General features: G+C 28.6%; 3 protein-coding genes across 5 annotated transcripts; 2 read left to right on the forward strand and 1 right to left on the reverse strand.

The window, feature by feature from the left end:
* The first annotated feature begins 6,428 nt into the window (after positions 1-6,428).
* LOC108340746 (GABA transporter 1) lies at positions 6,429-14,246 on the forward strand. 2 transcript variants are annotated; one of them, XM_017578303.2, is made up of 8 exons: positions 6,429-6,544; positions 6,679-6,802; positions 9,881-10,111; positions 11,439-11,536; positions 12,208-12,394; positions 12,503-12,633; positions 13,389-13,622; positions 13,712-14,246. In XM_017578303.2, exons 2-8 carry the CDS (start codon positions 6,688-6,690, stop codon positions 14,090-14,092), a joined length of 1,377 nt encoding a protein of 458 aa, XP_017433792.1. In that variant the 5' UTR covers positions 6,429-6,544; positions 6,679-6,687; the 3' UTR covers positions 14,093-14,246. The 2 variants fall into 2 exon arrangements, with proteins under 2 accessions (XP_017433792.1, XP_052733574.1); XM_052877614.1 differs by having other exon boundaries at positions 6,469-6,802.
* Positions 14,247-21,180: 6,934 nt separating this feature from the next.
* On the forward strand, positions 21,181-32,391 carry LOC108340747 (GABA transporter 1). 2 transcript variants are annotated; one of them, XM_052877615.1, is made up of 8 exons: positions 21,181-21,303; positions 21,468-21,577; positions 23,734-23,964; positions 25,145-25,242; positions 25,872-26,058; positions 26,167-26,297; positions 31,651-31,884; positions 31,974-32,391. In XM_052877615.1, exons 2-8 carry the CDS (start codon positions 21,469-21,471, stop codon positions 32,352-32,354), a joined length of 1,371 nt encoding a protein of 456 aa, XP_052733575.1. In that variant the 5' UTR covers positions 21,181-21,303; position 21,468; the 3' UTR covers positions 32,355-32,391. The 2 variants fall into 2 exon arrangements, with proteins under 2 accessions (XP_052733575.1, XP_017433794.1); XM_017578305.2 differs by having other exon boundaries at positions 21,210-21,303; positions 21,460-21,577.
* A 2,139-nt stretch (positions 32,392-34,530) lies between these two features.
* On the reverse strand, positions 34,531-37,770 carry LOC108339422 (AT-hook motif nuclear-localized protein 7). Its single transcript, XM_052878014.1, has 5 exons — positions 37,352-37,770; positions 36,098-36,165; positions 35,851-35,982; positions 35,537-35,701; positions 34,531-35,089 (listed from the first exon to the last, which is right to left on the reverse strand). The coding sequence occupies exons 1-5, from the start codon at positions 37,731-37,733 to the stop codon at positions 34,718-34,720; spliced, it is 1,119 nt and encodes a 372-aa protein (XP_052733974.1). The 5' UTR covers positions 37,734-37,770; the 3' UTR covers positions 34,531-34,717.
* Between the last annotated feature and the right edge of the window lie 22,552 nt (positions 37,771-60,322).

Consider the following 60,322-nt stretch of genomic DNA (forward strand, 5'->3'; position numbering starts at 1 on the left):
ACCATTGCTTCACACCATCGCTACCATTGCCTCCGGACCACTACTGCAAAGGAAGAACAAAATAAAATAAAAAAAAATGCTAAAATAACTCATTCCTGAGATTTTTTTTGGAAATTCGAAAAACTCTTTTCGAAGTTTTCTTAAAATTTCATTCCAAAAAGTATTATATCGTTATGGAAAGTCTATTCTTAAAATTCGAAAAACTTAATTGGTCATTTTTGAAAACTGATGGGATGTAAGAAAAAAATGATAGGGTGTAGAGGCAATTGGCCTTAGGTTTTGTTTTCCGTTATACTCTAAAGAAAAAAAATTAATAATTTTTTTTATAATAATTTAATAAGTAGTTTGTAATTGATCCGTTTTAAATATAATATTAATAAAATAGTAAAAATTATTAAAAGTTAATACTTTAATAAAAACAAAAAACAAAAGTAGTACTTTGTTAGTGAAACTTGCCATTAGAAATTTCAGGGTTATTTTTCACTTTCACACAAAATCTTGAACATCTCTTGCTGTTACGGAATTAATTTTTAAAATATAAAAAATATTCTTAAAAATCCATTCCAAAATAAATAAATAAATAATGACCAAGAATTTCATGAAGCGTTTGAAAAATCTCATAAATTTTTAGATTTGATTTATTTGAATGGATTTGAAAGAAAATATTTGAATGAATTTGAATGTAAATTCAAAAAAGAATTTATTTATGCTGTTTTGGAAGATTTTTTATGTTGAAAGTAAATCATAAAATTTAAAATAAAAGTAATTAAAAATAATGAAAAGTTACTATTATTTTTTGCCATTTTCAGAAGTTCCAAACTTCAGTGAATGAAATTGGAAAGACCCTGATAAATTCTTAAATCCCGAAGGAGTTTTTTTTTTTCAGTTTTACCTTAACATAATTTTTAAAAAATAAATATGAACATAGACTTGTTGCTTTCAGAATAAAAGTTTAGAAAGTACAGCTCAGAAATTCTATATAAAATAACAATTTCTTTGCATCAAACAAACAAAGAAAAAAAATTGCTGCTTTCAGAATAAAAAAAAAGTTATTATCTCATAAATTTAATTCAAAAATGGCCTAAAATGAAGTTTTCAAGACCTCTCGTTCTTACTTTCTTTTATTGTTATACATTTTTCATTTTATTGTTATTACTATTTATGAATTTTATTATTTTATGATTTAATTCTTTTAACATTAAATTTTTTTGAAATTACATTTACTTCCAATAAGTATATTAGACACCTACATCTCTCCATTTTTAATAAAGACATTTACTTTCTTTCTATTTGTAATAGAAATACATTCATCTCTTTTATCTTTTAAACGTGTAACTCACTCTTCTTAATTTATTTATAAAAATGATATCTTTTTGTAAAAAATTATCTTTTATAAAAAAATTAATTTATATTTAAATTTAAAATTTTCTTTATTTTTATTGAATTTTTAGGTAATATATATTTTTAAATAAATAATAATATTATTTCATAAAAAGCATAAAAGAGATGAATATGTATTGTAATACTATAAGACATGACGTGAACGTAATTTAACATATTTTTAAATGAGATAAATTCAAAAAAAATTCTCAAGTTATCAATTTTTACCATTTTCATTTTTATTCATATTTTTACCATAATGTTTTTCTTTTAATTTTTAGGTATTTTATCATTATATTCATAATAAAGTTTCGTTATTTAACAAAATTATGTGATTAATCTGTATAAGTTTTAAAAGTATATTTGAAAGAACTCGCTTTATAAGTTTAAAGTATAAAGTATAAATGTTAAGTTAAATGAAGAATAAATATTTTATGATTTTACAATTTTACAATTTATTTTCTATATTTTAAGGTTATTTTTCATCTCTTCTTTTATTAAAATGCATAAATTAGTAAGTGGTAAAGAATGAAATTATATTATTTAATCAAATTTTCTTATCAAGGTTTTTCCTTTTATGTCTTAACTACTTTTTTCTTGTGATGTGTATTTGAGTTTTAATAAAAATATGTGATACATGAGTTGAATAGACATTAAATTCACAAACAAAATTTGTGAACGAATACAAAAACTTTGGTTAAAACATAATGATTCACAATGATTAAAAATTTATCAATAAAGTACTCATCAATAAAATTTATTACTGAATTAAAAATTTTGTTTGAATTATCCATGGATAATTATCAACCACCTAAATTTATTGGTAATGGTCAATTTACAAGTATTTGTCAATAATTATCCATTCAGTTTTCTTTTTTTTATTATTTCTTTATCAATGAATTTAAAAATACGAGTTATTAATATATTTACTAACAAATTTTAAAGAAAAAAATCATTACTAACACGTTTACTTACGAATTTAATCTCGACATGATCAAAGAAAAATGAGAATTTTGGTGAAAATTTTTACACTTATTTAATCGACAAGAATATTCATCAATAATAAAAAATCAAATTATTAATAGATTTTACCGGTGAATCTATTACTAACAAAAAAATATTTATCAATAATTAAAATTTTGTGAGATATATTTATGTTAAAGTATTGATATAATAATTATGTTTCATTTGTGAATCATACTTTCTAAAACTAAAGTTATGACTTTTTAAAAGATCTGAAATAATTATTTGAAAAGCACATAGTTTTAGGTGAAAAACGCTAACGTGAAGGGTGAAAGAATAATTTTCCCATGTGATTTTGAACTTGTGTTGTTAACGGAACAATTTTTTTTAGCCATTATCACCGACTCTACAAGATGACTGAGTTGGGATTTGAATCAACATCAATTGTAACAAGTGTCTATCACAATAGACAACCTAATCTCTTTTACTTCAACATTTCTTTGATTTAAACATCAATAAACACATTATTTAAGCACGTTTTAGATAAATGCGTAATCGATATGATGATAATGCCGACTTTATTTTTAACTTAAGTTCAAAGATAAGATAAAAAAATTATTTATAACAATAAAATTAGTTTCTAAAGTAATAATTTTACATATTATATATATATATATATATAATCATTATATAATCATTTAATATTATTTTTAGTTAATATAGAATTTCTAAAACACTTTAAATGAATTTATATATATTTCAATTTTACGAAACTAATTTATAGGATAAAGATTGTGTTCAGTTTATAATATAATATGTATGGTATAGGTCCAGAACTGAACGGTCGTTGTTAGATACCGTTCACAATGTTGGGTTATAATTGGGCCAACGTTTAAAGTATTATTATTATTGGACTAAAATCTTACAGAAGTTTAAAATAACCAAACGGTCAAGATAACCAAAAATATTTCGTTAAAGATATTGAAAAAGTCATTTATAGGTAATTGACCAAATTTTCAGGTAAGTTGGTTTCTATTTGATTATGTACTCATAAATACAACAGCGAGCCCAAAAGTCAGGTACCTTTTGTAGGTACTCCCCCCATTAAGAGTCCAACTCCTACCGAAACATAATCAATTTTATTTCTAGTCGATGTGTATTAAAGGATTTTAAACAATAATTTTAAAAATAGACAAAATAATAAAAATTAAACCGTGTAATTTTGATGTCTAATATATTTCATTAATTAACAAAACTATATGAAGCAACTAGACATTCCTTGATTACGTTGATTCCTAACTTTGTTCTTTAAAAAGAAAACTTAAAATTAATGGATCTGAAAAAGAATTGGAAAACAATATTACATCATTTCTTATAAGCTCCTCCATGCCAACAAGCTATCTCTAACTATAAAATAAGAATAATGAAAATATAAAGTTTAATCATTTAGGAAGTCTCTATTTTCGGGCATAATCTTAATTTGGTCCTTTTCTTTCTGGGTGTCTCAATTGAGTCCTATTTTTGTGAAAATTGCAACAATTCGACCCCTGTCGTTAAATTGAGCTCAACGGCGATTGACGTGGTACGTTGGACTAAATTTTTAATTGACATGGCGGGACACTTGAGTCTCACGTGAATATTTGTATTTTTTTAAAAACAAAGAAATGGAAAGTAAGAATGAATGACACCAAGGGAGACCTCTATTTCCTACGAGGCGTGATAAACAATGGAATGAATGGCATATAGATCATAATCAGAAGACCTCAAGTAAAACAGAGCCTTCCCAAAATCCAAATGTGACATCGCAGATAAAGCCTTGTTCAACTTGTACTTGAAAAAGTTCCATCGCTGGACAAACTCCACATGCTGCTTTGCTGCAGCAGATTCTTTCCCCCACCATGAGTCTTGACGCTCTGAAGAACATCAATCGCACTGGTTATGCTGTAATCCAAGTCAAAAACAGACACAGGCACAACCCTAACAAAATCTGGTGCAACCGTTTCAAATCCAAATAATCACAATCAAAGTATAATTATCAAACAAAAACCTAGAGGTATACGAATTAATCGACCTTACAATAGCAAACGAGAAAATCGAACACTCTGAAAACCTAATTCCATAATTCTTAAAACTCAACCTCTGATCTCCTAACAACAATCCATTATTGTTGTTATCAGTCTCAAACCTAAAGCTCATCTCGATCAATTTCCAATCGAGGCCGAAGCTACCCATGTTATCGAAATTGTTGTGGATATGGATGAACTGGACGGTGAGGGAATTCTCGAACGGAACAACTATCCGGAGGGAGGGAGCGAGGAAGACATTGTAGGTGCTCCAGATGAGGGAAGCGAGGTCGGCGACGCAGACCTTGCTTGATTTGGGACGACCGTGGACAGTGGCGAAGGGGTGAAACTCGCCACGCGGGATGACGCCGTCATCGGAGATTGCGGGGTTGTAGTCAACCGGACCGGCGCGGAGGTCGATCTAGAAGTAGCGATCTTCGAAGGTAAAGAAGATGCCGGAGCATTTGGTGAAAGCGGGGGAGGATTCTCAGGGGGAGTAGGTGTAGGCGTAGGGTTTGGGATCCATGGAGTTGAAGAAGTTGGTGGTGTGTTAGAAGAGATGGATGATGTGTTATTCATTTCTTTGTTTTTAAAAAGATACAAATATCCACGTGAGACTCGGGTGCCCGCCACGTCAATTAAAAAGTCAATCCAGTGTGCCACGTCAACCAAAGACTAACGTCGTTGGACTCAATTTAACAGTAGAAGTCGAATTGTTGCAATTTTTACAAAAATATGATCCAACTGAGACGCCCAAAAAAAAAGGACCAAATTGAGATTCTGCCATAAAATAGGAACTTTCTCGATGATTAAAGCAAAATATAATTATTTTAAGAGTAAGAAAAGAAAAGTAGGAATTGACTTTTTCTTTTTTGTGTGGTGATTTTTATTCTTTTTAATACTCTAATAAATCATAAAAATACCACTTAAATCCAAAGTTTTGATTTATAACTACCTAACTCTGGTTGACTATCGCGTACAACATTGAACTGACAGTAAGACGCAAATATGTGAAGGAAAATGAAACTCGTTCATACAACTTTCAGTGGGTGACGTCTTCAACTTGGAATCTCTTGTTCCAATTTGGTTTCCACAAGGTTGTTCCAACATGTTTTCTTTTTTCTAAAAAAATATACTGAGTTTGGTCCTCTTGAAAAATTATTTCCTGATTAGTAATATATAATTAAAAAGAAAGATCACTCAGAAAATCCATAATTTATATAAACATTTTTCAATCACATCATATGTAACAATAGAGTTGTTAAATTAAGTGTTTAATCTAATTTTGTTGATTGATCCTACATATTAATATTTTATTTAAGCTTGAAATTCTGTTCTGCGTTGTTTTTCTTGTCAATTTTTTTAAGCCATACAATATTAAATTTATATAAAAAAAGTTGATAAAGTTTATTCTAAAATTGACGGTCAGTTTGCTCTTGTGATAAGTTTTAATCATCAATAAACTTAAACTTTTCCAAGAATAGTCAATCGACTTTTTTTTTTAAATGGTCTTTTATAATTTTTAATATCAATTTGATAAATATTCAGTTTCAACCTAATGCAAAAAAAAATGAGATAGAAAACAACATATTCAATAAAATATTTGTTTATCTTTTAATTTAATTAATTAATCTTTAAAGGCATTAAAATTTAAAAATTTATTTTTTTGGGAATGCGTGATCAAAATATTTGTTATTTTCATCTAAAAACTACTTTATTATTTAATTGCTTCGTCATGGAAATAATCACATTATTAGTTTTATCTTTGAATTCGTTGAACTTGTTCTTAGACAGAGAAGGAATGACTCACAAGTCAAAGGCAATTAAAAGGAAAAAAAAATATCAACGAAAAATAAAAGTATCAACTACATCATTCCACTAACAATAAAAGTTAAATATTATAAAAGTACAAAATACTTAATAAAACAATTTTTTTAAAAAAAAATCTTACCGTAAATGTTATCGAAAAAGTTCGTCTTATTAGCATCTGTCTTGGTTGCATATTCCTCCCAAGTGTGCTAAAATAAACTATATATGCAGACTGAGGCCATTTTGGTCATCATCTGAAGTAGGCTTAGATCATATATCTTCTATTTTCAAGTTGGGTTCACTGCATACTGCACAAGGCGTCTATAAAAGTACCATTACTGAGATCCATTCTGGTCAAAATTCACACTGCTTTTTCTGTAAAAATACTCAGAGCTTTTGCTATATATACACATGCATAGGCTGTTATATACTCTGCTCTCAATCGCTCTGTTCTTCTGTTAAGGCCTTCAGGATGGGAACTCTGTTTCCTGATGAAAAAGCTGAGAACCCAAATGATGTTCATCAACTTCAGCAGCAACATGATGTTGATGTTGATGCAGGAGCTCTTTTTGTCCTCAAATCCAAAGGTAATAATTAATAATCCTTTATCTTATACTACACTCTTTCTTCTTCTCAGCTTCTCCTTTTATGGAACACCTTTTACAACATAGGATTCTTTTCATTTTTTCGTTCCCTTTTGTGCTGCACGGTTTTAAAAGTGTCAGATCCTTCCAAAACCTCAGTAAGTTACTCAAAAGCAAAACAGGTAATGAATGAGTTTAAACTTGTCTGGAAATATTATGCACCTATAATATAATATACAATCAATTTAGGATTAAATATCTTATAATCAAAGACAATTTCATATTATACTCTACCTCTAAACATAATATTATAAATATTATAATTATTATTTATTAAATATATTATTCTATCCGCTATTGAATTACTGTATATTAATGTATAGTCTATATATATATATATATATATATATATATATATATATATATATATATATATTTACACGAAGAAATATATCTAACATGTTGATTTTGTAATTTGATGAAATTAAATTAAACTTAAAATTTATTTATTAATATTTTAACTTTTTAAATTTTGATTATTTAATGTGTTTATATGATACACAGTTCAGCTCAAATATCAAGTTGGAACTCTGTTGAATATTTAAAAATATTATATTAAAAAAGACTATATATATATATATATATATATATATATATATATATATATATATATATATATATATATATATATATATATATATATTACTATTAAAATTTAAGAATTAAAAAATATCAAAATTTAGAATTTCCACGAATTCTAATTTTACTTCTAAAATTTAGATTATAGACATATTTAATTCATAAACTTAATTAACAAAATTTAATTGTTAAACGAGTATTGCCTTAATTGATTCTGTTTTTAAGTTTTTTAACTAAACCAGTATTATATATAACCATTACTACTGTATAATTTACGAAAACAATAAAATGTGAATAATAGATATTATGATTTTAAAATTGAATTTAAAATATATTGATTGATCATATATATTAAATAAATATTGTGCAAATGGTGTAATGGTATTTTTAAACTTTTATGCGTAGTGATGTGTTAGAATTATCTAAAAATTATATAAATATGCTGGATTGAATGAAATAGTAATTGTTTCGGTTTAGGATTTTTCTAATTGAATTAAGAAGTTATTTGGAGAAGATACTTTTGATATTAAAATTTGTAAAGATATTGTCAAGATATCATTATCTACCTCTTTATCTCAAACCTTAATTTATAGATTTTAAAATAAACTTTGAATTACTAACCGTCTAATTATATTTCACCGAGTGTTAATAATATTTTAGTGTAAATTAATCTCTATCAAACCTAATCATAATTTAAGAGTAGGGATGACAATGGATCGGGTCAAGCACTGATAGTGCCTACGTGCAATCCGACCTGACAAAAAAAAAAAAGAAATCACCCGCTATCCGCACGGATACTCGCTTAAAAAATATTCATGGATATTTTAAAACCCACAAATACCCGTGGATACCCGCATATATTTAAACAAATATATTTTTATAAATTATTAAAATAAAATTTAAATAAAATTACAAAAAATATATAAAATATAATAAAAATTAAATTAAATATACATTAAAATTTAATTTTAATTAAATTTAATCTTATAAAATATAAATTAATGTTAGTTTTAATTAAATTTAACTTAATAAAATATAAATTCAATATTTATTTTTAAGTTTTTTTCGGGTAGCGGATATCTGCGGGTACGGGTAGTATAATACCCGTACCTGACCTGTTTATAAGCAGATATTAAAATATACGCTACCCGTGGATAGTAAATATCCGCCAACTATCCGTCACGAATTTTATTCGTGGATATCCGTGGGTGCAGAATTTTTTGTCATCCCTACTTAAGAGTGATAGTTCTATTTATATGATACAATCATTCAATATTTAGAATTATCTTTTTAACATTTACAAATTTATCTTTTAGGATTGAATTAGACTTAAAATTCAATTATTTGTTAGTTAACTGGACAATCATAACAGTGACCATTTAAATAAATATATTGGTCCTGTTATAATTAATTGGAGGTTAATGATTACCAAACCCTAGCTTTCAATGAATTAATGATTTCACAGAAATCATTAAGTTGTTGTGAATGGCTTTCCCAGCCTACTTTGATGAACTAAATGGCTGACTGTTTGGTTTTTCATTTGTCTTTATCACCACTCGTTGACTGTTTGGTTTTTAATGGTGGAAGCACATGGCACCAACGCCAAGCACTTGGAAAAAAATTGTTCACACCATTCAAACAATGATATTATTAGCGTTGAAAATTCTAAATGGAATAAAGTTATTTTACAAATGGGAGAATTTTTTTATCTTAAAAGTGATTCTGTGAAAAGATTTATTAGAAATTGTATTTCAATTAAAAATAATATCAATTTATAATTTATTATATATAATTTTTATCATAATTTTAAGAATTAAATTTAAAATTTAAAATTTAAAATTTAATCTTTAAATTATATCTAAACCTTTTAAAATTTAGATTTAAATGCTTACTTTATTCTCATGGTAGGTGAATTTCTGTTTAGTATCCAGTTTTAAAAATGAAGACATTGAGTTCCTATGTTATGAAAAATGTATGAATAAGGTCCGTTAACAGCAACTACGTTAAGTCCATGCTGATATGACTGTACTTTTTCTCTTCTCTCTTATGGTGTCTAGCTTTTTCTCTTTTTTATTTAGTTTTTTCTTTGATGATTTGTTGAACTTGTTCTTTCTTTGTAGATCTTATTCATGTACTTTTCATAACATAGGGATCCAATGTCTTTATTTTTAAAATCGGGTACTAAACAGAAATTCACCTCATGAAGAAGAAGTAAATATTAGCCTAAAATTTATTATAATAAAGTTTGTTATTATTAAATCTGTCATTTATTAAGTTTTTATAAAACTAAGTATAAATATAAAATCAATATATAATATATAGACTGACGAGTATAAATCTTAATTTTTAGATAAGATTAAGTTGAATTTAAAATTTAATTTGTTTTAATATATTCATTTTCAAATAATTGGTATTGATATTATTGTGTATGTAAATTTGCAGGTTCTTGGTTGCATTGTGGATACCATTTGACCACATCGATAGTGGCACCACCTCTTCTAAGTCTTCCTTACGCATTCAGCTTCCTTGGATGGACGGCTGGGATCTCATGCTTGGTGATCGGAGCATTGGTGACTTTCTATTCATATAATTTAATATCTAGGGTTCTTGAACACCACGCCCACAATGGTAAACGTCAACTACGCTTTAGAGACATGGCTCGTGATATTTTAGGTAACTCACTCTTATGCTGTTTCTATTACACCTCTTCAACGTTTGTGTGCGTCTGTTATCACTTTAATTTGTAAAGCTAAGATGCAAGATTCAGTGTGACATGTCCATTTTTCTTAAAATAATATTTGAACAGGTTAACTCGTTCGCATCTATATTTGAACAGGTTATACTCATTTAATATTAATTTTTTATTTTTCTTTCATTTATAAATACAAAAAATATTTTTTTATAATTATTTTATTTCTATAATACGTGTTAAATATTAAAGTTTTTTTTATAATCATTTTATTTCTATAATATGTGTTAAATAAAGATGAATATATATTATAATTAATATTGTCAAATGAGTCATTTGATCCATCCGAGTCAGTTCACAATAGATTGGTTATTTGGTGAGTCTATCTAATCTGATTCATTTATTAGTAAGTTTAAAAAATTTGAACACTTTCCAACCCCATGAATTAATGGATTAAATCACTTAATTATAAGTTTTTTTTTTCAATTTTTAAAAAATAACAATTTTCCCAATTTAAATATAAATAAAGGAAAAAAGATTTAAATTTTACTCGACATCCCGAAAAATCGGATGTTACAACACTCAATAAAAATATTCAATTATTGAATATGAAATTTTTATCATGATAAAATTGTAAACACTTGTGCTCTTGCAACTTTAATAAAAATAAAATCTTCTTACGTAACCTTTACAATGATAAAATTGTAAAATCTCCCATGTAACTCTTACACTGATAAAATTGTAAACTTTATCATACAATTGTTACATTAATAAGTTGATAATCATCTCATAAACAATAACCAAAGTCTTATGTACATCTACATTTTTTTTGTTTCTTTTTATATATTAGTCAGTATGAAACTTCAGTGAATATTCATTTGAGAACAACAAGTGTGTCAAAAATTAACGAATGAGATGACTAATTAAGCAGCAAGTTCAGTATTTATAATATTTTATTTTATTCAATTTTATATCTGTATTTCAATAAATTAACCAATTAAAGGGTAGATAAAGTAAGGATATAAATGAAAAAAAATAGTAATTAAATAGAAATAAAATTCATAAAAAAATTCAGTTAAAAACTTACTGAAGGAAAAAAAAAGTAAAAAACACTCATTGAACAATAGATCTTTAAAACATTATAAGATAATTATTCTAATTTGTTCATAAAAGTGGTTTTTTACTGGTCTAAATAAAGTGTTAATGAGTGTGTTTGTTTCTATGAGAGTATATAGTAAAAAAAGAAAGTGGTGCATTTAAGCTTATAATTCTTGATCCTTCCTTCTCATAATGTAAATGTATCCTTGACAGGTCCAAGCTGGGGTCGTTATTTTGTTGGCCCAGTTCAGTTTGCAGTTTGTTTTGGTGCAGTAGTGGCTTGCACTCTATTAGGAGGCCAATGCATGAAGGTTATCATCAATTCTTCATCCCACTTATTTATTTCTAAGTCAAAAACTATATTTAATATTTATTATAAATCTTATTTTATTAATCAATTTTTTATAATTAAATTAGACTTAAAATCTATTTATTTAAATACTTTTAAAGTCATCTAAAATTTATTATAGTAAAATTTATTATTTGTTATTTAGTCGAGTTACAGTCGAATTAATATAATATCAAAATTTTTATTTATAGAATTAAATATATTTTGAATCTTTTAATTTATATGTTAAATTAAAATTTAATTTTGTCTTAAAATTTAATATATTTGAATTTTTAAATTAAAAATGAATTAATATAGTTTTTTAGTAATTTAAATTAATATTTGAGTTAAAATATGTCAAATGTAAAAAATCTCAAACAATAATATGAATATGATACGTTAAAAAAATTTAATATAATTAAATTAAAAAATTATTTCAATTCATTTTTAAAGTTAAGGAAATAAAAGATATAAAAGTTTTGAACTAATTTAGATTCAAGTTTAAGAAGGAAAATTGTATATATATATCTCATATTTATATTATAGTTGTGTCTTTTATTATTGTTGTGTCTCCTTGATGAATTATCTCGAAAGATAAATCAAATATTATTTGATATTCTATGCCTTAGAAAAAATCGTATGGATGAAATGCAGGCAATCTACTTGCTGTCAAATCCAAACGGGACCATGAAGCTTTACGAGTTTGTAATCATATTTGGATGCTTCATGCTAATTTTGGCTCAAATTCCATCTTTCCACTCACTCAGACACATTAATCTGCTGTCACTCATTCTCTGTTTGGCCTATAGTGCTGCTGCTACGGCTGCTTCCATTTATATTGGTAATTTCTCAAACCAATTTTCTTCTTTTGGTAATTTAGCAATTTCCACTTTATGCTTTAGCAATTGAATCGAACCTTTTTCGTTTCCAATTTACAATATTGTCTCAGGAGAGTCATCCAAAGGACCAGAAAAGGACTACTCTATAAAAGGTGACACTGAAAATCGCTTATTTGGAGTCTTCAATGCAATTGCCATCATTGCCACAACCTATGGAAATGGAATCATTCCAGAAATTCAGGTCCATCCTAATAATTAATCATTCTTTTTATCATATCTAATAGTTTTACGTGATTTTTTTTTATGTTTTGAGATGTTTTTTTGAGAATAAAATTATGACAGACGGTGTTATCAAAATATATTAGAATCCAACTTATCACGAATTCATTAGGTTAAAAAAATTATAATTTTGATATCGATCAATTTTAAACTCGATTTACTAAAAATCTGACTCTTTCGGGTTGAATTCATGATAAAACAGGTTGGCTCGCCAATCCAATTAATTTTATGTTTTGTACTTATTTTTTAAATTTGGAGTTTAAGATAATTTTACATTGTATTATATTTTTTATATTTTGAATTATCTTTGAAATTTAACATCATTTGGGATTGAAATTTATTTAGATTTAAATTAAAAAAAATTATTATTATTTAATTAAAAAACAAACTTATATTTAAGAGTTTAACTCGTTTAACCCATTAACCCGTAGTGATTTGGGTCAAGTTCAAATTTTTTTTGACTTTTTAATAACTGAGTCAGATTGGTTTGACTCACTGAGTGACGAATCCGTGGTGAATTTGGTCGGATTAGACGAGATAGTCTGCTTTGACAACACTAGTGATTGTGTTTCACACTCCAAAATGAATAATATTTCAGTGGTGATTAATCTTAATAATGCTACTTGGACTTAGATTTGGAATTGGAACAATGTAATTAAAAGAACCCGTTTTGTTTTATTAATTTGTGCTTAATTGCATTCTCTTTTGTTTCTGTAGGCAACACTAGCACCACCCGTGAAAGGGAAAATGTTCAAGGGACTATGTGTCTGCTATTTTGTACTCATAGTCACTTTCTTTAGTGTATCTGTTTCTGGTTATTGGGCATTTGGCAACGAATCTAAAGGCCTCATATTAAGCAATTTTGTAGACAATGGGAACCCATTGGTGCCCACATGGTTCATTTACATGACCAACATTTTCACTATAACACAACTATCAGCAGTTGGTGTGGTAAGTCACATACTAATTTAATGTGAAGTTTTTAACTTATATTTCTAACCAAAGTAAGCATAAAAATAAAGCATTGAATTTGAATGCAGGTTTATTTGCAACCAACAAATGAAGTGCTGGAGCAAGCATTTGGAGATCCAAAAAGCCCTGAGTTCTCGAAACGCAATGTAATACCGAGAGTGATTTCACGATCACTGGCTATTACTATTTCAACCATTATAGCAGCCATGCTTCCATTTTTTGGAGACATAAACTCTCTTATTGGAGCTTTTGGCTTTATCCCTCTTGATTTCATCTTGCCAGTCATTTTCTACAACTTCACATTTAAGCCATCAAAGCGAACCTTTATTTTCTGGTTGAATCTAACTATTGCCGTCGCTTTCTCTGCTTTGGGAGCTATAGCCGCAATTGCAGCAGTTAGACAGATTGTTATTGATGCAAAAGATTATCGATTATTTGCTAATGTATGATCTCCTTCTTCATAATGAGATCTCCTGTTTCAATTCATATACATACAGGTGCAATATTTTGTTGTATATATAAAACTTAGAACAAAAAGAAGATATCTTGAAAATTATCTTTATATGTAGGAATATTTTTGGGATGAAATCATCACTTACTTTATTCATGGTGCAACACTGTTTTATAATATATGGTCCTCCCTTAACTTTAGGAGTTGTTACAATCCAGAGCATATAATTAGGAAAGAACAATAACAGCAAAAATCTAATCTAATCACAATAAATTAGCTAATCAAATTAAATACAATATTTCCACTTATTTCCTAGAGTATACAGCAAAGCTTCATGTATGATATTTATTTTCCAACACTCTCCCTCAAGTTTGATCATAGATGTCAACTAGATTAAGCTTGCTTGTCATATCAGTGAAGTTCACGCGTGGAAGTGGCTTGGTAAGCACATCAACAACTTGGTATTTTGAAGGCACGAAATTTAGCGAAATCTGCTTGCTCTCGATGTGATCATTGATGAAGTGTCTGTCTATCTCAATATGTTTGGTCCGATCATGTTGTACTGGATCTTTGGCAATTCTCAACGTAGATTGGTTGTCACAATTCAGCTTAATTGGTCCACTAACTGATATCTTCATGTCACCCAATAATCTACGAAGCCATAATCCCTCACATGTCAGGTCTAGTGTGAGCCAACTATATTAGCTTTCCAACAAGCTACTGATACCATGTTCGATCAACTCTGGCTTCAGTTGTTCGGCTATACAGTTTGTGATTAGGGTCCATAGGGGTATCAATAGGTTTGCAATTGATCATACCTGTCTCCTTGAGTAGATCCATCGTATATTTCCTCTGAGATATCGAAATACCTTGCTTAAAGCGAGCAATTTCCATTCCCAAGAAGTATCGTAGTTGACCAAGATATTTAATCTCAAATTCTATAGCAAGAAGGGTCTTAAGCCGAGCTATGTCTTCGAAATCATCTTCCGTGATTACGATTTCGTCTACATAAACACTCAGGATGGTGCACTTCCCGGATGATGAGTGTTTAGTAAACAATGTGTGGTCGGCTAGACTTTGACTGTATTGGTTTTGTTTTAAGACTTTAGTGAACTTGTCGAACCATGTTCTAAGAGATTGTTTCAGCCCGTACAATGACTTTCTGAGTCTGCACACTTTGCCTTGATTTTGTTGAGTAGTAAAACTGGGAGGAATACACATGAATACTTCTTCTTCCAAGTCACCGTTGAGGAATGCATTTTTCACATCGAATTGATGTAATGGCCAGTCTAAATTCGTTGCAAGAGAGAGTATGACACGAATCGTATTAGGTTTTGCTACGGGGGCAAATGTCTCACTATAGTCTAGGCCATAGGATTGAGTGTACCCCTTTGCCACCAGTCTTGCTTTTAATCTATCCACAGTTCCGTTGGCATTATGCTTTATCGTAAGCAACCATCGACAACCCACTGCTTTCTTACCCGGAGGAAGAGTTGTTAATTCCCATGTGTTGTTCTTTTCCAGAGCCTTTATCTCAACCTGTACGACTTGCTTCCATTCAGTGACACTAAGAGCTTCTTCAATGGATCGAGGAATTTGGATTGTGTTAAGAGAGGATACAAATGTATGGTGGCTATCTGACAAATTTCCATAATACATGTAGTCATCCATCCGATAAGGGCCGCATGATCGAGATTATTTCCTCAATGTAATTGGGAGATCCAGATTAGTATCATTAAAATTAAGAACTTGAGATGAATTAATAGTACCTGGTTGCTCTTAACGTTGCTCAGTTTCAGAAGTCAAGAACTCATATTGAATATGTGATCGAGCTCTATCCGCATCTGCCGGACTTGGACTCGTGTTTGGGACCATTTGTGGATTCGTGTTTGGGACACTCGACTTACTCGTGTTTGGGATAGCTAGAATTGACGGACTCGTGCTAGTGTTAGCTGGACTGGCACCATCAAACTGACGTGAAAATTGAAATGGTTCGGTTGTTTGCACATGTATGGGTGTTGGGAAAACTGAGGACAAGATTGAGGATTCAACATGATTTTGTTTCTCCCCCTGAAGCCGAGAGCTTGGATAAAAAGATTCTTGTTCATTGAATGTAACATCCATGATGATGAAATATTTTTTTTGTGAGGGAGAGTAACATTTGTAACCCTTTTGAGTTGGTGAATATCCCACAAATATGCATTTTATTGACTTTGGATCAAGTTTTCCCTGATTATATAAGTGGACAAAAGAGGAACACACAAAGATTTTTGGTGAGATTCTGGAAACTAACCGATAGGCTAGAAATAACTCTTGGAGTGTCTGACATGGTGTTTTGAATTTGAGTACTCTTGAAGGCATTCGGTTGATTAAATATGTCGAGGTGAGAATAGCATCACCTCAATAGAACTTAGGAACATTAGAGGTGAACATGATTGACCAGGCTACTTGTAACAAATGACACAATTTACGTTCTGCATTGTCGTTTTGTTGAGGTGTGTAAACACATGAACTAGTATGAATAATTCCATTACATGAGAAGAAATTGCTAAGGTCTTTGTTGAAGAATTCTTTTGCATTATCCGAGTGAAAATTGGTTATTTGAGTTTGAACCGAGTAATAACCATTGAGTGAAACTGGTTGATTATTGATATGGTTTCAGATTTTGTTTTCATAAGATAAACCCAACATAGACGTGTATGATTGTCAACAAGAATGAGGAACCACCGAGCTCCATTGATTGAAGAGACTTCAGAGGCTCCCCAAATGTCACAGTGAATTTTTGAAAAAGGTTTTGATGCAACATATGGTAATGGAATATAAGATGCACGGGTATGTTTCGAAAACTGACACACTTCACAGAAAAAATCATCCACCTTTTTATTAAAGAACAAATTTGGAAACAAGTGTTTGAGATACCCAAAATTCGGGTGACCTAATTAATAATAAAGAAGCATAACATCACCCGTTTTATTGGAAGAAAAACAGCAAGGATAAGACGGTGATGTTGACTCTGGTGGATGAGAATGATGACTTGATTTATTTGCAGAAAAATGGTAGAGTCCATTTATGAGTTAGGACATCCAATCATTGTTCCTAACTCTCGCTCTTGAAACAGACACAAATTGCTTTCAAATATTGTTAAACATTTCAAATCCTTATTTAATTTTGACACTGACAAGAGGTTGCACTTAAGATCAGGAATGTAAAAAACTTGAGTTAAGGTGAGTTTGTCAGAGAGTTTAACAGTTCCTACTCCCTTTATCGGTGACTTGGTTCCATCGGCAATTGTCACAGTGGCAATCGAATTACACAAATTCAATGTGGAGAATAGAGACGAGTTACCAATCATATGATCTGACGCGCCAGAATCAACAATCCATGAAAGGTTGTCGGCGGAGGTGAGGAGGGCTTTATGCTCACTGTTTTCGTGCATGACAGTGTTGGCTTGGACCGAAGATGTCATGGAATGATTTCCACTGATAAGTCGTTGAAGAATTTCCATTTGTTCCTTGTTGAAGGCAGATGTTGTAACGGAAGTATTGGTAGTGCAATTTGATGAATCTCCTGTGGGTCTGAAAGGTTTCCAGTCTAGCGGCTTGTCGTGGATTTTCCAACACGTTTCTCGTGAGTGACTCGGACGACGACATGGATCACAATACGGTCTGCCTTTGTATGGTCTGTTGTCGATTTGGCCCTTTGTTGCGAAGTCGTTGGAATCAGCCGAATTCAAAGCTGAGGTTTCGTTTGCCACTGCTGCAATCTGCTCTTTCATCATAACTTTCCTCTGACTCTCCTCGTGACGGACAACAGAGAAGGTTGCACGTAAAGAGGGAAACGGTTTGATGCTAATGATGCGTCCTCGCACTTCATCGAATTCTTTATTGAGACCCGATAAAATCTTGAAAACTCGCTTCGTTTCAACAACTCGTTTGTATGTGAGGGCATCTTTGGAGCACTTCCATGAATAAGTGTCGTATAAATCCACTTTCTGCCATAATCGAGTCAATGAATTGAAATAATCAGTGACAGAGTTATCACCTTGTCGGTGATCGTGTAGAGTGTTCTCAGTCTCGAAGAGTTCAGAGGTGTTATATGCAATTGAATAGGTCAACTTGGCGACTTCCCAGATTTCTGTTGCGGTGGAGAAAAGCAAGAAATTTTCTCTTATATCGGGCATCATGGAACTGATGAGCCATGACTGCACCATATTGTTCGTTGCAATCCAATTTTTGTAGGAAGGATCGATTTTAGCAGGCTGAACGGATTCACCGATAAGAAAATCATATTTTCCTTTTTCGCAAATGAACATACGAACGGATTGTGACCACGAAAGATAATTGTGACCAGAGAGTTTATGGTTTGTAATTTGCGGAGTGAAGGAATCCATAGCGATTTGGCTAAGGGAAGATCCGATTGAGGATGAGTTCTCGCTAGTGGAAGTGAAGGATGATTGATCGTTTGAGGTCATGGTTCAAGATACGATCACCGCTCTAATACCATGTAGAAATATTTTTGGGATGAAATCATCACTTACTTATTCATGGTGTTGCACTGTTTTATAATACATGGTCCTCCCTTAACTTTAGGAGTTGTTACAATCCAGAGCATATAATTAGAAAAGAAGAATAACAGCAAAAATCTAATCTAATCACAACAAATTAGCTAATCAAATTAAATACAATATTTCTACATATGTCCTAGAGTGTACAGTGAAACTTCATGTATGATCTTCATTTTCCAACATTATCCATAAATTATATAAGTCTTTGGCTTTCTTTAATTTGAGATTGGAGGACTTTTCTATTGATAAATAACCAATTTGATTTGCTAAGATATCAACGTTTTTTCGATCCCAAAAATTACTTAAAGAATGATGTAACAATCCAGATAAACTATCCAAAAGCGAATCAATAAAATATAAGCTTAAGGTACTTAGTAACTAATTATCATGTCAGCTGAATATTCAAAGAATAAAGAATACTCATTTAGGAATTCATGGTAACAGAATTAACAAGTTAAAACCTATAAGATACACTGTAACTAAAAGTTGTTAGTTGATAATTATAAAAAATAGCTCATAAAGTGTTTGATAAAATTATTGGTCGAAGTTAAGGTTGTGAAAGAGAAATTCAGTCATTAATCCAGTACAAATGTTGAGTTAATAGATCATCACTATTAATTGTATTTATTTATATAAATTGTAAAAGATTAAGTTTGATGAATAATATGTTATTTATATTTTGGAACAAATCATATGAAAAAAAGGTTTTAACGTTGGTGTTTTTCGACCTTTAACGTCCAATACGAGGTTGACGTCATATCAGGAGACATTAAATTGACGTTAACCTGTAACACCGACGTTACTTGACATCGAATCCTTATAACATGTTTCGTTATATGGAGCCCAGTGCAACTCACTCGCGCTTAGCGGTGATCAATGGATGCGTCTTCTGTGGGATGAAAATGGGGAGTTGACATCAGCTTTTTAAAGAACAGACGTCAAGGTCTTGAAGTGACACTCTATAAGTGAGTTGACGTTGGCCATGGTTTAGGTTGATGTCAATATACGTATTTTAACGTTGAGTAGTGCATAGTCTGACGTCTGCTTGATTCGTTTTTTTGAATTTTATTATACCTGAAAATCAGAAAATCAGTTTTTCCAATTGATATATCCAGAATTCATCTATTCACAATTCAAACTATATAAAAACTAAAGCTATCAATATCAAAACAAAAAGAACTTAAAGTAAACTATTGTGGCCTAACTCCATCTTTTCAAAAGATATCCGCTCATTCCTGCCTTAGCTTCTTGAGTGTGGTATCTGTTAATAAGAATGGCTTGTTGAACTGTTGCAAATACAACGAAACTTCACTGTTATTTTCATTCTAATGTTGAAAGTTGAATGTGATTTGTAAGATTTCAAAGCTAAATTATTGCTCAGTCCAATCATCTTGCTGCTCGGATGATGGTCTTCGTCCATGACATTATGTAGTAGTCACATGTCCGGAATCTATCTGTTTGTTACACTAAATATTGCAAACAAAATAATCAAATATGATGGTCTAAATTTCACATACGAAAATTAACAAGTTAAAAGATCAATGAATGTCAACCTTATTATTTCAAGTTGTTTTGCTTATACCTACCCACATCTCTAAACAAATTTCTTTCTTACATATTAATAACATATAATTAAAAAGAAAAATCACTCAGAACATCCATAATTTATATAAATATTTTTCAATCACATCATATGTAACAATAGAGTTGTTAAATTAAGTGTTTAATCTAATTTTGTTGATTGATCTACATATTAATATTTTATTTAAGCTTGAAATTCTGTTCTGCGTTGTTTTTCTTGTCAACTTTTTAAGCCATACAATATTAAATTTATATAAAAAAGTTGATAAAGTTTTTCTAAAATTGACCGGTCAGTTTGCTTTTTTGATAAATTTTAATCATCAATAAAGTTAAACTTTTTCCAAGAATAGTCAATCGACTTGTAATAATTTTTTTAAAAAAATGTCCTATAAATTTTAATATAAATTTGATAAATACTCCGTTTCAACCTAATGCAAAAAAATGAGATAGGAAAACAACATATTCAATAAAATATTTATTTATCTTTTAATTTAATTAATTAAATTTTAAAGGCATTATAAATTTAAATGTTTTTTATTTTTGTGGGAATTCGTGATCAAAATATTTGTTATTTTCATCTAACTACTTTATTATTTAATTGTGTCATCATGAAAATGATTATTAGTTTTATCTTTTAATATTGAATTCGTTTAATCAAGCATCTTTCTTTTCTATTTTTCTAGTGATTAATCAATTTTAACTTGTTCTTAGACAGAAAAGGAATGACTCACAAGTCAAAGAAAATTAAAATAAAAAAACATATCAAGGAAAAGTAAAAGTATCAACTACATATTCCACTAACAACAAAAATTAAATATTATAAAAGTACAAAATACTTAATAAAACAATTTGTTTTAACAAAATCTTACCATAAATGTCATCGAAAAAGTTTGTCTTATTAACATTTGTCTCGGTTGCATTTTCCTCAATACTGTGCTAATATAAACTATATATGCACACATCATCTGAACTAGGCTTAGGTCATATATCTTCTGTTTCCAAGTCTGGTTCACTGCATACTGCACAAGGCGTCTATAAAAGTACCATCACAGAGATCCATTCTGGTCAAAATTCACACTGCTTTTTCTGTAAAAATACTCTGAGCTTCTGCTATATATATATATATATATATATATATATATATATATATATATATATATATATACACATGCATATGCTGTTATATACTCTGCTCTCAATCGCTCTGTTCTTCTGTTAAGGCCTTCAGGATGGGAGCTCTGTTTCCTGATGAAAAACCTGAGAACCCAAATGGTGTTCATCAATTTCAGCAGCAACATGAAATTGATGCAGGAGCTCTTTTTGTCCTCAAATCCAAAGGTAATAATAACCTTTTATCTTATACTACTTCAAAATCTCTTTCTTCTTTTTCTCAGTTTCTCCTTTTATTGAACACCTTTTTCAACCATAGGATTCTTATCCTTCTCTATTTCCCTTTTGTGCTGCACGGTTTTAAAAGGGTCGATCCTTCCAAACCTCAGTAAGTTGCTCAAAAGCAAAACAGGAAATGAATGAGTTTAAACTTGTTTGGAAATATTATGCACCTATAATATAATATACAATCAATTTAGGTTTATAGTCAAAGACGATTTCATATTATACTCTATCTATTACTCTTAGTTAGTGATGACAAAAAAAAATTGACAAATACGAATGTTTTTTAATAAAATCTAGGACGGGTAATTACTATCTACAAATATTTATTTATTATAATAGATTTTTAATAAAACTAATTTATATATATGTTTTAATAATATTATATTTATGATGTATAAAATATTTTTTCTTTTTTTTTGGGTAGTGTTGAATTTTAAATTCTAAGTATATACTCGCGCTGGTAACAGGCAAATTGTGGTTTTGATTTTTACTTTGTGGGTTAGACTGCAAGTAGGTACTATCCATACCCGATCTGACCCGTTGTCATATCTACTTTTAACATAATATTATAATCATGTTTTAAAGTTTATCTTAAAAAGCTTTGTTGTTTGTTGAACCTATTGTGTCACTCATATTAAAATATTTGTTGTTTGTTCAGTCTATTGTACTACTTGTATCGAGATATTTATTGTTTATTGAACATATTATTTCATCTACTATCAGATCACTATCTATTAATGTGTAGTCTCACGTTTGATAATAAGCTGAATAAACTAATGGTTTGATTATATGAGATTAAATTCAGTTTAAAATTCATTTTTTAACATTTTAACCTCTTAAATTCGAATTGAAATTAAATTCTTTTAAATTTTGATATAATTTTGTTATTAAACTTTAAAAATAAAGTAACATAGTAATTTTAATCTTCCTATTTTAAATTTTGTTTAGTCTGTTAAAAAGACATTTCAGATTATTTAAAGCGTTTATATTATTTGATACATATTCCAACTTAAATATATAAAGTTAAAACTTTGTAGAATATTTAAAAGAATTATATTAAAAAAAGACTATATATATTATTATTAAAATTTAAGAATTAAAAAATATCAAAATTTAGAATTACAACAAATTCAATTTTATTTCTTTATCTAGTATGTAGTACATATCATATGGTGAAACTGATGTTAATTACAACAAATATCCATCAAACCTTAACTTAAGAGTGATCATTCACTATATATGATAGAACCATTCAGTGTTTAGACTGATTTTTTTAATGTTTCTGACTATATAAATTGTCCAATTCTAAATTAACTGGACAATCACAGGATTAAGTAACCATTTAAATAAATATATTGGTCCTATTATAATTGATTGGAGGTTAATGATTACCAAAACCCTAGCTTTCAATGAATTAATGATTTCACAGAAATCATTAAGTTGTTGTGAATGGCTTTCCCAGCCTACTTTGATGAACTAAATGGCTGACTGTTTGATTTTTCATTTGTCTTTATCACCACTCGTTGACTGTTTGGTTTTTAATGGTGGAAGCACATGGCACCAACACCAAGCAGCACTTGGAAAAAAATTGTTCACACCATTGATATTACTAGCGTTGAAAATTCTAAATGGAATAAAGTTGTTTTACAAATGGGACAATTTTTTGTCTTAAAAGTGACTTTGTGAAAAAATTTATTAGAAATTTTATTTCAATTAAAAATAATATCAATTTATAATTTATTATAGAAATGAATGTAATTTTTATCTTAGTTTTAAGAATTAAATTTAAAATTTAAAATTTAAAATTTAATCTTTAAATTATATCTAAACCTTTTAAATTTTATTATAATAAAGTTTGTTATTTATTAAATCTGTCTACGCATAAGTACTTAGTTTTATATATGATTTTAATTTAAAAAATATTAAAAATCCTACATCAATTATAAAAATAAAATCAATATATAATATATAGATAGACGAGTATAAATCTTAACTTTTAGATAATTTTGTAAGATTAAGTTGAATTTAAAATTTAATTTGTTTTAATATATTCATATTATTATTATTTGATTAATATACTATTGTTTGTAATTTTGCAGGTTCTTGGTTGCATTGTGGATACCATTTAACCACATCGATAGTGGCACCAACTCTTCTAAGTCTTCCTTATGCATTTACCTTCCTTGGATGGACGGCTGGGATCTCATGCTTGTTGATCGGAGCATTGGTGACTTTTTATTCATATAATTTAATATCTAGAGTTCTTGAACACCACGCCGACAATGGTAAACGTCAACTACGTTTTAGAGACATGGCACGTGATATTTTAGGTAACTCACTCTTATGCTGTTTCTATTACACCTCTTCAATTTTTGTCTGTCTGTTACCACTTTAATTTGCAAAGCATTCAGTGTCACATGTCGATTCTTTTTTAAATAATAATATTTGACATACACAATTTTTTATATTCATTTAACATTGTTTTTTATTATTACTTTTTATTTATAAATACAAAAAATTATTTTTATATAATTATTTTACTTTTATAATATGTATAAAATCAATGTTAATATGTATCATCATGCTATTTTTGTTTTTAAGATTTAGTACATTAAAGAAACGAGATTATAAATAAGTACTCTTAATTTCACTCTAGGTTTGTTTGATTTGGTTATTTAAAGTTAGCTGTATTATTATTACATTAGTCATTTTAAGAAAGTTATCATTATTTAGTCATTGAGATTTTTTTACTAAATTAATTTTGCACACATTAAATCTATTATCAAATTAGTTTTATTGAAATCGTGCCATTAAAAATAATATTTTTTCTAAAGAATGACACTTGAAATTTATATTTACTCTTTATTACTCAATACACCACCAACGCTCGATAAAAATATTCTATTATTCAACATGGATTTTTATCATGATAAAATTGTAAACACTTGTGCTCTTGCAACTTCAATAAAATAAATCTTCTTACGTAACATTTACAATGATAAAATTGTAAAATCTCCCATGTAACTCTTACACTGATAAAATTGTAAACTTTATCATACAATCGTTACATTAGTAAGTTGATAATAATCTCATAAACAATAACCAACGTCTTATGTACATCTACATTTTTTTCTTTTTTATATATTAGTTAATATCAAACTTCGATGAATATTCAATGGAGAACAAGTATGTCAAAAATTAACGAATGAGATGAACTAATTAAGCAGCAAATTCAATATTTATAATATTTTATTTTATTCAATTTTATTTCTGTATTGCAATAAATTAACCAATTAAAGGTTAGATAAAGTAAGGATACAAATGAAAAAAAAATAGAAATAAATTCATAAAAAAATTCAGTTAAAAACTTACCGAAGGAAAAGAAAAGGTAAAAAACACTCTTATTGAACAATAGATCTTTAAAACATTCTCAGATAATTATTGTAGTTTGTTCATAAAAATGGTTTTTTACTGATCTAAATAAAGTGTTAATGAGTGTGTTCTTGACAGGTCCAAGATGGGGTCGTTATTTTGTTGGCCCAATTCAGTTTGCAGTTTGTTTTGGTTGTGTAGTTGCTTGCATTCTATTAGGAGGCCAATGCATGAAGGTTATATGCTCAACTCTTCATCCCACTTATTTATCACCATCCAAGTCAAAAACTATATTAAATATTTATTATAAATTTTATTTTATTAACCAGTTTTTTATAATTGAATTAGATTTAAAATCTATTTATTTAAATATTTTTAAAATCATTCAAAATCTATTGTAATAAAATTTATTGTTTGTTAATAATTGGGTTACACACTCCACATCGATACTTGTTTATAGAATTAAAAAAAATTTAGTTTTTAAATTTAAATATAAAATTGAAATTTGTTTCTATCTAAAAATTTAATATATTTGAATACTTAAATTTAAAAAATTAATGAATATAATTTTTTTAATAAGTTAACTGAATATTGACTTGGAACATATTAAATAATATAAAAAATTCAAACGTAGAAATTTTTTAACATAATTAAATTAAAAATACTATATTCATTATTTTTTAAGTTTAAAAATTAAAAGATATCAAAGTTTTTGAAAAAAAAAATCTAATTTTGTAAGAGAGAAACTTATATATATCTCTTATTTATATTATAATTGTGTCTCCTTGATGAATTATCTGGAAAAATAAATCAAATACTATTTCATATTCTATGCCTTAGAAAAAATCATATCGATGAAATGCAGGCAATTTACTTACTGTCAAATCCAAACGGGACCATTAAGCTTTACGAGTTTGTAATCATATTTGGATGCTTCATGCTGATTTTGGCTCAAATTCCATCTTTCCACTCACTCAGACACATTAATCTGCTGTCACTCATTCTCTGCTTGGCCTATAGTGCTGCCGCTACGGCTGGTTCCATTTACATTGGTAATTTCTCAAACCAATTTTCTTCTATTGGTAATTTAGCAATTTCCACTTTGTGCTTTAGCAATTGAATCGAACCTTTTTCGTTTCCAATTTACAATATTGTCTCAGGAGAGTCATCCAGAGGACAAGAAAAGGACTACTCTATAAAAGGTGACACTGAAAATCGCTTATTTGGATTCTTCAATGCAATTTCCATCATTGCCACAACCTATGGAAATGGAATCATTCCAGAAATTCAGGTCCATCCTAGTTGTAAGATTCATGAAAAAAAAAAAAAAAAGATATATATATATATAGTAGTAAATTTTAGTATTTTATTATTAATAATAATTTTAATGGATAGAAAATTGTAAATTTTGGATATAAAATTATAGTAATTTTAGAAGGAGAGGTTCAAATTTTTGGTAACTTATTTAGTAAATTTTTTTTAAATTGAATAGTAAAAAGTAAATAGTAAATAGTAAAAAGTAAATAGTAAAAATAAATTTTCAGCATTAAGATTTCTTAGCATGGAAGAAAGTAGTATGTAGAAATTAGGATCAGATTTGGTGAGAAAATGATTGAAATATTATTTTTAAATAATATTAAAATAATAAATAATATTAAAATATTAATGAATAGTAAATTTTTTTTACTATAAATAGCCATGGGAGGGAAGGGTATTCTGCACCAAGAGAAGAGAAATCAAGTGAGAGAAAGTTAGAGAGAAATTTTTAGTTGCAAGAAGGGTAGAGGTTCTGAAAGGTTTCGGAGAAATAAATTCAGAGCAAGAGACGCCTGGAATAGAGGTAGGGGAGCTAACCTTTCTATGTTTTTTTTTTTATGATTTAATAGTTCTATGCTTTTATATTATGATTTAGTATTATTTTATTACTATTCATATATTGAAATTCTGTGTGAATATTGTTAATGTTTACTGTATGTTTATCTATGTTGAAATTCGGTATAAATATTATATGCTGTTGTTTTGAATCTGTAAATAAGAAATTTGTTAAAAACTAGTTGAGGAACACTTTGGCTAAGGAAAGACTTGGTACTTAAGTTGTCCATTGTGACGCACCTCTCTTTCCTGGAAGTCTACTCGACAAGTTTTTAACTTAAATCCTATTGAACAGATTGAGTACTGTTAAATTATTATGCAATATATTGAGTTTGTGTGATTATGTGATGATTGTATTTTATTATATTGCATTTGAATTTATGCATCTGAACATGTTATGAGTATTATGGGGAGATTTTGTAGGGGTATAATGTGAGTTGAGGAATATGAGTATGGCATGAGTCTCGTGGAGAGATTCAGTAATATTATGGTATTTGTGTATATGTTGATGTTGAGGGTCCCGTAGTTGGAGGTTATCCTGATACTCTAATAATCATCTAGTCTCAAGTAGAGAGGGATGAATTATGTGGTGAGAGGAGCAGGAGGTCCTGGTCTATGTGCCGGTTTTGGACATAGTGAGGGGACTAACCTTGTGAATGGTATGAAGTATTTTGGAAGTGTATTTGTAAGAAGAAGTAGAAGTCATTCCAAGTGCATAACCTCCCGTGACCGCTCATCAACGTATCATCCGGATGAGTGTCTATTGGGTATTGTGGCGTCTATTGGGTATTGTGAGACGAGTGTCTAATAGGAATTGTGGTATGAGGGTGTCGAACATAATTATTATATGATGTTTATATCAAGGTAATTATACATGTTTTAAATGATTTGTTGCATGTTAACTCACCCTACTTGTTTGTGGTTGTTTTGTGTTTGGGTATGTGCGATGATCGTATAATTCGTTATACGGGAGCAGATGAAGGATTGTCGTGTGATCCAATGCCAATGAAGAGAGAGACAGAAGAATAAGTTAGAATAATTCGAATTATATTTATGAGTTTATAGTTGAAATCTGAGTTTAAAACATGTGTAGATATATATTAACTATGAATTTATAAGTGTGAGATTACGGGATATTACCGTAAATGTAATGTTACAATATATAAATTATGAATTATCCAGCGTGAGATATTGGGATGTTACACTAGTAATTAATCATTTTTATTTCTATCATACTTCATAGTCTTACATAATTTTTTTTTACTTTTATCTTCTAAGATATTTTTTAAGAATAAAATTATGATTAATAATATTATCAAAATGGATTAAAATTCATGAGTCAACTCAATTCACGAGTTCAAACCTGATTGGATTATGTTGAATATAATAAAAGACTATATATGTGATTATCTTTCTTATGTTGAATGCACACATAAGGTCCTCTATTTATAATAAAAGAAATATGGACTAAGTCCAAAATACAAATAAGAAATAATAACAAACCAACTAAGATAAAATATAAATATAAAATAAAGATTATATATCTAACACTTCCCCTCAAATTGGTGCATACAAATCGTATGTACCAAACTTGTTACAAATATAATCAATTCCCGGTCCCCATAAAGACTTATTGAAAATATCTGCTAATTGATCACTTGAATTGACGAACTCAGTCTTGATATCTTCATATACAATCTTCTCTCGAATGAAATGAAAATCAATTTCAATGTGTTTGGTGTTCTCATGAAAGACATGATTAGAACTAATATGAAGAGCAACCTGATTGTGACATATAAGCATCATTTGAGTGACATATCCAAATTGTAACTCTCTAAGTAATTTCTTAAGCCAAACAAGCTCACAAGTGGCTGAGGCCATAACTCTATATTATGCTTTTGTACTAGATCTTGCCACAACACTATGTTTCTTGTTTTTTCAAGAGATTAGGTTACCACCAATGGAGACACAATATCTGAATGTAGATCTTCTATCTAAAGGAGATCATGCCCAATCAGCATCATAATAACAAACCACTCTTGTATGGTTACTATAACCATATAGCAACCCTTTTTCAGGAGATCCTTTAATGTACTTTAATATACAAATAACTACATTCCAATGATCTTCACATGGAGAATTAAGGAATTGACTTACCACACTAACTACAAATGAAATATAAGAACGAGTAACTGTAAGATAATTCAATTTTCCAACTAGTTTTCTATATTTCTCGGATCTGACATAGGCTCCCCCTGTTTTGGTAGAAGTTCAGTATCAGGATCCATGGGTGTGTCCACATGTTTGAATTCATCAATCCAGTTTCCTCCAAAATATCTAGTGCATATTTTCTTTGAAATATAGCAATACCATCGTTGGATTGTGTCACCTCAATACCTAAGAAATATCTAAGTTTGCCAAGATCTTTGGTCTGAAAATGATTGCAAAGATGTTGTTTCATCTTAGAGATGCCATAATTATCATTGCTTGTAGAAATAATGTCATCAACATATACTATCAAGTAGACATATCCAATACGCGAGTGACAGTAAAAGACTGAATGATCTGCCTCACACTGAGTCATACCAAATTGTTGAACAACATTACTAAAATTTCCAAACCAGACCCAAGAGATTGTTTTAGGCCATATAAGAATTTGCAAAGATGACATATCAACCCAGAAACTCCCCGTGAGCAAAAAATCCTAAAGGCTGCTCCATATAAATATCTTCTTGCAAATCTCCATTAAGGAATGCATTTTTGACATCCAGTTGATAAAGAGGTCATTGTTGAAGAGTCGTCATGGCTATAAATAAACGAACAAATGTCATCTTTACCACTAGAGAAAAAGTATCACCATAATCCAACCCAAAAATTTGAGTGTAACCTTTGGCCACAAGACGAGCTTTGAGGCGATTAATGGTTCTATCAGAACCAACTTTGATAGTAAAAATTCACCTGCAATCAACAACAAATTTCCCAGAGGGTAATGGGACAAGCTCCCAAGTTTCACTACTCTAAAGAGCACTTAGTTTGTCTAGCATGACCTGACACCAACCAGGATGGGCTAAGGCATCAATAACATATTTTGGGATGGTCACAGAAGAAATAGACGAAAGGCATGTATATAAAGATGAAGACAGTCTATGATAACTTAAAGCAAGATAATGTGGAGAGGGATTACGGGTAGAACATATACCTTTGCGAAGGGCAATTGGAAGGGTAGACTCAGTTGTCAAAACTGAAGGAGACGAGGTGGTTGACACTTCAATTGAGTCACTTGGTGATTGTTGAAAAACACCTGGTGAACTAGACACAATTGGAGGAGCACAAACAACAGGAATATTGATAATATTAGAAGGAAACATATCAGAAGAAGAATGATCATTAAAATAAAAGGAAGATCCATTGAAGGTGACATCTGCAAATATAAAATCACGATCAAGAGAAGGAGAAAAACAATTGTATCCTTTCTTTGATTTAGTAAAGCCTAAAAAACACATTTGGGTGATAGAGGAGCTAACTTATCAAGACCAGGACCAAAATTATGAACAAAATATGTAGACCCAAAAACTTTTAAAGAAAAGGGGTTCATGAGAAAATAATGGATGATCCGATAGTGACCTAATAGCGGGTGGACCAATATGCCCAACAAACAACAAGTATCGCTAGGATAGGTTTTAATCATATCTCTGATACCATGTTAAGAAGTGAACTTTAAACCTGACTCAACCCCAAAAAACTGGCTTATAAGGTGAGATTTGAACTCACTTATATATTTATTTATATATATATATATATATATATATATATATATATATATATATACATATACATATATATATACATATATATATATATATATATATATATTATCAATTGACTTTATCTCTAGTCGACGTGGGACTTCCAACAGGTTAAAAAAGTTAAAATTTTTATACGAACCAATTTGGAGCTTGACCCACTAAAAACCCGACTCGATCGGGTTGAACCCGTAGTGAGCCAAGTTGACTCGCCAACCCATTTAATTTTGTTTTTTGTACTTAATTTTGGATTATATGCAGAGTTTAAGATGATTTTGCATTGTATTATATATTTTTATTTTGAATTATCTTTGTAATTTAACATCATTTTTTATTGAAATTTATTTAGATTTAAATTAGAAAAAGAATGTTATTTATTTTAATTGAAAAACAAACTTGTCAGTGTGAGCCAATAAGCCAATCCGTTTAACCCATCAACATGTGATGAGTCAGTTCGTGTTTAAATTTTTTTGATTCGCTAATAAGTAAGTCGAATTGGTACAAAGGGCTACTCGTAGTTGTGGTTGGTTGGGAATGCTTCCGCTGGAGGGGGAGTGTACCAACGTGAAAAGGACTTACCCTTGAGGGGGAGATTGTTGGGAATTGAAGTGTAAGTTCAAATCCCACATTGGATAGAAATGAGAAAGTAAAGCATTGTATAAAGGTGAAAGACACATTAACCCATTACCTTAAGGTTTTGGGTAGAGAGTAGCGTCAATCCCTTATGTGATTAGGCTCAGATCTCATTGGTGTTTGTATCTCTCCGGTGAACCTCCTCTCCTCGATAGACCCAACAGGATTGACTCACTAAGTGGCCAACCCGTAGTTTCATACTCCAAAATGAATAATATTTGAGTTGTGTGGTGATTGATTCTAATAATGTTATTTGGAATTGAAACAATATAATTAAAAAAACCCCGTTTTGTTTTATTAATTTGTGCTTAATTGCATTTTCTTCTGTTTCTGTAGGCAACACTAGCACCACCCGTGAAAGGGAAAATGTTCAAGGGACTATGTGTATGCTATTTTGTACTCATAGTCACTTTCTTTAGTGTATCTGTTTCTGGTTATTGGGCATTTGGCAATGAATCTAAAGGCCTCATATTAAGCAATTTTGTAGAGAATGGGAACCCATTGGTGCCCACATGGTTCATTTACATGACCAACATTTTCACTATAACACAACTATCAGCAGTTGGTGTGGTAAGTCACATACTAATTTAATGTGAAATTTTTAACTTATATTTCTAACCAAAGTAAGCATAAAAATAAAGCATTGAATTTGAATGCAGGTTTATTTGCAACCAACAAATGAAGTGCTGGAGCAAGCATTTGGAGATCCAAAAAGCCCTGAGTTCTCGAAACGCAATGTAATACCGAGAGTGATTTCACGATCACTAGCTATTACTATTTCAACCATTATAGCAGCCATGCTTCCATTTTTTGGAGACATAAACTCTCTTATTGGAGCTTTTGGCTTTATCCCTCTTGATTTCATCTTGCCAGTCATTTTCTACAACTTCACATTTAAGCCATCTAAGCGAACCTTTATTTTCTGGTTGAATCTAACTATTGTCGTCACTTTCTCTGCATTGGGAGCTATAGCCGCAATTGCAGCAGTTAGGCAGATTGTTATTGATGCAAAAGATTATCGATTATTTGCTAATGTATGATCTCCTTCTTCATAATGAAATATCCTGCTTCAATTCATATACATACAGGTGCAATATTTTGTTGTATAAAACTTAGAACAAAAAGAAGATAACTTCAAAATTATCTTTATCCATAAATTATATATGTCTTTGGCTTTCTTTGATTTGAGATTGGAGGACTTTTGTATCGGTAAAATAACCAATTATCAATGTTTTTTCGATCCCAGAAATTGCTTAAAGAATGATGTAACATTTCAGATAAACCATCCAAAATCCAGGTACTTAGTAACTGATTATTATACTCAATATTCAAAGAATAAACAATACTCATTTGGAATTCATGGTAACAGAATTGACAAGTTAAAACCTATAAAATACAATAAAAGTTGTTAGTTGATAATTATAAAAACTAGTTCATTTTTTATAAAATTATTGGTCGAAGTTAAGGTTGTGAAAGAGACGTAGAAAAGGCCTTTAACGTCACTCTTTAAACGTCTGACCACCGAATATCCAATGTAAAAAATGACCGGTGGTATTGTTGTAATTAAAATCACTATTTAGACTTCAGCTCGGGGGTTCCCGACATCTAAAGAATAATACATGTCGGCCCCAGCAATATGACGCCAACAATAGATGAATGGATAAAAAATATTAATATTTTAATTGACTTTAGACGTCCAGGTTCAGGGTGTCCGACGTCTAAGACCTATTTAAACGTCGGGGCCAACCATTGGACGCCAGTGACGTTTAAAGTCTTATTTAGACGTTGACCCTCATCCCCCGGACGCCAAATTGCCTGAAAAAGTAAATGTTCCATTGTCCTTAGACGTCCGTCCTTTAGCACTGACGTCTAAATAGGTCTTAGACGTCGGCCCCTCCTAACCCGGACACCAAATGTGTCCACTAAAATTATATTTTAAACCCTTTAAATGTCGGCTTGGAAGGAGGGCATATGGCTATAGTCATTTATAGGTCAGTTAGGAGGGGGTCCGACATCTAAACGTTTGCTATTATCAAAACCGCAAACGCGAGACAGCAGTTACGCGCACTCAATGTTCATCATCTTCCTCGCGTTTTCTCTCCACGACCAAAGCTTTTGAGGTTCGTTTTCTCTTTTTTGCACCGTTTAAAATTAGTTTTACTCCGATTACATTACTCTTTGATGATTTATCTTCCATTTGAATTGATTATAATGTGTTTTCGTTGTGTTTTTGTGTAGTTTTGCGTGTGTCCTTGGCCGACGATTTTTAGCATTTTTTGCCGACGATTCTTTCATTTTTGAACGGTGCACTCCTCCATTTCCCTCCACTGTGTTTTTGAACGGTGCACATGCATACGTCTAATGGATTATAGAGTTAAGATTCGTTCAGGACATTAAACGTCGGCCGCTCACAATCAGACGTCTATATAGACGTTGCACCTGTGCTATCCGACGTCTATATAGACGTCTAACTTGTACTATCTGACATCTACATTGACGTCTCCCAATAAGACGTCGGTGCGGGATCAGACGTTAAAAGTCCTAAATTACTTATGTTGAAAGTCTTTTTTGCATTAGTGAGAAATTTAGTTAGTTAAAGTATTGAGTTAATAGTTCATTAGATTTATTTATATACATTTTAAAGGATTAAGTTTAATTAGTTATATGATTTTTATATTTGAATCAAATATTTAATAATTTCTTAATATTTTTTTAACTTGATTATATTATAATTTTGTTTAAAATCCAATAATTTTATCTTATGTTATATTTAGTGTTAAAGACGCTTAAATTGTGATGGGTGAAAGATACATATAACACTTTTGGCTAGAATTTCTTGAACATTGTTATCTTCTTTATAATCGAGTTAAAAAAATATACAAAAAAAAGAATTCAATATTTTAGTCTAAATATAACTAACAATCAAAGTATTAATTAAACCTAACTTTTAATTTGGTTTGATTGTATTGGTACATTATATTTTGGAATATTTTTAGTTTTAGGATTTCATTAGTTTTAAGTTTTGCAGTTTTTTATTCACATATTAAATACATTTTGTTTTCAGTTAATATTTTTTTCATATTGTCTATTGTACCAAACTAATGTTAAATATTAAATAAAAAAATATTACAAATAATATAATGTTAAACTAAATAGTTAAAATATTAAGCAGTCGAATACTCATTTCAAGACATATATATATAGCAGAAAATGAAATCACAGAAAAAACTGTCACATTAATCAAAAGGAACTTTATTGTTTTTTAGTTACAATGCTGACTAACTAGATGAACAATTCTTCAAAGTCATACACTATAAATGATTAACCTCTGGCATAAACCAGAAAACAGAAAACTTAATCTCCACATTGAAAACTACAAACAAAGAGGCTATAACAGATAGTTTCATAACTCTATAACATTTGCATTCACTTCTGCAGAAGTCTTCTGATCTGAATCATCTGATGCAGACTGCGGTGCCTGGTTGTCCATATCAACACCAATAACACATGCAGAGTGCATATTAGTAGCACTACCTGCTACTCCATTTGGTGTGGCAGAAAACACACTATCCGCTACACAACTAGGTTCTGTTGTTCGAACAAGTTCTGTTGGTTGTGAAGAACAACTTCTCTCTCCTTCTGTCAACTTTGGAACTTTCATTTTACCTCTTTCTGAATCTGGACTTTCCAGCATAAGGGGGCCATTCGAAAATTCTAACAATTGTTTCCTCTTGAACTGACTGTTGATGTTTTGCTTGAAAGTGGCCATTACAAGCTGATGCACACAAGAGACGGAAACCTTTAAAGGCATATACACTCGAGCTAAACATTAATGAATGTGGTCTGATAACATTCCAATAACAAATGACATGATGGACCCAACAATTAACAAATCTCGTTAAGATAGATTTTGGATGACTTTGATACTATCATAAGAAGAAGTGAATTTTAAGTTTAATTTACTTAGATCAAATTTATTCTTACTTATATGCTATAAATTTGTCCAATTTTAGTTAATATAGAATCTTCAAGACATCTACAATGCAAAAATACCGTTCATATGGTACATGTACAATACAGCTATAGTTATAAATAACTCCTGAGTAATTGATTGAATCATCTTCTAAATTTACTTTAACTCTCATAAGGTATTAAATGTTCAATAGCATAATTTCTGTGAGATCAAAGGATAAATCTCCACCATATCTCATAAAATTCTTACCTGAATAGGGCAAGCTGCTACCAATGCACTCTCAAGAATTCCCCCCAAAACATTTCCATCAGATCTAGCCATTGAAATGCTCAACGATCCACCTGTACGAACTGGACCATTAATACCACCAACGAAGGTACAAGCTCCTGATAATGACAGTATCTCAAAGGTACCCTGTATGCAGGAAAAAAAAAACAGAAAATGAAACACAAGCACAGAAAAAGAGGTGACAGAAACAAACAGCAAACCTTTGAAGTCAAGTGAAAGAAAAGCAGGGAAAGATTCATATACTATTATATTGGAGATTGTTTGCGTATTTGTACCTCAAATCTCGTAATATGATTGGAACCAGCATGTTCACGAATGGTCACATTTGAAATAGCACCAGTAGCAGAAAGTATGCAAACCGATAGCGGGCCTTTCTCAAAAAATGACATTATCGTTTCAACCAAATTCTGAAAATTACCAAAAAAACATGCTATTTTCAGTTGATACCACAATTATAGAATAGTTCTATGAAACTAAGACAAATCTGAAATATGAACTAATCTTTTAGGAGTCTTTCATTACCTCTCCAATTTGCACAGTCAGAACATGAGGTATGAAGCTTCGCCCTGCTGTTTCTGCCAGAAACCCACCTGTGATAAACATAGTTTCAAGCATAAGAAACATATCAAAACATGTTTAAGCATGAAATCCTTAAAAAAATAGACAAATAGAACATGAGATTAAAACATAGTGATTTGTTGTTACAGAATTTTTTATTTTTTTTGAATTTCAGTATAAAATTATGCAACCTATTAATTTAGAAATTTAATTTAATTGTTTTAGTATAAGAATATTTAAGTAATTTTTTACGAGTAGTGGTTAACAACACAAATACCTTAATATCCGCTCTTGCTCACTTTATACGTACAGGTACAGGTTCGAGTGTGTTGTGACAGGTTTTACCAACACTTTCAGTAACATGGTTTTTATATTTTAGTATTTTAAAACTCAAAATTTAAAGAATTTTTTTCATTCCTTTTTCAATTTGATTAATAAGACAAATAACCAGTGAAATACGATAATAAGTAAAATGTTACAGTGGTAAAATACAATTATTTATCTCCGTAACGCATCTTGGTTTAGAGAAAAAAATCCGTAAACATAAAAAAACGCATGCTTAATTTCAGCAAACATTTTTCATTGTCATTGTTTGTATATTTACTTAATTATTCTTTTCTGCCAAGAGAATATTTTTAAAAATTTTAAGGAAAAAAAATCTGGAAAAAGTGGGTTTTTTTTACTCTCATATAACTTTATTAAAATCCTCCTTAGAATATTGTTATCATTATATATCTATACATATCAATCAAGTACATAAACTTTCTTAGAGAATTTTGGTAGTTTTTTTTTTATTATTTTCTTTCTTGCAAATTTTTTCTTTGCATGAAAAAGATAAATTATAAGATTTTTTAACACACCTAAATATTTTACATTTATTTAATATTATTCTTACTTCATTTTCACTCTTTTTTGTTTTTTATTAAAAATACAAAAGTTTATAATATTTTTTTTTATTATTTTACTCTTATAATATGTGTCAAATAAATATAAAAGTGTCATCTTCTTCAAAAACAATAATAAAACAATGGCTCACCACAAAACAAATAAAAAAACAGCATGCAAATATAAACAAGAAAAAAATAATTTATTTACAGCTTTAACTTTGTTAAACCTATTTAACTTTTAATAAATAAAAAAAAGTTAATTTTTTATTTAATTTTTCTTAAATTATTTTATATTTTAAAATAAAAAAATAATTACACCTGAAAAACTCACCAATGGAAGCTATAACCTGCAGTTTCCCAGAGCCACGAGGGCGTCCCCTTGCTCTCTTGGTCTGATCGGAAAGACCTGGCAGCGGCGGCGGCACCACCGCCATCAACGGAGACGCCGTGCTCCCGACATCCTCGCTCTTCCGAGGCCTACCCCTTCCTCGCTTCACCACCAATCCCGAACCTACAGCATCGGAGTTTGCTACGGCCACAACCAGCTCCGAACCAGAACCAGGACCAGTTGCAACGTTAACTGCGCTAACAGCATTGTTGTTATTGTCGGCGGCGCTGACATACGGCGCTGCTTCCTTAGGACTCTGTGACTCGTCCGATGTGGCGCCCAGAGTCAAAAACTGATCAGTGTCTGAAAGATTGTGTTGTTCCATGAAATAGAGAGACACCTTTTTTTTGTTTAGTAACAAAGGAAAGAAATTTTCTGTGAGAAAATAATAATAATAATAATAATGATAATAATAATAATGAGAAGAAGGTGACAATGGTGAAGGTGTTATGAAGAAGGTGACAGAAGAAAGAAAACCAGTTTTTGAGGCTGTTTCAGAAACTGTTTAAAAATTTGGATGTTTTTGAAAACTTTTCCTAAAAATATGAAAATAACTCTTCTCATTCACATGATAAGCTTTTATTTGTCATGTGAATTTATAAATGAAGAAAATTGGAGATGGACTCTTATTTTTGTTTGTATATGTTATAATACCTTACTTGGATTTTAATTTTGAGATAAAAAAGGACAAAATAAAATTATTATTTGTTATTATTATTTCATATTGTATTTGATTTTCTTTTTATTTTTAATTAATATAGGGTAAAAGAAGGAATCTCGTGGATTATAAAAATGAAAATAAATAAATAATAAATATTTTTTATTTATTGGCAACAAAATTTTTAATTGCCATGAATTAAAAATTAATGTTTTATAATATTTAAGCAGATTTTTTCCTATATATTATTTACCGTGTAAAATATTTATTAGTTTTAATATGGCATTAATTTTGTATTTTTGGAAAATGTTTCTCTCTCTCTTAAATCTTCATTATTTAAAAATTATAGCAAATTGCTTTCAAATATTAGTATTTTTAACATTGAAAAAAATAATAATACTTTCCTAGTATATATTTAATAGTAATTTTCTCATTTTAAGTATAAAAACTTCTTAAATAGAGTTTATGTTTTATAATAAAAATCATTTTATCCTCTTTTATTAGAAAAAACATTTAAATTTTCCAATAACTTAATAATATAAAAAGAAAATTTAAGGCTATTTTTATCATCAAAATAATGCTATTCTTTTTTGGGGAAAAAGTAAAATTTGAATTTTTAAACAAATCAAGATTAAAAGTGAAAACAAAATAATTTACGGAAAAGTTAAATAATCACAAATCTGAATTCATAATTAATACTTTATTTTATATATAATATATATTGTGGGTGAAAATTCCTATATTTTAAAAAATAACTGATTACGGTCTTTATATTTAAAATTTTTCATTTTATACTTTACAATATTGTTTTCATTTTTCAGTTTTTATATATTATTTTTAACTCTCTTAATCTTTATAACTATGAATTTTCTTAAGGGTAGGAACTGAAAGGATAGTTTTATTCAATTAAAAAGACCACATAAATAATTAAAAAAATGAAGAAGATAGAAATAGACTTAAAGTAAAGAATTTTCTCGTGAAAAAAGAGTACTGTACCAATTGCAAATGGCAGAAAGACCATACAATGGCACTTTTAAATTTTGGTATAATAAATTATCTAACAAAACCTTTTATACTAAAATAAAACGTAAGTAATTTATCACTTATGCATTTAAAATGGAAAAATGTTTTATAATATCCCTTAAGATATTACATAACTATAACGGAGACTATGATAAAAACAATTAATTTTTTTATGTATGATAAAAACGATTGATTTATTATGGAACAGATTTAATAGTTACAATTTCATTTATATTAATAAATACAGCTATTTATTTTAATAAAATATTTTTTCATTACGTCACAGACACATACATATATATATATATATATATATATATATATATATATATATATATATATATATATATATATATATATATATATATATATATATATATATAATGAAATAGCATTGGTCAATGGCAAAAGTTTTTTTCATACACAAGTATTCAAAGCTAAATGTTATAAAACTATTTAAATTTAAATTCATGAAAAAGTATTAATGTTTGACACGTTAAAAATTAAAAAGTTTAAATGGATTTTTTTAAATAATTAAGATATATATTTAATTCATATTATTTCAAAGAGTGGTTGATAATCAAACGTTGGCTGATTTAATTGAGAATAATCGAAACTATCATATGCTTAACAGTTTACAACGTACTTTAAGAGAAATATTAAATATAGTGTAACAAATTATAAATTAGTTTAAATATTAAGTTTAAAATAATTATTATGAGAATTATTTTCATATAAATAATACAGTGAAGCAATTCTGTTACTTCGCAAAAATGTTGTTACAGTACGTAGTGGTTACAAGTGCTATATAGTTTTTTATTTTCTTAAAAAATCAAAAAACGTCTCACGTCACGTGGCACTGTAAAAAACTAAAGCTAAGTAATTAAATATTAATATTAATATTAATATTAATATCAAATACAATTCAATAAATTAATCAATAATTTAAAAATCTGAATAAATTAAGAAACATAAATATTAATATCAAAATGTAATTCAATTAACTTTAAAAGAGTATTATAATAAACTTAAAATTAACTAATTTAAAAAATAATTTTATTTAAGTATTATAATTAATTTAAAATAAGGTTATTTAAGTATTATAATTAATTAATTTAAAAATAAGTATTAATTAAAATCAATTGAAAACTTAAATAGAAATTTTAAATAAAAATAATCAATAAACGTAAACAAAAATTAAAATAAATGAATTAATTAAATTAAATATTAATTGTAATAAATAAATGAAGTTATATATTAAAATCAATACGTAAACTTAAATAAAATATTCATTAAAATCAATAAATTAAATATTAATAAATCAATAAATTAAATTAAATTAAATATTAATTAAACTCAATAAAGACACTCGAATAAAGTATTAGTTAAAATCAATAAATATAGTTAAATAAAATATTAATTATATTTAATTAATTATTAATTCAAATCATTAAGTAACCTATGAAATGAAACAAGAAATTCATTTTTAATTTTATTATTATATATAAAAATTTATCATATTAGTGATAATTATAATATTAGTGATAACATTGCTCTCTCAACATGTGACAGGAAAAAAAAGAGTCAAACTTCAAAATATATATATATATATATATATATATATATATATATAAAATTATTTTCTTACTATTTGTGAGCTTTTGTATTTCACATATATTTGATCAGTTCAAAAGTGAAAACCTTTTGTTATATTAAATTAGTGGTTATGCTGTTTACTTTTAGGTTTGTTTTGAAAGCTTAGTAAATGTTTTATATATATGTTGTGGGAGTTGAGGAGATATTATATTACCATTTTCTGCATAGCATATAAAATAAATTATCTCAAATTGAATTATATGGAATTGGAATTCTTGTGCGGGAGATTTAAGTTTATAATTGTGTATATTAGTGAACAATTTGTATTTGGAGTTGGATAATATGTTTTTATATTAATTTGGTGTATTTAATCGTGATCGGTGGTGATGAATTTATTTGAAAAAAAGAGTTAGAATTATATTTAGATAAAAATGAGAAAATTAAATAGTATTAAGAAGAAAAACATACAAGAATAACTGTTTTAAATTTTTGAATTAATAGTGGTAGTATGGATTTGTACAGGTTTGGAAAACTCGAGCGATTCTAGATTTAATCATGGGCTCAAATCAGGTTTGTAAGTCCAATTTCAAATAACAAGTTAAGTTAATGCAATGAAAAATCAATACAATGTTATTATATAAAGTTTCAGTGAATTTGTCTAAACTTTTAAAAATAATAATAAACAAAAGAGAAATCTAAATCCATCAGATCATATATTCATTTTAAACTTATGAAAAGTTAGCTAAAATATATTATATATAATGAAAAAATGTCATTTGAACTGAAAATACAACATTTAAGCAAACATGTACAATGAATTAAATTTGTTGTTAATGTTATTTATATATTTATATCATTGGTGTGTGTCATGATTATTACTATACGTATTAGATATTATCACCACATACCACAAAAAGATCACAATTATACAGAGGTATCTTCAAACTACTAAATACATCCTAATATTAATTCTATGGTATGAAATGTATGGATTGAAAATTTTGATTAGATGTTGTGTCACTAGCTAAAATTTAAGTTTTCTTAACATTTTGTATTGTGGTTTACTTATTGATTTAAAAGTTCAAAAAATGAGTGTAGTTTTATGTTTTATATGTTATTTGTGTGGGAATAATGTTAAATATTTTTCTCATTTGTTGTTACATTGTTTTATTGTTATACAATGAAGGGAATTGTTCAAAGAAGTTTTCAGGATTTGTATTTTTTTATTTGATTATTTAGTTTATAAAGTCTTTGTGTAGTTATTTATTAAAAATGATTAAAGTGATTATCATTCTCGTAGTTATTTAGGTGATTTAGAGAATAAAGAATCAGAGTAGATTTCAGGTTCTAATTGCATTTGCCTTTTACGCTTTGCAAACTAAGAAGTTTTTGTGTATGGTATTGTCTATGTTTTTTTTCTAACATTTTTCAATATTTAAAATACTAAGGATATATGGTTTCATTTATAATAACATGACAAGTTCTAACAACTAATCAACTATGTTTAAATTCTGGTGGTGCTATCTAGAAGTTTTCATTGTTTAGCTACATGTACAAAATATTTTGAAATAATGTCGGATGAATATGTGAATGACTTTTTAACCTTTTCAAGAGTGCAGACTTCTATTTATGTAAGTCATATATGTTTTAGAGTAATCTTGAAAGATTTTTGATATGAATCTACTTTAGTTTATCATGATTTATTAGATTAACGAGTGGTTTCTTTGAGTCATAAAAGGAGTTGGCATCGGTGCTTCGTAATTTTATAAGCATGAGTAGTTCAAAGTTTTTGATATTTTTCACAAAAGAAATTATTGTGTTAATAAGTTAGTTAATTTGATTTTTATTCATAAAAACAGTATAAGCGACTTAATATTTTAACTTTATGTATTTATTTATATTATTTTCATAATATAGTGAAATGTTATTTTTTATTATGAGTCATCTTCATATTTTGTTAACTTAAATTAATATTATGGACCATGATATGTTAACAACTATTTGACAATAGACTATGTGTTACTATTTTAGGTTTAATGTCACTTTAGGTCCTTATTTTTGTCTCAGAATTTCAAATAGGTTCCCTTCTTTTTCGACGTCTCAATTGGGTCCTTATTTTTGTGAAATTGGATCAAATAAAGGTTTTCTGTAAGACCCATTTAAAAAAAAAAATAATTTATATTTGTTGTGGTTTTGAATAATTAATTATGGTGTGAAAAATGTATAGTGAAAGTTGTTTGACCCAAAATTATTGTGATAAGATGTGTTATTTCATTTTGTTGCATAATTAATAAATATTTATTGTTATATGATAATAATATGATGTTAAAATATTGAATATATGATTTTAATATTTTATTTTAATCTATTGTATAACTAGAGTATATATATCAATATTTTGTCAAGTTAGAATATACACCTAGTATATGAGTTTTCTATAGTAAAAATACTCATTATTTTGACTAATGAAAATATACCATATTAATTTTCTCTCTTCCATAATGAGACTTTATCTTCTTTTTCCCATTCACTCATGATGCATTTCTTTTCACCTAACAACTTTGAAATGTTGACTCCACTCCAAACTTCTACCCAATGAAACCAAATAGGACAAACTTACAAAAGTAGAAATAATGGTGTGGTAATCATTAAGCATAGACTAAGGGGTAGTGGTTTCTTTGTGGTAGGAACCACCAAACACTAAGGTAGGCTGCTGATTTCAAGGTTAAATACATGGTTTCCTACCTTAATAAAACTTAAGAACACAAACTAAAACTTAGGAGAGATTGTTGTTGGAAGTAAGCAAAGGAGGAAGCTTGAGATTTAAAGCATCAAGAGTTGGAAAATCTTCATTGGAAAAGAGGTAGGGGAGCTAATCCTTTCTTGTTATGATCATGAATATGAGTATGAATGTGTTAAAATTTGGTAATGGTAGTTATCTATTGACTTGTGTAAAATTTGGGTTTCATGATTATAATTTCTTATTTTCGAGTTACTGTGGTGAAAAATTTCTATTAATTGTTTTCACCGTTGGATTTAGCTAAAATTTTAGTATGTCAATCCTAAGACCTATTACTAAACTTTGACCGTTCGGATTTGAATATAGAAGTCTGTAGTTGGAGAAATAAATCCTGCATGTTTGAGTAAATTAGTTACCCCTGCAGTTCTGTTACTGAGTTGTCTCGGTAAAATATAGATTCTGACCTATTTAACCGTTAGATCAACCTCAAAATTTGATATATGATTCTTAGGGAATATTAGTACAATTTGACCGATCGGATTTGTAATTGAAGGTCTATGCTTAGAGAAAGAAATTTCGAAAGTTTGAAACAATCGGATGAATACTGTAATTCTGTTCTTAAGTTATCATGGTAAAAATTTCATATATATTTCATCTACCGTTAGATTGAGCCCAAACTTTAGTATGTAGTTCCTAAGACATATTAAGTGATCTTGACCGTTCAGATTTGGAATTAGATGTCTGTGCTTAGAGAAATTCATTCCGCATTTTGAGTTTAACCGAGAACCACTTAAATTTCTGTCTCTGAGTTACCTCGGTAAAACCTCCATATCTACTTAGTTAGCCGTTGGATTACCCTAAAATTTTAATATGTTGTTTCTAAAAGATAGTGTCATACTTTGACTGTTCAGATTTTAGATCGGAGTAACAGAATTAGAGATATTAATTTCGTATCTTCTCAGGGATCTCAATATTGCTTAATTTATGTTTTTGGATCATTTATACAAAAATTATGATTTCCGCCTCATTAACCGTTGGATTGGACTGAAAATTTTACCATATGAGTTAAACATGCTGATTATTAGTTTGATTGGTTCAGATCTGTAATTAATGATATGAGTGAAGAAAAATCTTTTCACGAAATAGTAAATTTATTTGTATTGGGTAAAAACTTGGATAACTATATTCTTAAATTGTATGTGTAGTTGTATTTTGGAGATTGGAGGATGAGTAATATAATATATTCTATATTATAAAATTTAATTATATTGAAACATTCTGAGTTGTAATAATTATTTGAGTTAAATCATGAATTGTAAATAAGTTGATGGTAAATTTGGATGGGTAGTATAGGCATTATTGCCATAATTGTAAATCTGAATTTTTATTTATTTTCCTACGACTTTGGTAAGTCGAGAGGGGAAAGGTTTGAAGCCGGACACTACTTTGGTAAGTAGGTGGGAAAATGAGAGGTGAATTTAACATAAACCGTACTACTTTGGTAAGTAGGCTGAATATTACCTTCTTGTGCTACTTTGGTAAGTAGACAATATCACCTTATTGTGCTACTTTGTTAAGTAGACAATATCACCTCATTGTACTACTTTGGTAAGTAGACAATATTACCATGTTGTGCTACTTTGGTAAGTAGACGATATCACCTTATTGTGCTACTTTGGTAAGTAGACAATATCACCTTGTTGTACTACTTTGGTAAGTAGATAATAAAAATCACCTTGTTAGATTACTTTGGTAAGTAATCAGTATATCATGGTTATACTACTTTGGTAAGTAGACAGAAGGATTGTTGACTGCTGTGCTTTGGTAAGTAGGCAGATTAATAATATGTTGTATTGACTCTAGTGAATCGACTGATGATTTTGACTGGAGAAATATTATAAAGTATTAGTGTAATAGTTGGTTTTTGAGTATGTTTGAGATGCATGTATTTGACTGATTGCCACACTTGTGATGTTAGTAAGATTGTGGATGATGTATATTTCTTGAATCGGTTAGCTCACCCTATTGTTTGTGTTTGTGTATGTGAATGCAATGATCGTATAATGTGTGATATTATACGGGAGCAGAAACTATTTCAGATGAATTAGCATATGGTTCTGAAAATGCTTAGAAGATGAGAGATCTGCGAGGAAAAGGAGACATGGGGAATTTCTAAAATAAATCTATGTTTGAATTTTCGAACTGTGTGAAATTTTAAATTTCAGAAGTTTATGAACTGTGTGGACTTTTATTTTCAGAAGACTTGTGCTGTAATAAAGAACTTAATATTTTATGGGTGTTGAAATTTGTTAAAGAAAAATTACATATGTATTTTGTAGAAAATAAATTGTAACGCCTAAATCGGGGTGTTACATTTTCCGTCAAATTAATCAAACACCGTTAAAAAGGGTGTTACGTGGTATACTAACCTGACTGGACTGTGTTTTTTAATTTTTGAATTAAAAAATGAAGGATAAATAGTGGAAAGACGTTTTAAATTAAGGGCAAAGTTGAAAATGAAATAAAATTAAGTGCGAAAAGGGGGTGTTCTCTTTTCCCCTTTGTTAACTATTCTTAGTGCATCTCTTCTCCTTCAAGGTCCACTAGACACCACCATACCCAAAATCCTCAAAAAAAATGTTTCCTTTTTTTCCATACAATGATTCCTCCAAAACCAGCCTGAAATTCTCCATGATTCCAATTTCATCTTCCAATCTTCATCCCATTACCATTCTTCTTTTCAAGTAAAACTCTCAAACCTCAACACAACAATCATCCATCATCATAACTTTATCTTCTTTCACCAAATTTACAAAAGAAACCCCAAATTCTAGAACATAATACCTTCATCTTCAACTCCCATAAGCAAAATTCATTTTCTTTCTTTAATTTTTCTCTCACTCACGCAGCATGAAACACCACATCCCGTCAATAATTTTCTACAATTGTCCACTATAACAACCACAATTAATCACTTCCAAACAACAATAATACAAATCAGAAACTAAACTTTAAAGAAGAAAATGAAAGGGGATCCTCTCTCGGATTTACAGCAAATTAAAGAAAGAGTTCCAGCAAAACTTGGAGAGGCGAAGCAACGTTCCCCACGCTGATCTGGAAGTTTGAAGGAGAAGCGGCAGTGGTGGCACATTCTTGCTCTAATGGTGGCTGGAACGACGATGTGTGGTGGCACTTCTAGTGCGGAGGGCATCACCGGTGATGATTCTGGCGGGTCAGAGAGAGCCACGACGGGACCATGTTATCATGTCGTTTACGCACTTCCGCCGCATTGGAGCGATTTCGTTTATGCGTTTCGCCACCAGCATGTCCCCGGTGGTCCCGACGGAAGACGACGGTTTCTGGGAACCAATTTGTCTAATGGAAGTTCCCTGTATCTTGTCTCCCACGAACCCTAAACCTTAATTTCCCCCAATTTCATTTTGATTTCGCAATTGCAGAGGAGAAATGAGCTTTCATCACTTAATTTTAATTCATTTCCAACTTTGCCCTAATTTCCACTCTTTACACTTCATTTTTTAATTCAAAAATTAAAAAAAATACAATTCAGTCAGGTTTTTAATGCCACGTAATAAAAAATTACATTGTCAGCATGCCACGTAATACTCTCCTTAACGACGTTTGATCAATTTGACAAAAAGCCTTTATTTGATCCAATTTTACAAAAATAAGGACCCAATTGAGACGCCGAAAAAAAGGGACCTATTTGAGATTTTGGGACAAAAATAAGAACCTAAAGTAACATTAAACCTACTATTTTATTGGTCCGTATATTTGAAACAGACTAAAAGTTACCACTTAAGCGGTTGTAAGAAAATTGTAAAAAAAAATTATTAAAAACATATTTTTCTAATACTATTTGAAAGTTTCGTTTGTTAAACTTTAAAATATATATTTTTTTAGAATTTTTTAATTTTGACATGTGACACATTGAATCCTAATTTTGGCATAGACACATTTGACCCAATTTTGATATATGACATTTACAAAATTATTATTGATATTTTGTATACAAAACTATTGAATTGAATTTTTATTTATGGACATGATTGAATATTTACATATATTATTTAAAATATAAATAATAATAAAAATAAATTATAACTTATGTGTATATCAATTTCAACTTTTTTTATTAATATTCCCTAATAGTAATATTTACTTTGAGACAATATCTAGAATGGATATAAATAAAGAGATAAAAATTACAAAGTAGTACTGTAAATGTTCATGGAACAATAAAAAGTAGATACTGAGAGAAGAAAAACCAAAAAAAAATTGCATGACGGTTGCACTGTATATAAAATGAAACCATTTATTTGAAGAAATGGTGGCAAAACTAATTAAGCGGGAGGATTGTTCCCGCCAATATTTTTCTGTAATTATTAACTTTTCCTGAACCAAAAGAAAAGAGGTTCTTTAGTGCAACATGCAGAGTCATTACGCTACATGAGTTGACTCATCTTTCATTGCGAGTTAACTCATTTTCTATTTTTTTTTTAAATATGTTTTAAGAAAAAAAGAATACATTAGCGCGCATGAAAGAAAAGTACATTAACTACCAAGCTGTAACGGAATTATTAGTCTGATTGGACTGAATTCTATGACAAAGTTTAAAAAAATTATTAATTTATTTGCAATAAATAATACTATTTTTGCAATTTTTATTATTGTTGGTCAATTACTTGGTATTATGTTGTTTAAGATTTGTGTGGACGTACTTGAAATACTCACAGTTATAGAAGTTCTACTGATAAATAATAGTGCAGAAGATTTTATTTTATCTTTGTGGGAAAAAAAATTAAATATGAACATTAAGTTGAGATGTGAATGAATTAAATAAAATAATATCAATTATTTACTTTATCTCAATATTAATTAAACAAATTTAATTTACGTTTTTATAGTTCAAAATTTTTATTTTATTTTTTTATTCCTATTTTTAATAAGCTTTAGCGTTGACAACATTTTAACACCATCTACGTGTTATTTTTTGAGTGGTCCATGTTGGTGTTTATGATTATTATTATTGATTGTGAAGTAATTTTGGACCAATCACAGAATGACACGATGCTGTTAAAATGTTATAAGAAAATGTTGTCAAAGTATCATTATCCTTAGCTTTAATGAGTTAAATAGTATAAACTAAAACAAAAATTAAAAGTCTATAAAATTAAGAGTTGTTATATATAAAAAGAATGATAATGATACTTTGACAACATTTTTCTGACAACATTTTAATATAATCTATGTGTCATTCTCTTTGACAACAATTTTTTAACAACATTTTAACATCATCTATGTGTCATTCTGTGATTGGTCCATATTGGTGTAATTAGTTGTAGAAGGTTCTAGATAAATATTTCACAATTTAGACCAAGTGACATGAAGAATTATTCATACTTTTTTTAGATAAAATAATATTTTGTATTAACAAACAATCTTATTTCATTTCAATAAAATTATTTTTAATAAAAATTAGTGAAAACACGTCTACCATTGTATTTTTTTTATGATAATGAAAAATTATAAAGTTATTATTATTATTGTTATTATTGTAATTATAAAACTAAATATAAATCATTTTTATAATTTTATTATAAAATGTATTTATTTATTTTGTAGGTAGTTTTATAATTTAAAAAATTTAAAAATTTAAAAATGGTCAAATAAAAAATAATTAATTTTAAAAATAGTTACTTAAAAAGTAAAATTAATATGATAATTATTTTATTTTTTAAAAATTATTTAAGGGATTAAATTTAAAAATAAATGTGAAAAAAATAGTTAAGGTATAGATATATAAGGTTCACAACTGTAAAGACCTAGAAAATAAAATTTTAGAGGTGATACTAGTTTAAAAACAATGAAACTAAATTATTTTAATATTAAATGGTTTTAATATAAATAACTTTTTTTATGAGCCAGTTTCATTATTTTTAAAACACATTATTTCTCTAAAAATCACTTTTCTAGTTCTTTAACTTATCTCTAAGGATTATCGGTTATTGTTCATATGTTTGAGATCGGAGATGAGTATTCATCACGGCGAGATCTTCAAGTTTAACCCATCAATTTCTTAAATAGAGCAAGTTGGTTTTTTGTTCCTTTTTTTGGGTCTGTTCGTTTTCCTTACATGCTAGCCCTTTTTGTTTTAAATGTGAAGTTTGAGTCTTTTATAAAACTCTTTGTTGATCAATGATCCTAACGGTGTATCCTGATCATGTTTATGTGGTTCGTAGGAGTAGATATAACTTCATGTATGTTTGGAGCTGTTTTAGGTTTTTAAAAGTGATTTGGTCATCTGTCAAGTAAAGGAAACTAACTAATGCTTTAAATTTAGTATGATGTGTATATTTTGTGCTAGATGTTTTAATTGTGTGAAATTTGATGATTTGATGTGGTGAATTTCAGTTATAAATTGTTGGTTGAAATGGATACTGGTTTTGGATGATTCATTATGGTTAAAAATGATTGTTTAATTGATTTTAATGGTGTTGAAATATTGTTATGATATGATATAAGTACTTGGGTTGTTGTTAGAATCTTTTAGTTTGGTATGAGAAAGTTATGAAGGAGTTGTTGGTTCAATATAATGGGTCTTGCATATCTGAATTAATAAGATTGAGGAAATAAATTGTTGGTTCTGTTGTTCTGTATATAAATGAGTAAAAAGTTAGGATATTGGTTAGAAAAGAGGGTTTTGACATGTGAAATTTTAAGAGAGTTGGTTCGTGAGTTAGTTTGGAGTTAAGAATTGAAGTTTGTAGTATTCAGAACTTAGTTAGCTTCTTATCATGCTAAAATATGAGATGTAAGTATGTTAAGTTGGTAGTTGGGCTATGGTGAGTGTGAGCTTAATATAAATGGACTGAGTCGTTGACCATTTGAGCAAATTGATATCCAAACTAAGTTAAATGTGTTTTCAAACAAACAAGTATTATGATATCAATTTGGTTATTTGGAAGTGGCTTGATGCATACAAATAAAGAGAATCAGAGTCGTTGTTTTCTAGTATGGCATTAAGGGGCACAAAGTGAAGTTAGGTGTCACAAAGTCAAAGAGTCACTGGACTCCAAGGCGCTGAGTCGCCATTTTGGACATTGAGCGCAACTCTTTGTGTTCTTGGTGTTGGGGGAAACTTTGGGTCGTTGAGTGTTGTGCTCTCTGTTTGGTGGGCGTTGAGCGGTAAGAAGTGGCACTGAGCACCACTTCTCTGGCGAGGGGGAGGGGGGGTTACGTGGTGAGGAGTAGTAGGAGGTCCTAGTCTATGGTTTGATTTTTTAGTGATAGGTGGTAGACAAATTAACCTTGTGTGGTAGCTTGAGGTGAGTCAGTTGTTTCACCACTACAAGTGCAAACTTGCCATATTCTAACTTCAATACACATATCTAGATGGTCAAGTATGAATTATGAATCTGTTTAAGTTTTAATTTGAATTAAGAATGCAATTATTATGTATGGTTGAGCTAAATTGTCCTTGTTTCTTTATAAAAGTTAGCTTACTCTTTTGTTTTGTTTGTATATCTATTTGTGGTTCTCTTTTACAATGATCATCTGATTTGTGTATGCAGAAGAAGATGTAATATATAATAGTAGTGTAGGATCTTGTATATATATTTTGTTATTATAAGTTATACTTAGATATATGTAATATCCTCTTATATGTTTTTTGAGTTAATTGTTTTGTATTATTGGAGGTATGATCCTATAGTAGTTGAATGCTTTGAAAAAATTGTCATGTTATAACAACAACAAAAAATAAAAGCAATCTTAAAACATATAAGTTATACGTATATCAAAACTAGAATATATAAATTATCCTTCTTTAATAAATGAAATTTAATATTTTTTTTGCTAGCCTTTATTAAAAGATGTTGATTTAACATTTTTTTTAAATTGGTAATTTAAATAAAGAAAAACTCTTGTAATTTGTTTAAGGAGTATTTGCTTCATATAGTTTTCTTTCATTTAAAAAATGTGAGATGAGAAAAATTATTTTTCATATTTATTAAGAGACTATAAAAATGTACCACCGTCCATCTACTGGTTAAAGTGTTTTATAATTGGTATTAAGCAAAATAACTACTAAACATAATCTATGTATTTCAACATTTCTCATTAATTTACATAACAAAGTTTTTCAAAAACATTAGATTTATCCCATAAAAGAGAAGATCTATGTATGACACACACAAAAATATACATAGGTAGCTTCCATTATCTACCTAACTTCTAAACTATCTAATTGTTATGACCCTTGTCTCCACTGTCCCCTAATTATTTGAAAATACAAGATCATAACAAAGAGAGACACAGCAAAAAATCAGGATAATATAATATATTTAAAAAATATTTGTAACTCACAAACAATTCAAAGTATTAATATAAACATCAAATTTTTAACAATTCATTCATTGCACAAAATTAATTATATCAATTACAAAATTTTTATTTCTAGAAGATTTGTTCGTTGAATTGAATTTAGAAATTCTAAACCTATGAAATTTAGAGAAAAAAGATCTCACTATATGTTTCTATACTATATTTATAAAATTTAATTAAATTTCTTTCAGTTTTTAAAAAATAATTAAGTGCAACTTCAACATGTTTAGAGAATAACGTTTTCAAACATAATATATTTCGAAATATTAAGGGGAATAATAACGATAACAATAAACTATTGAGTTGAAATGGTCAAAACTATAAATCTCAACTTTGTAAATTGTAACGATAAATTAGTAAATGGGATCTCATTAATATATATATATATATATATATATATATATATATATATATATATATATATATATTATAAAAACTTAAACTCAAAATCTTATTTAAAGAAATAAAAAAGTATTAGTTAACACAAATTCAGTTTTTTATATTTAGTAGGAATGATTTTAAAAAAATAAAATAAATTTTTTGTTATATTTAATATGTAAAATAGAATTTCAATTATTTGGTATTAATTTTGTAAATTTAATTATTTCTCCAAAGTTTTTCCTCCTTATTCTTTTTTAATTTTCAATTTGTTTTTCATTTTTCTATTCAATCACGAGTGGTTTAATAGAAGATAAAGAGAATTTTAGAAAATATAAACTTATCAAAATTTATTTTAGAATTCTTAAGGAGTAAGTTAAAAGAAATGTTTAACTTAGTGTTTTAGGTAGGGGTTAAGGTCCCTTATTCAAAACACTCTAAGCTATCTTGAAAACTGGATAAGCTATCTTGAAAACTGGATGAGCTCCCTAATGGTCCTTCATCATCCGAATTACGTTGTTTGTTCTCTCTTCTTGTTGTTGTCCAAGCTATGTGGGTGGGTACATGTCAAGCTCAAGTAAGTAATTATATTCAATAATTATATGGTAAGGATGAGTGGTCAAAAGTAATTACCTAACTTCCCTTGTTAAACATATATTTATAAATCTTATAATGGACTTCCAATTAGGTCTGACTCATTAATTATCAATGACTTTTGTTATTCTTATTAATTTCCAATTAATGACTCTTATTCTTATTAATTTTTCATATTAATTATCAATTAATTATTGTTCTTTATCGGTCGATCATTTCGTTGTTGGATGGTCGACCGTATGATCCTTAGCTGACCAAGTGGTCATAAAGTACACTTAGTATTTAGATTATCAATAATGGAGTTTTGAGTGTGAAGTATGGGAAGGTAATATCTTTAATTCAATTAAGTTGTTTTCAATTTGATGGTATAATTAGAAACGCATAAGAATCTTGTGGAGAGTGAAGTTTGATTATGATGAAAATCGTGTTTTATTTATTTTGGAGTTTAAGTTGGTATTTAGTTGAAGGAGTGTTTTAAGACGTGATTATGTTACTTTGAAACTTTGAGATGTAGTAATTTTTTGCATTTAAAGTAAAAATTTTACTATCTATGTTGAACAAAAATTTATGAAATATGAAAATAATAAATTAAGTAGGAAATTAAAATGCTGGTATTGGAACTTGAACATTGAGTAATCTATGTTTAGATGAAATAGCGAACAAAATGTTTGAAAATTAAAATTATGAATTGATGTATATTATTGACATGCACAATTAAGTTTTTTGTATGTAAATATTTAATAAGGTATTGTAATCCTTTATAGATGTGTTGTATATCAATGAAGAGTGTATGGTAAAACTTCTAACATCCCATTTTAATAATATACATCTATTAAAAAATATCACATATCCAATATTTAAGAATAAATAATTCACATATATGTACATATATAATGCTATTACAGTTATCTCAAATATAACTATAATACAAAAAATATATACACACAACGGTTTTAACTATAAGATAATATTACATTGATTCAAAAGAGTAATAAGGTTTTTCAAAAGAGAACATAAACATGACCATATCATTCTTACAATATATTGTTACACTACTCTCGTCCTACATTGGATCAACGGTCATTTCCTCGTATGCTCATACTATTAAGGTGATAATTGCAAACAAAGAGAACACATAGACAAACAAACTGTAAGAATCTAGAAAATAGTCTTAGAACCGGTAACATGTTTTAAATGGTGTCAATTATTTTAATATTAAAAGGCTTGAAGTATAAATAGACTTTCAACTAACAAATCTCATTACTTAAAATACATACAATCTCTCTAAAACTCATTCTTTAAGAGTCTTCTTCCATCTCTCTAAGCCTTCTCACTTGTTGTTTTTCTATTTGAAGATCAAGAAGTCCCTAAGTGACCACTCCGGCAAGATTTTAAATCCTACTTGATCACTTCATGCAAAATAGTAAGTTAGTTTATGCTATTTTCTTGAGTTTTAAAGTTTTCCCATGCATGTGAGCAGTTTTCCACTGCATGTATCATCTAAGTCTTCCATTAAGTTTTTTGTTGATTAGTGGATCTAATGGCGTACCCTGATCATGATTATGTGATTTGTAGGTACAAATAGAGCACTTTGAACTTCTAACAAATAAGGAAAGCTAAATACCTTGTTTCAAGTTTTTAATTATTGTGATCATCTGAGTTGGTATGCTTGAGTTGTTGAATTTGTGTATTTGAGCTTGCTGAAATTCTGTTGTGTTGTGGTATAGTTTCTTGATTTTGGTTTGAAATCTCGTTGTCTGTTATGAGAAAATTATGATGCGATTGCATGTTAAATGATACTTGATTTGGTTGTCTAAATTGATGAAATTAAGGTCATCATTAATTGATATTGCTAATAAACTGTGTTTTGGAAATATGTTAAAATGCTGGTTGAAATTGGTCTAGAATTAGTGGTTTGATAGGTGAAGTTCTGTGGAGATTTTTTATTGAGTGAGCTTGATGTTAGAAGTTTGTGTTTGTGTCATTTAAGACTTGGTTAACTTCTTGTTTTGCTGAAACTTGGTCTTTGATATGCTAAGTTTTTGTTTCAGGCTATGATGCTAGTTGGTTTGATCTGATGGACTGAGTCACTGGCCAATTGAACAAATTAGTATTCAATATGATGTTTAAACATGATTTCAAATCAATTTTAGTGTCAAGAATACCAATTTGGTCACTTAAATAGGTCTTGAGTGCAACTAGATCAAGAATTAGAGTTATCGGTTTCTAGTGTGGCGTTGAGCAACCTTTGTGGCGCTAAGCGCTGCAAAGTCAAAGAGCCACTGGGCTTCAGGGCACTGAGCGATTGAGTGAAAAGAGAAACCAAATTTAGGACAAATGTTAGACCACATATGAAGAATATTGAGTTGTATAAGCGTTAAAACCGAAGAAATAGTGAAATCTCTCCTTGAGTGCCCCAACTTTTGTCCTAATTTAAGTGCTCTACTCATTAACTCTTCTTTAAATTTACCTAAATTTTTCATTTGATATGCAATACACAACTGAAACAAACTCAAAAATACTCATTTCATTGAAGCTTTTCCATTGGTGGTATAAATGAACCAAGGTGAGAACTAATGTTCAATATTGATTTTAGATGTCATGAAAGTATAAAAAGACATAAAATTTTCTTATAAATACAATATATTCTTACAATGACAAACACGATATACAAATAAAGGGGCATTAAAGCAAAACCATGATTGAGTTCCCCAAGAAACGGTCATGATCACAAATAAAATGTAAAGTTTAACAAAAAAACTTCAACAACAACAAAAATCAGACAAAAGGTCGACTCATGAGAAGCCCACCACGAAAGGAAAAGACTTTGCCATAAATGAACCCCAAACCAAAATTATTTCGTCACCCGAGAACAAACATTAACTAAAAAAATGTTTTCGATGTGTTTTTGCACAATGAGAAATGAGGAGGAGAACCTGGATCTGAAATTTAAAAAAAAAATTATGTCAGACCCCTTATTGACTGATTGATGAAGTTTTCTTAACAACCAATTTCCAGTAAGTGCATTGATGTGCAATAGTATCAATAAATGTTGTATCTACATGGATTTGTTAAGATTATCAAATGTTTATCTCTAGATGTAATGAAACAGTGTTTGCAAAAGAATTGTTGATCATAAGGTATAATTAAATTCAAGTTTAAGAAATTATAATGATTAGTGTGTGGTGAGGTTGGATTTTAGTCCCTCTTATTCCATTGTATTGCCACTACTATTTTATGTTTATTATATCCTTTGCTCAATGTCCTAAAAGTACTCTAAGGTATATCTGGGTCTATTCTTACAGCCTATAACCTAAGAACTTCAGATCCAGTGCGATTCCTTCACTCCTGGTTGAATGAATCCTTGCTTTATTGCTAAGGACTTTTACAACCAACACACCCTCTAAATCATATAGGAAGCCTCTAGCAAGAATGTGATGGTTTGATTAGACCATAATCTGAATTAGTTTTCCAACTTAATCAAGACCAGTGTGATAACATAAGTTGTCAATTCATCAAAGTAATAAACATAAATCAAACCACAAACTATTTGAACGAAGCATAAATAAACATTTAAAGGAGTAGCATTATATATAATCAAAGTTAACTACATTTAACCTCTCATAAGAGAATTTAGCCACTCATGATGATATGAAATCTAAGCTTTTAGAGTTGTAGAATCTTCCCTATGGATTTCACTATAGCTATTCTAAGTTTTACAGAGAGAAAGAGCCTAAAGCAATGAGAATTAATGCTCTAAACTCAAGGTAAAACCCTATTTTTATAAAACATTTTAGTGGTGTTCGGTCATGTCTTTTGCGCTCAACCATAAAGGGTTTCTTCATGGGTTGGTTATCTACTTAGCTCAACCTTTTACCTTGATGCTTAACACTTAATCTTTCCTTCATGAGAGGGTTTGCTTCACTGCTTAGCCTCATGTGTTAAATGCTTCAACTTTCCTTGTTAAGAGGTTTTCCTCATGTGCTTAGTTTAGATTTGTTATGCTCAACCAAAAAGTTCAAGTTACGTTATCCTATATTTTCTACTTCCATGACTCAATGTTAATGACTGTGGCTCAACTGCAACTTTCCTTTTCTCTTATTTCTATTACGAAACAATCAATTATCATTATAATTCATGAAACTTAGATTCTACATACCTCATTCTATATTTTATGATAGGGAGGGTTGTTTTATATATATATATATATATATATATATATATATATATATATATTATTTGTTTGTGCTATGATCATATAACTCATGTTATATGTGAGCAGATAATGTTGCAGATGCGGTTGAAAAAGCTTAGAGATGTTGAGAGAGATGCGGGGAAAAACTTTCAGGGCTTTTTATAAAAAGAATAAATTTGCATTGAAAAAATATGTTGTGTAAGACTTATAAGTTTACTGTCGAATTTATGTTAAGTGGTGAAGACTATATTGTTTAAAGTTTGTAAGTTTGGAATTGTACTTTGGAAGAATTGAAATAAAGTTTGATTGTTTATATCAGATATCAAATTAATTTAGTCTTTACTATCAGTAATACCCTTTAAATTATTTGGGGTGTTACACTTATATCCGATAAATCGCTTCAATTTATTTACAAAATTTTCACCATACTTTTTTAAATGTGTTATTTTGTTGTTACGCATAAATTACTATTTTTATGTTATTATGTTAGTGTATATTTAATAGATAAAGTGATAAAAAAGTATAAAAGAAAAAAAAATCACTATTTATTAAAAAATTCACACACACGTAATCTTTTGAATACAATTTTGTATCACTAAAAAAAATTTAAATTTACTTTGAAATTGTTTTTTATTATCAACAAATGAGAAATAAAATATATATTGAACACATGTGAACCCAAATATAAGTTTAACTTATGCAAGAAGATGAAGGATTACTTGTTGAATATTTACATGGATTTATATATAAAAAAACTAAATAACCACCACTTTAAAGCCTTTAATAAATTAAAAAAAAGTGAACTCAATTTGTTTTTGTGTGTATAATACTTGGATTTTTTTTTTAATATTGGATAGAGAACATTGTGTAAATATAAAATAAGGTGATGGTAATATATTTTATAAAATGCATCAACAGACTTATGATATAGAATAAATAAATCAAATCATGATGTTTAGGTTGCTACACTTTTATGCAAAAAATATTTACACCCAAACAATGACATGATGACAAACACTCGATTCAAGAGTTAATATCAAAGTTACAATTGTGAGTTAAATTCTTAGTAGTATAATGATTAAAAGGAGAAATTATTACTAGTAGAATGAATTATATTGTGATGTAGGTCAAAGAAATTAAGTCACAATGAGTTTGACTGTACATTAACTTAGAGACCACGAATAGAATGAATTATATTGTGATGTAGGTCAAAGAAATTAAGTCACAATGAGTTTGACTGTACATTAACTTAGAGACCACGAAAACCAATAGACATTTCACTCCATATACAACTCACATGACTATGGATCAACAATCACTAAATTATTTGTTTTCTAATGCTCATGTTCAAAATTGATTAGCACTATTACTTTGTTTCCATTTTGAGGAACCTATAATTGAAATTATAAACAACCGATCATTAGTAAATAACTACTCTTAATGGGTGTATCACAAAATTAATTTTCATTATAATTATCATATAAAAAAGGTTCATGATCTTCAAAAACATTTAAAGTCTTTATTTAAATATCATGTAATAGTACTTTATTTTTGAAAATGTTTCAACCAAAAAGTCTACATATGGACCTAAATTTATTTGAATTATGGACTAAATTGATCAAATTAAAATGATCATATTTCAATAAAGGTGAGTATTGTTTACTATCTAAATTGACACAGTTTTATAAGAGTTATAAGGTGGTTTAGTACTAAAGTTGGAAGGATGGTGAAATAAGTTGTGGGTTTAACTCCTCCACTAAGGAATTAAAAAATTGGTTTGATGAGTTTGAAAGGAGGATGAGAAAGATTGTGTGTTCAACTCTCTCCACCAAAAAAATACTAACAAATAACATTTGTCGATAAAAGAAAATGTAGATTTTTAGTTTGTTTATGATTTAACAATGATTAGGTTAATTTAATTCTTTTTGTTTTCTTACCTTTTGCTTTTACTTTTAAGACATGGTTAAATGTTGTCTTTTTCCTTTTTATATATTTTGGGCCTAATTTTGTACTTGTGATCATTATTGATGGGATACAATTACGATAATGGTAATAAAAAAGCCCAATTTATTATTCGATGTCTTGATAAATATGTTCGATTAGGTATACAATTTCTCGATGCTTTATTTCTAAAACTTCTTCTATCTTTCCTCTTTGTCGATTTGATAACCACATCATACATGCCTTCTTTCATTCCCAAATCCCTTTCTATTAGATTTCGCATTTCTTCTATTAACCAAGTCAAATTGAACCTTATAACCCCTTGTATCCTTTATATCTTGGTACTTAGAATGGGCAAAACAAAAAGAGATGTTAAGTTGTCAAAGATTGATTCTCTTTGCTCAATTACTTAGGTAATTTAAATATATTTGAATACAAGTAGATACTAGGAGGTGATTTAGATTAAATGTGTTTAGTTTTTTTTTATTTGAAATATTTTATTTAAGTTTGAACATATTTTGTATTATTTTTCATCCTACTTTATTCGTTGTGAATTATATGAACAATCCTTTACTTTTCATGATGAACTCAATATTCAATATTTTATTTCACTCGTTTCTCGTCTTAATTGTTACTTTAAGCAAGAATTTTTTTTTATCAAAGATGATTCCCATTTGATTGATTACTCAAATAAGTTGTACATCCTTAATTACAAATAGATACCATATGGTATATATATATATATATATATATATATATATATATATATATATATATATATATATATATATATATATATATATATATATATATTGAATGTGTATGAATTTTTCAGGTTTAATTATGAATAAGTTTGCTTTTGTTTTGATTTGTGATTTTACATTCAAGGTAAACATGTTTTGTTTATGCTTTTTCTCTTTATTTATTTTTTATTGTGAGCAACATAAAACAATTTTATGTTCGTCGTGACCAACTTAAGTTCAATTATATAACTTACTCATTTTTCTCTTTCAAATATTACTTTGAGTAGGATATAAGTTACGAGGTTGGATATGATTTCTATTTGATTGATCACTAAAGTAGGTGGGACATCATTGAAGACAAATGAATTCTAAATGGTGAAAAACTTTGTGCTTGTTGTTTTTCAGGTATAACAATGTTAAATTCTACTTTAGTTTGTGATTATTTATTTAAGATTAAACATATTTATTATTTATGTCCTCCTTTTATTATGACTAACATAAAATATTTTATGTTTGTCACAACCAATTCAATACCTAATATTGTAACTTACCCGTTTTTCCTCTCAATTATTACTTACAGCTAGAAAAGTAAAAAAGCCAAGTGATTGGAAATGACTTTTATTCAAAAATGTCAAGTGGTTGA

This window comes from Vigna angularis, chromosome 5 (genome assembly GCF_016808095.1).
Source record: "Vigna angularis cultivar LongXiaoDou No.4 chromosome 5, ASM1680809v1, whole genome shotgun sequence".
NCBI classification, from domain to species: Eukaryota; Viridiplantae; Streptophyta; class Magnoliopsida; order Fabales; family Fabaceae; genus Vigna; species Vigna angularis.

What these genes read in the sequence shown, in the direction of transcription:
- LOC108340746 (XM_017578303.2), top strand. Translation starts at nt 6,688, where the DNA reads ATGGGAACTCTGTTTCCTGATGAAAAAGCTGAGAACCCAAATGATGTT. An exon ending in TTTTGTCCTCAAATCCAAAG is followed by an intron (nt 6,803 to 9,880) that starts GTAATAATTAAT and finishes GTAAATTTGCAG; the next exon opens with GTTCTTGGTTGCATTGTGGA. An exon ending in AACTATCAGCAGTTGGTGTG is followed by an intron (nt 13,623 to 13,711) that starts GTAAGTCACATA and finishes ATTTGAATGCAG; the next exon opens with GTTTATTTGCAACCAACAAA.
- LOC108340747 (XM_052877615.1), top strand. Translation starts at nt 21,469, where the DNA reads ATGGGAGCTCTGTTTCCTGATGAAAAACCTGAGAACCCAAATGGTGTT. An exon ending in CATGGCACGTGATATTTTAG is followed by an intron (nt 23,965 to 25,144) that starts GTAACTCACTCT and finishes TGTTCTTGACAG; the next exon opens with GTCCAAGATGGGGTCGTTAT. An exon ending in AACTATCAGCAGTTGGTGTG is followed by an intron (nt 31,885 to 31,973) that starts GTAAGTCACATA and finishes ATTTGAATGCAG; the next exon opens with GTTTATTTGCAACCAACAAA.
- LOC108339422 (XM_052878014.1), bottom strand. Translation starts at nt 37,733, where the DNA reads ATGGAACAACACAATCTTTCAGACACTGATCAGTTTTTGACTCTGGGC. An exon ending in GCAGGTTATAGCTTCCATTG is followed by an intron (nt 36,166 to 37,351) that starts GTGAGTTTTTCA and finishes TGTTTATCACAG; the next exon opens with GTGGGTTTCTGGCAGAAACA. An exon ending in TAGCAGCTTGCCCTATTCAG is followed by an intron (nt 35,090 to 35,536) that starts GTAAGAATTTTA and finishes TGTGTGCATCAG; the next exon opens with CTTGTAATGGCCACTTTCAA.